Source organism: Melopsittacus undulatus, chromosome Z, assembly GCF_012275295.1.
Source record: "Melopsittacus undulatus isolate bMelUnd1 chromosome Z, bMelUnd1.mat.Z, whole genome shotgun sequence".
Lineage (NCBI taxonomy): Eukaryota > Metazoa > Chordata > Aves > Psittaciformes > Psittaculidae > Melopsittacus > Melopsittacus undulatus.
Window position 1 is genome coordinate 91,303,765 of NC_047557.1, and position 72,089 is coordinate 91,375,853.

Here is a 72,089-nt window from a genome sequence, read left to right on the forward strand (position 1 = left end):
CTCTTCACCAGGCAGTGGTGGTGGTCTCCAGGGCCACTGGCCTCAGTCCCCTTGTCAAGGGCTGAGTCCGGGTTGTGCTTTCAGAAATGACTTGAGTGTGGTGAATGGCATCTTATCTACATATTTCTGGATACATTTTTTGGTAAAGATGCTTCCAACTCAGATATGTTATTAAATACATAGTGATGCATCAATCAGTCTGGAATTGGATGAAAGCTCTGAACTGATGCCGTTCTCTCTCCTTGATGCTGCTGAGATCAAACTTTTCTGATTCATGTGCTAATGTGATCTGAAAACAGGCAATTTCTGTATCAAGTTTATGAAACCACTGAAGAGCAGGTGGGCCAGCAGCAGCAGCTCTGCCTCATTCTCCCTGTGCTTCCCACTGGTGCCCACCCAGCTCTTATGTCCTATTGAGCATCGTCTTACCTGGGAGAGGGACTGTCTTCCCTGTCTGCATTTTGCACAGCATGTAGAAGAGTGATGGTATGATCTACTGCTGCTTTTCTCAGTACAGTGATAATGCAGGTAAGAATAATCCAATACATCTTTAATTGACTTTGCATTAAGCTGACTTAGATGTGACACTATTTGTAATGCTTGCATCATCTCATTCTCTCTCTGAAATTCTCTGAATGCTGTATTATTGCCAGCACTAAAAGAATACACAGCACAGAATATTTTTATGCATTGCAACCTGTAATATTTTATGCTACGTAAATATAATAGCATATAATATATAGTATTACATAGTATAACTTTGCTTTTAAAGCTTTGTTTAAATTCCTTTCTTTTGGAAACAACTTGCTTTTCCATATCAAGGATCACAGTATTCTTGGTGTGCTTGTCTCAAGGTTTGTCTGTTTTTCGGTGGGCTTTAAAATACTAGTAATTATATCTCCTTTGGGCTTGTTGCTTCATCTTTTGGAAAATTCAAGCTTACACGGGGTTGAGCATGCTGCTAAATTTTATTTAGCATATGAATTTATCTTTCTAGTGTTGTACATTGATTTCTGTGGTTAGAAATCTTACACATTGGGAGCTAACTTTTGCAAGCCTTTAAAAATAATATACGTGATATTGAAAACACAGATGAAGCTGTTCCTAAAAATGAAATGAGACATTCTGGAACACATTTTGGGGACTGGTACGTAATTCAAAGATGAGCTCTTCTAAGTCGTCCTGTTCTAAATTCAGTCTAGTGATTTAAGGACCAGTGTTGATTGTTTTAATTCAAGGCTGCATAATCAGGGAAAAATTGAGCCAAACTCAGTTAACAAGGAGGCAATTGGTCCTTTAATTTTCCTTTTGATTTCATTTAAGAATAGCCAAGCAAAACCTCAGTAGCACATCATTATTATTATTATTATTATTATTATTACCACCTTTCTCATTACCATGCAGTCTTCTTGTCTCAAGAGCTGCAAAGTTTGGGTACTGGGTGATTTCCACACCTTAATTGTTTAAACCAACAAAAATAAAACCACACCAAACCTTCACAGTTCTGAAAGCAGTCATCATTGCGGGTGCCGTAATACATTTAATTTTACCACTAGATAATGAAGTTCTTGAAAAAATTAATCTGTTGGAAATGATACCACAGAATGAGGATTTTGCACTATGGAAAATAAGACTTGGCCACAAGAGCCTCCAGTGCGGGTGAAGTGTTCAGCTGCTGCTTAGTCAGAATAAATAGGGGAGGTGTGCTGTGAATTAAAAACAAAAGCAAGCTGAATACATATGTTTTTCATTGTCAAACTTCATATATTCAAACCAGCATTTAAAATATGGAATCTCTGTTCACATGTGTGCATTCGTACACACAAAACCCACACCTTTTTCTTTAGCTAAATACGTATTTTAATCTCTTAGGATTTACAGCTTTATACAAAGAGCAGAGTGTAAGTTGTGTCTTTTGAGGGTCTTCTGTCTGGAAGTTCAGAGGGATGGATAGTTATTTAAAAATAAAAATACTTCTGAAAAATAAGTTTTGTTGGAAAGATAATGCTTCTTGAACTTGCTCCTTGTTTTGAGTCCATGCTTAAATCTTCATAGAGCGTGTGGTGCTTGATAAAACTAAGGAACAATGAATCCTTAATTTTTATACCAGGGCCTGTAACACATAGAAAGATACTTTCAAAATTAAATCCACAGGGCTGTTACCAAGGCTACTGAACGTGACAGGGTTTGTTTTCAGAAGTTGCAGAAGAATGGTAGCGACTCAGAATGTTGCCCAGAGCTGTTCTTGTGTTTTGCATTTTCAAAAGATCCTTTGTTGTGAAAGGGGCCATATTGCTACAGCAGCAAATCTTTATATATTAATTAAATAGGTGAACTAGGGGTTTTTCCTAGTCTTTGACACAAATAAAATATGCGAAACAGTTTTTAAAGAGCATCAGATGTGAGGATGATTTAGGTTTGCTACTTGGCTTGGGGTAGTTGAAATGGGGAATTCAAAGGAATGTGACATAGAATCACAGACTGGTTTGGGTTGGAAGGGACCTTAACGCTCATCTTGTTACAACCCCCTTGCCACAGGCAAGGACACCTTCCACTAGACCAGGTTGCTTACTGGGTGGTGTGAAGAGCACTGTCTCCATCAGGATAGAGGAACGCAGCTTTGCCCTTGCAAAAATGCCTCAGAATTGACATACTTGAGACTTTAGTCACTACTTCTGCATATGTTTTTTTTTTTCTGTGTCACCAAGTGATGCCTGGACAGTCAGGCAGACACAGGTTTGTACCTTGGACTCTAAGGACCACCCTGGCTGGTTAGTGCTCAGAGCAAAGCTCTGGCTGCACCCGTGCTTGGGTGCTCAGACAGGGGTGGTCCTTAGGACTAAAGCTCTGATACCTTCTGTGATCTGTGGGAATTCACCCCACCCAGGTACAGGGATTTTCCAGCTGCCATGGGTGTCCCAAGGTCTCCTCACTTCCTGATTTCTCCACTTTGATTTTGTGTTGGGAGCTGCCCTACTTTTGAAATGCCTGAATTCGTATGTCTCTGATGGACCCTCACAGAAGCTAAAATCAGTATTCCAGAGCTGTATCTGTGCTGCTTTCCCCCGCTGAGCATGTTTGCTGCCAGGAAAAAAAAAAAAAAAGCAACCAGTGCCTTATTTTATGTTTTATTTCCCCCCCCCCCTTTTTTTTTTGTTTTCATTCTTTTCTCTCCATTTTTTTTTTTTTTTTTCTTTTTCATCTTTTGGGGAAAACCTAACAGCTACAGGTGCCATGAGGGTGCAGCACACTGATGGGCTTCACTACTGGAGCTCTAAAACCTTTTTTTTTTTTTCTTTTTTCCAGAAAAACTTTTAGCAAAACCCAGGATGTAAACAAGAAGCCACTGCAGCCTCCGAGGCCACGCCGTTACTTCCTCGTGTCCTTCTCGCTTGCCTGCTGCCGAGAGCAGGCCGAGGGTGCTGAGGATGCCTCTTCCTCCGCGGCAACTCCCCCCTGAGGGTAGACCACAAAACACAGCTTCTGTCCCCAGCACGTCATGGACTCTGCAGGAGCAAACGTGAGGGTGGTTAATGGGGATGGTTGAGCTCGTCTAAAAGCACCATGCTGGGGTGATGTAAATGTGTGAATCAATGTGCATCTTCCCATCCATGGCCGCTTGGTCCTGCTGCACAGAGACTGCACCGCCAACCCTTCTCATCCCCAGCTCAGGGATAAAACAGTGTTGGTGAACCAGGTGTAGGTTAAGATGGGCAGTGTTAAGGATGCTTTTCCCAGCCCCTTGCAGAGCTGTGCTGGCAGAGATGGGCTGGGATGGCTACCAGCCCTCCTGGCACAGTGTCAGCAGTGGGGACTGCTGATCCTGGGGACCTCTGGTCAGAGCAAAGGGCTGCAGTGTGCTTGTTTTAAATTCCTCGCCTCAGAGCAAAGCAATTAAAAGCCAATCATAGCCAAACCATCAAAGACTTATGTGCAGTTTTAATTTTACATGAGTGATAACGTAAGGCTTTCTTATCTTTTGAGGGTGAAATAATTCACTGTGCCATGTGGGGTTTGTGCAGCGGGATATGCTGGTGGCAGAGTGGGATGAAAGCTTGTGTGCATTTATTAGTCCTTTTGTGATAGCTCATTGAGCCTTAATAGAATTACAGAATGGTTTGGGCTGGAAGGGACCTTAAAGCTCCCTTAGGAATGTGTCCTTTCGTGGACACATTCCACTAAACCAGGTTGCTCCAAGCCCCATCCGACCTGGCCTTGAACACTGCCAGGGATGGGGCAGCCACAGCTTCTCTGGGCAACCTGTGCCAGGACCTCACTGTTGTGCTCCTGTGTATTTGTATCTGGCTCTGGGGCAGACTCTGGTGAGTGAGTTGAGCGTATGGGGTGCTGCACAGAGGCACGAAAGGAGGTGAGCAAACATTCTCAAAACGTGAGCAAAACAGTTGCCCAAAGGCAAGCTTTGTGCCTAGGGGCTGCCTGTGACCAGGCTGGTGGTTGGGCTCACACGGGATGTTCCTTTGCTGTTTAGTGCTGCTGATTTAGAGGTTAAGCATATCCCTGCAGACCCAAGCACAGCCAGGAGTGCAGAGAGGCATTGCTGCACTGGCTTACCTATTAGCCTATTTACACTCTTTGGTTTATTTCTCCAGTAGACTCCAAGGAAGAACACTGGCACTCCAGTTAAAATGATAATAAGTCCAACTCCACAGACGATTGGCTCAGAGTATAAGCTGAAGATCAGCAGAAATGCCCAAAACGCCAAGTAAGTGATGGGGATGAGGAGGTTCACCTACCAGGAGAAAGCAGAGCAGAGCACAACTGTGGTTGTGTGTATCCTATTTTTACACTAATGGCTCTTTGCAACAAGGTTTGGGACCATAAAACATTACCACTACATAAAAAAATAAACCATTATTCAAAACAGATGGAGGGCTTGGTGTGCCCATCCCACTCTTTGCATCACTATTGCAACCAACAGATTTAGCTTTAACATTGTCACCTTGATAGGTCTGAAGATTTTGGGTTTCTTGCATCGTAACACAATCAGGCCTATAATTGTCACTCCGTAGCAGAGGTAGTTAATAAATGACACATAGTTGATTAGCGTGTATGTGTCTCCAACAAGCATGATGACAAGAGTGGCCATACACTGCAAAGAGAGAAGTATAACCTTCCTTGAGTCATTACTAGAAAGAGTAGCTTAAACCCAACAAAAACAAGCAACAACCCCATTAAAGCATTTAAATGGCTTTTGTTTACAGGCCCCACTGTGTATCTGCTGCCTCCTGTGGTTCAGAGCTTTATCCCTGGGCTGTGCCACTGGGGCTGAGTGGAGATTTAGGGTTACTTGGGACATGCTAAGGGTCTGTTTATAAATACCCCCGAGGTGCTGGCAGAGGTGACTCTACTGGGCAGGCAGGGCCGGGAGACTGGCAGAACTCTGTATCACTCTACCCATTCCTGTTATTTGTTTTAAAAGCTATTGACCCCTATGGTGAGAACTGCTGATGGAAGAAGGATTTCTTGCAGACTGAACATGTTGTGGTCAGTGCACTACATTGTTGCAGGTGCCCTGTATATTATAAAGAATGAGCTCTGTCCTTTATCCCTGCTGGCCCACAGCTCATTCTGCAGATGACTGGCATCATTAATCTTTTGAGCATTATTTGTGTTTGGAAGCTGGCAGATTGATGATGGAAATTTCCATGCTATAACCTCGCTTTTTTATACTGTGCAAAGCCAGGAGAGCCGGCTCCTTGGGTCCCACACCACTGGTGGTCAGTACCCTGTGAGCTGAGCCCTGGCCTCCATCACATACTGGTCCTGTGAACTGGTCCGCTGGTGGCCAGAGCCTGAGGGAATCCAAGTATCCACATCCCTTCAGAGAGAGCTCGGGTTTTTGGTGTCTTACTCCAAGCTCTCTTTTTGCTTATGTCCCTTTTTCTCAATTTGCTGTCCCAATGGCAAAGTCCTCTTGGAAGGGAGGGCTTCTGCACCACTAGCACCAGGAATTAAGCACTACTATCAAACAACACACTGGTCTCTCCATTCCCCTGTTCAAAGCCTCATAAGCTTGACATGGGGATTCCAACACCTTATCACCAAAAAATTGATTTAAAATAGGGGGGTGTTTTATATCCATATAACATGTTCCTGGCTTTCCTCTGACAGTGTCATACACACACACAACCCAATCCTGCCACTCACAGGTTTTACAGCGACCCTGCTTGGAGCATTGTAATTCTGTGCATTGGTGACACCAATGTGTCAGATCTGCTCATGGTGTGAGCATGATTGCTGGGTGGTACAAAGCTGCAGGGGGTCTGCTGCTCCCTCAATTGCCTGGTCACAGCCACATGGCAGGTGGGAGAGGTGGATGCTCCCCACTGTATTGCAAAAAACCTCAGTCTGTTTATTTTACACTTAGCTTGGTCCCTTGATTTTTGAAAGGATTAGTAAAAATATTGGCCTCACTGGTGGTGTTAAAAAGGCCTTTCTCCACGTACAAAGAAACATTTCTTCATGCAAAGAGCCAGGTATGATTCATTGGAAGAGAAAAAGGAACCTGGGGTATTAATTAGGTTTGCCTAAAGTCTGACTCAGTTTGCTATTGTAGCTGTCTACTTTATATTATATTTGTTAAGAAATTAATATTTCCTAGGACTTGATATACCTGAGCTGCTTTAAAACACCTTGTTCCGTGATGCACTGTGATTGAAGGAGGATGTTTTGAACCAAGCAGAGAACTGGTGTATGCCTGATGGATCTGCCAGCTGTTTCACAGCGAAGCAGCCTTTGAAACTCAGTGTGTAATTTCAAACAATGCATTTTTAAGGACAAAAGAGTTCCGCTTCATTGGCACAGCAGCCCAGCAGTAGCCCATGGTGGGACCAGGGGTCTCTGCCTACCCCAACACCTTGCATGGGCAACACATGAGGTGTTTGTGGTGGACACTAAGCCCCAGGGATGCTGTAAAACCTCAGCTAGATACAAATGTTGCCATCAAAGCAGAATGTGCAGGAGGCTTATTTGGTGAAGTTTGGTCTGTTGTATTGTGCCAGAATTGCTTTTGTTGCTGGGAGACAGATACACGAGTGTGCACCTTCCTGGTGCATCTGGGGTTAAACCCGCCTGGTTTTGTATCAGTGGCAAATCTGCAGCTAGCCAAGATTTCAAATAAATGCGCTTTGGGGAATTCCCCTTCTCAAGCCATTCAAGAGGGGACAGCAGCACCAAGAGTCGTTTTCCTCTGTAATGTCTTTGATGTCTTTGATGCTGTAGCAAAACCCATCACATAACCTACTCTCACTATTGGTAAAAGTGTGTCCAAGCTCTTTGTTCCCAAATGCTTGTATAAAGCAGGCAAAATTCATCAAAAGAGCTCCTCCCTTCTTAAACAAATTGTCTTGTTTCTAAAGTCAGTCTCTACCTCTGCTGTGGGTAGAACAAGTGGTAATGGGCTTAAATTGCAGCTCAAGCTAGATATGAGGGAAATCATCCAGGCCCTCAGGATGGTTGGGAATAGGAGAGATTATTTCTGAAGCTGAAGGCTGCTCCCCTTTGGGGCCATTGGAGGTGCTTGGCCAGCACTCACCAGCAGCACTCCCGGTTGACTCTCTTCTCCTCCTTATGGGGTTTAATGGCTTCTCAAGCTCTTCTCTTTGTGATTCTAGTATTTATGAAGGCAGATTACAGAAAAGCAGAGCAGGGACAGTAAAACTTACGCAGACGAGCAGGGCAGGGATGGGTGTGCAGTGCTTGACGTGGATCATGGCAAGCAGACTTGGCAAATGGCCTTCTCGAGCACCCGAGAAACATAACCTGGAAATGAGAGCAGTAATGCTGAACCGGCTGGGTGTACAACAGCCTCTTCAGTTCCCAGCCATAGAACATCTCTAATCTCAACCACCTGCACTGCTGTGGAAGGGAGCTGCAGCCTATGGGTGCTTGGCTGCGACTGGGGAGATGACTAGAGACTGCTTGTGTAACCTGGTGTAAGTCACTGAAACTAGACCCTTCAGTATATGAGGCCTTTAATGGCTAATAGCATCTGTGCAATGACCTGATTTGAGATGCCAAATTACCTCTGAGCAGGAGGACTGAAATCTGTCCAGTTTGCCAGCGTTGCCTCCTTACCCAGGGTGGGATGAGTATTGTGAACATCAGCTATATACAGCCAAGGCACAAAACCCCTCATAGGCAGTGTTTCCAGTGTCAGAAAGGTTTTAAATAAGGTTTAACATGCCTAAAGTTTAACTTCACTTCTAAGTGCATAAACTGTAACATATGCACTCAGATTTGTGGCATCTCATTGTACTCATGAAAGTGCTGAGATAAATAACGTCCCAAGGTACTTAAGAGTTGAGTTGTTTCCTCAAAACTTTTTTATAACTTTTTAATTAAGTTCACAGAGGTCAGTTAATGTAAGTAGACTTTATAGACTATGCTGCAATACACTTTATAGATTCTGGCCCCACTGTCAGTAGCGTGTACGCAAAATGTCTTGCCCAAAAGGAGTTTTTCCACTACAGAATGAAAATGCCTGTAACTGGGAACAGCACCAGGTCCTAAAACTGCTCTTTGAGTGAAGCACAATTTAGCTTGTAGCTACTGGAACTTTATTGATGTAAAATGACTTTGGTTCCATGCTAACGCTGTGTTAGGCTCTTACTGTGAGTTATTCCACATCTGCAGACAATTTCAGAAGCTCGTAAGGATTATTTTGCAAGAGATTCCACGATTCAATATTACATTTGATGATTCAAAACAGCAATTCATAACTGAATGTATCCAACACACCCAACAACAACCTCATGCTCTACAACATCCAAAATGTCTAGCTAGCATTTCTTTAGCAAATGCAATTAAACCAGCCCCTCCCCAAATTAGATAACGTTCATAAAATTGTACTGCATCTAACCTTGATGAGGTAAAAAGGTATCCATTTATTCCTCCAAATGTAGATAGGGCCACTGAGACTGGCATAACCCAGGAAAAATAGCCCAGTAACTTTTCACCAAATGTCTAAAGCAACAGAAGGCAGAGAAACTGAAATACACTGCAAAGCACAGAACCAAAATCAAAGTGTATTTTAGACATCCAGGGAATGGTTTACTTACTACCGCCACAGCGTTGGAGGACAAGAGCTCTTGGGGTGACATGGCAGTGAAATATGCAATGTTGGTGAACGTATACACAAATGTCACCAATGGGATGGATATGAATATGGCACGAGGTAGGTTCCTAATAAGAGAATTAGGAGGGTAGTTAAGAAATTACACTCATGTACAGCAAGACCACAACCACCATGTACAGCTGTATGTGCAGACACCAGTGGTGCAGTGAAAGGCCTTGTTTTGCTTTACTTTCCCCTGCTCTGAAAAGGAACAAGATCCTGTTGTTCAGGTGGCTGTCTTGGCCTGCCCTGTGCTATAAACCTGGCTTGGTCATACACCACTGTGATAACTTACAGCAGTACAGATCTACTTAACCTCTGCTCCAGAGACCTCCTTAGAGGGGGACACCTGAACCACCCTGTATCAAAGGTAATAATGGATTTCCCTCTGTGTGTCAGATTTGCAAAAAAAGTCTTAAAAAAATTTATTTAACCTTTATGATTTTGAACAGATTTAGTAAAAATGGGAAGGTTTCTTTTTTTTATAGTTTCCCCTTGGAGACTGCAATAATAATAAAAACAGCCATTCACTCCTTTTTCTCTTTATTTCTCAACTGAGACCACATTTGCCTTATTTAAGTCATAACTTTTCATTATTCAGCTTTGAAATTGTGGTGGTCCATTAAAACACTGGTGTTTTACTAAGGGAACACTGTGCCACACTTCCTTTATTCCTGCCAAGATCTCTGGACGTGTACTTTGCCACTCACTAGTGCAAGTTATGTGCAGAGCCGCTTGTAAGGCTGCAGCTCTAATTCATTCCCACCCAGGCACTGTAATAGCTTCAATTTCTCCTTGTTTAATCGCTGTGTGCCTTGGATGCCCAGAAATAATGCTTGTAGAGCTGCTCTTGCCATTTGTCATTCCACTTCATCAGCTCAGAAATGTTGAAACATTTGAGCTTTGATTTACTAAAGTAACATTCACTTTTCCCTCCAGCTTTCCAGCCTGCTTGTGATAAATCATTTCCAAGCCCCTTCCCATACACAGGACCAGCATGATGTTGGTCACCCTGTGGGGAGCAGCCACACAATGACTTTCTGATCTTCTTTTTCTGGTGTCTGTAGAAGATCCCCTTTGGGTGAAAGAGCAAAGGGACTTAAACATAATCCCACATTTTTTTGATAGAGGTGATTCTCCCTATAGCCACTTGAATGGCATCTCACTGATGGTTATTTTTTGCTATAGAAGCACTGTATGATTGAACAGTGCCATAAAGATGCTGCTTTGTTTTACAGGCTGGTTTCAGTTAATGCCTTACGCAATACATTTTTAATTCCATTGTTCCTTTAACTTGCCTACCATCTCTTCCAAACAAAAAATCTCTCTCTACTTTAGAAAGACCAGTCCCATAAACATGGAAGGATATTGCTGCAGCTTATGAGATGAATTATATTACCAGATATCTCCAATGTCTCAGCACTTCAAGAAACTGTGGATGGCACAGAATTGGATACTTGCCTGCGGGGGTCAACCAGTTCTTCCGTTACATAGTTCAAGAAGTTCCAGCCACTGAATGCAAATGACCCTTGAAGAAAAGCTAAAGCTAAATGCCCCACAGATGGAGTCATCCAAAAATTGAATGCGTTGCTTGGTGTCAGCTCTTTGTAGTTTCCTGCACAGAGAGCGCAAGCAACAAGTTAATCCACCCCTACCTACCAGAGACACCAGGAAACAGGTGATTTTTAGTCTTTATTTCCATGGGATTTGGGACTTCATGCTGTTCATGTCACCATGTGCTGGCACTGCACTTGCAGGGCTTTCCGTGGGGTGATGTCCTGGGGAAGCAGCTTGGGCTGTACTCACAGCATCCCTCATTGCACTGAGGCCACCACTGTGCCTCATGGGACCAACCAGTACTGCCTGAGGATTGCTCCTGGGCAGGGTCAATTCCTACCTGTTATTAACATGGTTTTCTTTTACAAGAGTTTGGTGGTGTTCCGTAGAAATACTGAAAAATAAAATGTCTGTGGGACTATTATCACTGAGAAAACATGTTTGCTCTCTGCAAATGTCATACTTTCTTTTATATGACTTATCATATACATGATAAAACACTAAGAGCCTTTTGTGTTTCTGCTTTCCGTTAAGTTTGTGAGTCAGGGAGACCTTGTTTTTTGCCTATTTTTAATCTTATAAGTGACTTTTTGTAGGAAATTTGAGTAGTGCCCAAATTCATTTTACACCCAGGGTACTTCAAATTTAAGGAACATACAACAGATTAAAAAATTTCCGTAACTATTCTGAAACATTCTCAGCTGCATTTATTCCATCAGAACCAATGAGGTGAGTCAGAAAGGGACTCATTTGAGAGAATACAGCTGATTTCTCTGTGGTGCCATCCTTTCTGTGGCTGTGTGAGTACACAACCCTGCAGCTCAGCTAAACCCAGTGCTCCTTTGGGTCAGTTTGTAAGGAGAAAACAGTAAGTGGAGAAAATTACTTCTATCAACAGTACCATACCCGTGTTGGAGCTGTCTCACAGAGTACCTTTAAAGATCTGTATGAAGCCCACAGTAATGATAAGGGCCAGGGCTAAGAGTTTTCCTGCTGTAAATATATCCTGAATGCGTGTTGCCCATCGAACGCTGGAGCTGTTCACCCAGGTCAGGAGGACTGGAGAGCAAAAGACTGAATTCAGTGACATGAAATCATGTTTTTTGAAGACCATACAGTCAAAGCATTGAAAAGCACAGAGTGACCTGCACATCCCTGTGGGGAGCTATAGCGTGGCTGGGAGCAAGGTGAAGAGGAGCTTTGCCTTTCCTTAGGAGAATCCCAGCTGCAAGGGCATCCCTATCAGCCAGCAGCCTTCCCATATTGGGTGCTGCTGGTTGTGGCTCCCCCAAGGTCTAGTTACTGTGCCTGGGTAGTGCTCAATTTGCAGGGATCACCATCTCCTCATGGAAATGGTGAATGTCTCTGATCCTTGTAGCTCTGGCTTGCTTTTGCTGGCTCTGTAAGTAACTAATGTGGAGCCAGTGTCATCCTGCATTTCCTACACACTTGCATTTGTGAATGTAAAAGAAGACTAGGAAGGACTCAAATGGTGGGTGACCCAGCATGGATCACCCATGATGGATGCTCATATCCCTGCCCCATCCCATAAACTTGCCTGCTGCGAGTTCCCTGAGACCTACAGGGATTCTGGTGGCTTTATGCCCTGATCCAACCACTGTGCTTGCTGCAGGCAAGCAGAAGGTGACTGAATATCCCACACCAGTCATGGTGCCTGTCTTGGGACTTCCCTTGTTGTGGCCATGATCCCAGCCTGGCTGGAGTGGCCCCTTGAGTGGTCCCATGTAAAACCAAGACAAGCTTTGTGTGTGTGCGAGAAGCAAATACTCACGTAAACACACCATGGAGAGGATCCTGGAGGCATTATAGGGGGGGATACAGTTAGGAAAGACAGGCTGCAGGACATAGTTTGAGAAGGTCAGCGCAATGACAGCCAGACTGGTAGGGTACATGATAAGCACTGCACTCCACAGCAGCAGAAACCTGGAAGACAAGAAAAAGCACAAGAAAGCATGTGTTATGGGTGTGCTAAAGGAGGTATTGCATTCTTTGCTGTGCAGTGCTCCAGGACAGCTACCAACACAGCAAGACTGGCACCTTCATCTCAGTCACATCTAAGAGTCACCTACTTGTGACTCTCTACATCCCTTTTCCCCTGTTCCCAGTGCAATCTGGATTTTGAATTAAACATCTCTGAAATAATTATAATTAATAATGTATTATTATTTATAAATTATGCTAATATATAATATCTTTATAACATACTTATAATAAATATAATATTTTTATATATTATATATAATATATTGGTAAATATATGATACTTATATAATATAACAATATTAATACATTATTTAATTAATTATATTATTTAATTAATTATATATTATTATGTTAAAAACAGTTATAATATTAAAAATAAAACAATAAAGTAACAGTTTAGGGACATCTAGTAGAGTGATGGCATGTGTCGATTTAGCTCTTCATGGGAAAGCAACTCTTGCTCCTGGGCTGATGTGTCACCACAGCCAGTGGCAGTCCCTACATTGAAGACAACCCTAGAGGGTTTCAGCAGGGCCCCATCTGCACTCTTGGGGCTGTTGCTGGCTCCCCACCAGTCACTGAGGTGTTCCATGTCACTGTTCAGGTTGGCTCTGTCACCTGGGCCAGCGCAGGTTAGTGCTGCAGTGTTCTGCAATTGCTCAGCTGGGGCGCACCGGGGCTGGTTGTCTGCCTTCACCTGCAGCTGAAGGTGATTGCATCAAATGAGGTACCGTTGCAAACACAAAGTGTGAGGCAGTTTGCCGTCTCACACTGAGAAAAGGGGAAAAGTTCACTTATCTTAAAGAGCAGCAGTAGATCTGCTTTTAAAGTAAGTATTCTGCTTTAAAATACAAGTATTATTTCTGTAATGAGAAGTAGCTACCACAAAAAAGTGAAATCCTTCTTGCTGTGTATGTACACAGAGATACATACACATTAGTTCATTCATATACAAGTGTAACATGCAGCAACTGCCAGCACAAATGAGGATTGGAAATGACATTTCCAAATAAAACAATATAATTTCTGGGTTACATGGGCTGCCCTCTTAGAAGCTGCGCCCTCCCCACATGCTGCCTGCTGCCAGTCTCTTAAGTGTGGCACTTAAGTTGAGGGGTCCCTCCTGGTGCTGTTAACATGGATGGAGGGAGAGCTGCTTGCTGGGTGTTTCTTGAACAGATGTGGTGAGTGTTTCTCAGTTCTTTGTTATTTCTGATAAGTATGGGGCAACCTGATGCTTCCTTTTTCTGATTAAGTATCAGAGAATCAGTTTGGCAAGCTGGCATGATGCAAGAGCTTGTTACCTTCTCAGACGGCACCACTGATTTTAAAATTGGTTTTTTTTTCCCTCACCTTTCTCTTTATTTTGTTGTGTGACTCCTATTTTTTTCCTTTTTTTTCCTGATTTCTAATATTTCCCATGTGGTTCAGAGCAATTTCCTCCAGTAACTGCTTTGTGCTGTTTGGTGCTGTAGGTGGTATACCCAGTTTGGGGTAGCTCTGCAGACCCTGCTTGCTGGATGAATTAACCCAGCTGGTCCCCACTAAGGCTAACTATGACTTAAATACTGCGATTGCAGTAAAAAGAATAATAAATAATAAAAATATTAATAATAAAATAATAAATGAAAATAATACATAATAAAAAATAATAATCGCTTGATAGGGTTAGGATGCTGGTGTTGCTGAGCAAGGTCAGGTTCAGCCACATCTGTGGGGCCATGGGGTTTGGTGGCAGATGCCACCAGCTCTTCCCTATCATGTTTATCTTAGTTCAGGCAATCTATACAGGCTGAGTTCAGCTGGAAGCATTCAGTGAGGAGAATGACTCTGAAAACAGTATTTCAGGCAAAACTTACCCTTGCTTCTATGTTGTAACACGGAGTGTGTTGGTATTGGGTAGAAAGCCGTTTAATGGAAGTGAGTTTCTGACAGTCATTTTGTTTCATGCTGAACTGAAATACATGCAGGACTGATAACACCAATTAAAGTAAATGCAGAATTTTAGCAGAGGGTGACAAAGCTGCGCTGTCAAATGGGAAGCTCAAATGAGAGATGGCATTAAAATAAAACAGAAGCTTGCCTAAGACATGGGCCCATTTTTATCTTGTTTTTCCAGGTAAGCTTTAACCAAAGCCTGGTTCTGACAGAAAAGATATCCACATGGGTCACTTAAATCACATCCCTGAAAAAGTAGCTGCTGGGGCTGGGGATGCACTGCCAGGTGCTTGCCTTGCTCTTGTGGTGTTTGATGTGACTGGCAGGCAGGAATTAATCCCAGTTATTACCACCCAACACTCCAAGTCTTCTAGGAAGTTTTTGACCTAAAAGCACTACATTTTATCATCTTGAGAGTACAATTTCCTTAGAAAGGAGTAACTGTTCCAGATCAGTTATAATTAAGTGACAGGGCAGAAATTCCCTGCAGACATAGCTGAGCATCAGCTGTCCTCACCAACACAGAGCACATGATCAGGCAAAGGGTGGTGGGCTGCAGGTGTGCTTTCTGCTCTGGGTGGTCATGCAGAGGGAGTGTAACCAGCACAGGGAGCCCAAAGCTCAGTTTGGAGCAGGGAGATGTCATCAGGGCACACCTGGAGTTACTCTGTCCAGTTCTTCAAATGCAAAGTGGGGGAAGTACTGCCCTGAGGGCTGACTTGTGGCACTGGGGCTTTCAGGAGATGAACCCTGTCTGATAGTCTTTCACAGCTACTCAGTAATGTACAGCACTGAAAGACCTGAGAAATTATATCTTCTCTTATTGCTAAGAAGCAATGAGGCTGTTAGAAACAGGCTTAAAGCAGCTGAATGTAGAGAAAAAGGAGATATAGCTGCTCTTGTGATTTTAGAAACACACTGGAGTAAGTGACAGACTGTGGTGGGATGTGCTGCTTTGGGGAAGGTGTGGCATTCATGAGGAGATGTCAGTCATTCCTGGACCAAAACTGATTTTATTTTCAGACATGTCTGCATACTGATTTCTTCACTTGTGGAAAGAAATGAACAGCATGGTCTGATCTGTGTCTAGTAGTGTAGTGGACTTGGTGAAATAGGTTCTCAAACACATATTTGGGATGTGCCTGTACTCCCAAGAGGATCTCACATTAGATGTAAGATATCATGGAGTCAAAGCAGCCTGTAAAAATAGAAAATTACAGTGTGTCCTACTTGTGTGTCATTAACAACAGAGAACAGTTTGAAATAGATGCTGCAGTACAGATCACCTTAACACAGGAAAACCTGAACTGGTTTAAGAAAGTGGGAGCTAATCTGAATATTATTAAAATTATCCTACATTGCTGAAAAACTCACTGCCTTTGGAAACCTTAGATTTTTGCACCATCAATGAAAAGGAAACATAGAAGTGTATTTGAAGCATGTTTTACTTGCAGTCTGGACTGACACTTACTTATCAAAGCTTTGGCTTAGAGCTCTCTGCTGATACCAGTACCACTGATTTGTAGTAAGGACTGTGTCCAAGCCGTTAGGCTCTGCTGGTGAAGCAGCTATGCTGGTTGCAACGTTATTGCTGAGCATTTAGAAGAAGCTCTATTTATCAGAAATGCACTAGTGAGTCTTTCATGGAGCTGAATTTATTCATTGTCTTCTGCAAGAATACATATTAAGCCTATTACTTACTATTTTAGGTAATGTTCTTTTTATGTCCCATACAGACACGCAAGCCTGTCTGCATGTAAAACGAACTGTGCACAGTCAGCTCCAGCAGCACAGGATGTGACACATTGCCTGCTCATACACAAATGGTACTTAAAACCAAGATGATATCTAAATGAAGATGAAAGTGGGACATCTGCTCTCGGGTACCAGAGCAGAGCCCAGTGATTTGGAGCCCATCCCCACCTCTTTCCCTGATCAGAGCTGCCACTGGTGCCCCTTCTTCAGGGTCATCTCTGCCTGAGTTTTGCCATCATCACTGCTTTCAGCAGCACTTCAGGCACTGTCTTTTGGCTGCTCTCAGACTCAGAGCTTTTGCCAGCTCAGGAGGTGGCCCTGTCCTGCCTCTCTTATTCCCTTCTCCTTAAATCACACCTAGCAGTGATATGATATTCTTTTTTTTTTAGTTACTCAACCAACTCTCAATACTGCCAGGCACAGGAGCTGGGACATGTAATACTCCAATGCTGTTACAACCAAATAGTAGTACTTCTTTTTTCCTATACCAGGAAAGCATAGTGAATGGGGATGATTTGGGGGGGCACGGACAAGACAATGGTAATGAAGAGGCAATGTTTGGGAGGGTATGGCATGTACGCTGATAACATGTCTTCATGTCAATAGACCAAACCATTCAGATTTGCTGTAGGTAAAATCCCGTGGCAGATGCAGTGAAGCTTTGTGTGCTGGATTTGATGTTGTTTGCTGTAGGAGGATTAAACCAGGAGAGAAAATTGGCTTTCGGAGAAGCAGTGTTATTTTTCCTTGGGGGGAGGCACCGTGCAGTCCCAAAACACCTTTCTCAGCTCAGAGTCCCACACATGAGCAGGGGAATGGGTGCTTCGAAGTGGAAAACTGAAGGTCCTCGTGGGAGTTCCCCAAAGCTGCAGGCTGTAGGTGGTAGCTCAGCAAAGGGCAACAGGGCACAATCCCAGCCTGGCTTTACTGGAGAACTGAGGTCTCCCTTTGTGCATCAAAACCTACCTGGATGCTTCTTGCCTAAGGCAACCCTTCATCATGATTACGACAGGTTAATTTTCTTGAGAGAAAAGGTAAGGTCTCTCCAAAGCAAGAATGGGAGCACTGCTTCCCTGCAACTGACAAAGGTGTGTTTTTTGACATTGCTTGTGCATTGCAAGCCTGGTCACCGAGCAAGCTGCTGCCTGCTTTGGAAGGTGGGAGCATTGCTCAGCCCCCAGGTAGATGATGGGTAGCGATCAGCAACAGGCGTGTTGTTACAGCAGTAGCATAGCCTGGTGCTTTCTGTCACCATGCAAATCCTCTGAATACGGCATAGAGTGAGCTGAGGAACAACGTAAAGCCAGATTTAGTTGTACTTGATTTCTTACTACTTTCTTTTTCTCCCCTAGAATGCATCATTCTTCTGGTTTTGTGAAATTGATGGCTTCTGACCTCCCTCGCAGGGATATTTCCAGGATGTACTGCTCATGCAGTTTTATGCTCTTTGTTTTCTTGCAGATCCCATTCTGGGAGCAGGCAGTGTGAGAAGGTGCTGATTGCCTGCTGCAGGATCCGGGGGAGCAGGGGATTTGCCATGCAGCTCCCTCCCGCTGTGAGAGAACACACCTTGGTGAAGAGGAGCTGAGATTCAGTGTTGTTGTTGCCTCAATCTGTGCTGTGACACAAGTGTGATTTTTCCATGCAAAGTGGGACAGAGTTCAGAGGAGTGATTCCTCCAACGGAAGAAATATGGACTTTTGTGACAACCAGTGTAAGGCAACGGCTTGAGTGTGAAAGAAAACTTGTCACCTAGTGCTGTTTTCAGATGGGCAGCATTGAGCCAAGGCAGGCAGGAGAAAGGAGACAGCCCAAGGGACAGGGTGACAGCCTGTGTTCCACCCGTGCTGGTCAGCTCAGCAGCCAGGTAAACTGTTATGAGCTTGTTTGAGTCTCAAATGAGAAGGAATATTCTTTTCTTTTTTCCTTTTTCTTTCTCTAGTTCACAGCTATGGTGGTTATTTTTCCACAAATAAACCAGCATGTGTCATGGCATTTTTCCTTACCAGTGAGCTGGTCAGAGAGTTTTGGTGCTTCTCTAGCAAGCTGTGAGTACAGGCTCATGATTTTATTTCTCTTGTTGAATACACAAAAAAGCAGACAGTCAGCTATAAATGATGACCTTTTCTCACTTGCCCCTTTCTCCCTTAGCCACACTACTCTGTTGGTGGTATTTTCAAAGAGAAATCATTCTCTGAGTTAGCATTTTCTCCTTTTTGTGTTTCCAACACTTTGTACAGCTACAGTAAGTGAAGCAGCACTGCAAACAGCTTTGGTCTATGGTAAGTAGTTCTGGCCTGGCTTCCCTCACATGTGAAGCTCCTCAGTACAAGGTACTGATCCTTCAGGGCTGGCACACAGGAGCGTCACGAGGACAAAGAATCATTTATAGCATTGCTCTTCCCTATCAGGAGCTTTATTGGATCAGAAAGAGAACAGAAAGTGTCCATTGTCTTCCCTTTGAAGGCAGCACCAGGAGGTGTGCATGGGGGCCATTTGGTATTTCTAATGAGAACAGAAAGAATGAGTTTACAAAAGCATCTTACTGACAAATGTTCCCTGTCTCTTCCAAATCAAATGTCTTTTCCACACAAAATGCTTAACATAAACATGTTTTCAAATGACTTTACAGAGATTGGGTACTTACCCAGCTAACCCACCAAAAATCTCTGTGACGTAGGAATAATCCCCTCCCGATTTGGGGATAGTCACTCCCAGTTCAGCGTAACACAGCGAGCCAAGGGCAGCCACCCCGCCACCAAGCACCCAAATAATGAGAGCGAGTCCCACTGAGCCGGCATGCTCCAGGACTCCTTTTGGTGAAATAAAGATCCCAGAACCAATGATGTTACCTGGAATGGACAAAAGGTTTGCAGTGAGGCAGAAGAAAATGAGAAATGCTCTTTTCTTATTAAAAGGGGGGGTTAAAAACCCCACAGACCCCAGCAACCCAAAGTGCCCCCTCCAAACCCTCTTCCTCTTCGTAGCATGATTTTATTTTATATAGGTCCTGCAGAAAGTGTTGCCATTTATCAGCTATCAAGGTCAATAAGCATGTGCTGAGCAATGCTGAAGCACGGTGAGACTCTGGTGAGCATCTGTGTTTGCAGCTAACAGTTTTGTGCTTAGATTTCTTCAGAGAGGAATCTAAACAGGGCACATACTTGGGGGGGGGGGGGAGGAGGTAAAAAACCATTAGATCATTACTTATAAGGTAGGGGCCAAGCAGTGCTCTTGCTACCAGGGCATATTTAAGATTTAGGAAGGGGTAATGGCTTTAAACTTAAGCAGGGAAAGTTTAGATTGGATATAAGGAGGAAGTTCTTTACTGTGAGGGTGGTGAGGTACTGGAATGGGTTGCCCAGAGAGGCTGTGAATGCTCCATCCCTGGTGGTGTTCAAGGCCAGGTTGGACAGAGCCTTGGGAAACACGGTCTAGGGTGAGGTGCCCCTGCCCATGGCAGAGGGTTGGGACTGGATGATCTTAAGGTCCTTTCCAACCCTAACTATTCTATGTGCTTGAAAAAATAATCTCAAAGTCCAAAAAACTAGAAATCCATTAACACTTTATATTTGCAATACCAGTGCTGTGTAGTAATCGCTCACAGATTTGTAAAGGGATATTGTGGAGTGAGTAAAATGTTGGACAATGTGGACTTTGTCCTACTAATTTTGTCTGATTAGCATGAGCCGTGACAGTGCTGGTTGTAGAAATGGAGTGCTGGATATCACAGATGCTCTTTGTTCACACTGGGGCCAGGATAATGGTTGTCCTTCCAGACCAGCAGAAACCACTCTGCAAGTGGTACCTTGTGGCTGCTCAGTGTCTTGAAGGAGAGTTTTTATTGTCAGGCTTGTTTTTTTTTGAGCAGTATCTAAATAGTTCTTCTCCCCAAAGGATGTGAAGATCCTGCTGTCATAAGACTCTGATGAGGGCTCTCTTTTTCTATGAGGTGGTATTAAAATCCTCACTTATAAAGTTGACTTTATAAGCATTTCTCATCAGTGCAGTCATAAAAATAAAATATTGGATGCTGGTTGTTAAGGCTGGTGGCCAGGTTGGGCTCAGCAGCTCTCAGTCCAGAGGCTGTAAAATAGGATGTGAGGGATGGAGGTTCGCTCTGAGAGGCACTGAAGCAGAGAAGATAAGTCTGCAAATATATATTCAGTATTTGTAAACAGTACATTTTCTGTGTGCACAGGCTGCTTTTTTTAATGTCCATGATGCACAGATAAGGTTAGGCCAGAAATCAGTGTTTTAAATGGCGATGGAGGAGACTGAGGGTAGAGCTCAGAAAAACCTTGGAAGTGTTGAAATCTTTAGCTGTGGAAGGAGTTGCTAGGAAAGACCAAGGCATCTCCCACCTGCAACCTCCTAGTGCAGCTGTGATGGACAGCCATCGGGACCAGAAGCACTCTCTACGCATTTAAAAAAGAAGAGGGACATAGATGTTACCAAAACTAGAACAACAGTAAAATTAAACATAGCTGTTCCTTAGCTGAGCTAGCACAGGCAGCCCTAAGCACTGCCGCAGCATTAATCACAGCAGCCTGCACTGAAGGAATGGGTTATGATGCGGATGAGTCGCATGATATTGTTCATGGTACTAATAGATCTGTTCTGGATCTTCCCTACTGGGATGCTACATGGCTGGAGTGGTGAAATCTTTCAGGAAGATAGATGAAGAGTTAATGTCTTGCAAAAGCATATATAATACTTGCTAAAATTTATGGGGCTTTTTGGTAATAGTTTCTCCTGCTGGTTGAAGCATTGTGACATACTTAGAACAAACAAGCTTTTCTGGGAGACTGTTTGTGCCTTGTTCAAGAACAGTAACAAATCTTTAATTTAAGCTGAAAAGAAAATACCTGCTTTAAGAGTTTAAAAACTGTCTTGGCAGTCTTTGGTACTGCTGTGTACTGCAGCTGCAACAGTTGTATACCTGGAGGAAGGCCTTAATTTACAAAGGACCCTTAAAAATGATCTGCTACCTACCAGTATAGATACCTGTATGTGTCTGTTTTCGACAGATCAATGTACCTGAAAATATTGCAGTTTTGGGGAGTGTGTTGAACTTCAGACATGCTGCTTTTCATCACAATAGATCTGTAGTTTTTAACTGCTTCTTTGGGATGGGACAATATTCCTTTCTGGCAGCTGCAGTACTGAACAAATGGGAACTGTGAACAAATGGGAATTGCCCAAAGACAGAGTAACTCATAAATGAGTCCCCCAGCTCCCCTCATGCTGTCTCCTCCTGCTCAGTGCTCTATTTCACCTTAGCTCAGGTTTACTGCTAATTTTGGCAGTAAACAGCAGATGCACATACACATCCTGTGGCAAGCTCCTGGTGAGAGCTTCCTGTGCTTTGTGTCACCTCTTCATCGTGTCAGTATTTTTTGGATGAAATCTATACACAGCATGGCATCTCCCAGACTGGTAACAGGTGAGAAATCCAGAAAACTCCCAGGCTGGCATGCAGCATTGCAATGTGGTGTCCCTGCAGACCTGGGCTGATGGACCCACGGAAGAGACGAGTCTTGGCGAGGTGTAACTGCAGAGATAAGGTGGTGACAGCTGTCTGGCACAGTGGTAATAAGTGCAGTCTAAATGCATTGACAGAGAGTCTATGGTGTGTTTTTTCTTAATGCTTGCACTCGGCACTGTCAAAGCCTTGAATTTCTTTGGGTTTCCACCTCTAGCAAAGGGCACTGCATGTCCCCAGCAGCCTGGGTCCTGAGGAGTATTGGCAGTGGGGATTTACCCAGACCCAAACTGCTGCAGGGAGTAGGCACAGCGCGGCTTAGAGTGATGCTGTCCTGTCATGGCAAGACTACCAAAGCAGTCCTCCTCGTGTGCAAGTCTGTACTGAGCTGGAAAGAGCTCGTACTTTTTGTTTATGAATAATGCTTTTTTGGGTGCAGCTACCTGAAGGAGCAGGACAAGAAAGAACAGGCAGCCTTCTGCATGGTTCTTGCACACAAACATTCACAGGATTGATTTTTTTGTTAAAAGAAGTAATTAGTCGTATTTTAAAAGAATCTTACATTCTTCATGAATGAATATACGATAAGGCAAAATTTTCTTTCAAACACATTATGGATTTCCTATTGTTTTGCTCTTGCAACATGTTCAAAAGCTGTAGCAGCCCCAGTGGAAATGCTACACCCCTTCTGACAACAAAATGTTCTTATGGAAACCTGCCATGAATGTGGTAAATGTGCTTGGGAAGTACAGCTTCATTCGGCTTAGGACATGTTTAAAAATAGATATGGTGGAGATGCTGAAATGCTCCAAGAAAATGAGATGGCAGAAACTGCTTGATGAGAAGCAGTTTTCAGGAGCTCTCCCATTCCTTAGCAGAAGTTTTTGGCCCACAAGACTTACCAGTAAGGCAGATGCTTCACTTACAAATAGGTGTCTCAAAGCAAGCCTTGCTCAGCAGGGAATTTGGTAAGTGACTCTGGGGCAAGAAAGAAACTGGCTGTGCAGTTGAGGAAGGCCATTGTTACCGTGCTTGCTGTGTCAGGGATACCTGGTTTTGGCTTTTCTAGTGCTGGTACTCCTGATATTCACTGCATTTATTTTTAATTCTAAGATGTGAAAAGATGGGGAAAAAAATGATTTCCTGTAAAACAGCCACTTTCTCTCTGCCTTTGTGGCCTCTGCCACAGTTTCTTGCTAAAATCTACTTATTTGAACCAAAAATGCTTGACTTACATATGTAATTCAACATTGTAATGTACATTGCCTAAGTTGATGCTGATGCATTCACACAACATAACTGCTTGGGCAAGGTAGATCTATTCTGTGGTTGTGGTGTGTGTGCCCCAAGCCCACTGCAGATGCTCAATGCATTCCACCAGCCACAAAAGTGGAAATGGAAAAAGGTGGGGCCACGTGAAATGGGGCAGGTGAAATGTGCCAAGGGGGAGAGAGCAGGATGATGAGCCCAAATCTGTCTTTGTCTGCTGGCCAAGCGGGCTCCCTTGGCACATGAAAAGGTTTCTGGTAGTAATAAAACAATAAAGATACTAATTTCCTCATCGCTTTCCTATTCCTCACCTTAAGTAAGTATTGGTTTTCTGCAGGACAGAAGCTGACCTCAACTCAGCACTGTGTTGTGTAGCACCAATGAGCCTTGAAAAGACATCCTGCAAAAATACAGACCTCTGGAACAAAAATCCTCTTTCTGGTCTAGTCAGTTGAGACTTTGTAAAAGTGAGATTTGAGAGCCGTGAACTTGACAAATTGTGAGTTTCGTTTTTTCCTTATTCACAGTAACAGTGGTCTGTGATGGGGCAAGCAGAAAGGCAGACCTTGCAGATATGCCTGCTTGTTGTTAAGGAGAAGCATTTTGTTCTTAACTCAGAGAAACTGGCCCATAAGGCTGCTCAGGAGCTGAGCCAGGGTCAGCAAGACCTTGAATAATCTGGGTAAGATCTTAGAAGCGATATATTTCAGGCTATTTTACTTGCCTTCTCTGTTTTGTATTTATGCATTTTCTTTAAGGCTGCAGTGTTCAGATCTTGACAATTTTACAAAACAACTCATGAGGGCCAGGAACATCATTTTTAAGCAAAAGCTGAGGTTCTCGTGGAATAATACCTCTTCAAGAGTTATTGTAAAAGTGGAGAAGGAAAGGCAAGTAACACTTAGATATATGAGAACACACCATGCTGTATCTAGATGGAAAAGAGTGCATGTTGTGGTGACTGACTATGCTGAGACAAATAGGATACAGATCATAGAAAAGTCCCATCATACAGGAATTTATGCTCTTTTATTCTATTTTATTTTTTATAAAGCTGAACACATCTTTTACCAGCTGCTCTTTGTATGTGGTGCTGTAGCCTTTTGAACTATGAGAGCACAGCTGGGGCCAGGTTTTGATATTCTTCAATGTAACTATGAGAGTTGGAACTCATCTTTAAAACAAAAACTAAATTCTCATTAAACAATTCAATAACTGCACTTTGAAGGAAAACACTAAATATTACCATGTTTGTGAAAAAATAAAGAAACCTGGTAATACTTTGCATATTCAATTGGCATTCAAAGTCCTTAGGGCATCTTTTATTTATCTGCAGCATCCACATGGACTGTAAAAATAACGGATCTTGCACCCTGTTGAAAGCAGCTCTTAAGGAATGGCCTTACTGATTGTTTTTATAGACCATATTTCTGATAAAACAAAGCAATTTCCTGTGTGGTTAGCAAAGAAAAATATTACTTATGCTTTTTACTGCTTTTGTACTTCTTTAAAGGCCTGTGGTACAGCTGAAATTCTGAATGGGTCTGAAATATGGACTAGAAATTGGTCTAAGCAGCTTTCCCCTACAAAGTGAAATATTAACAACAAAGAAATTCTGCATCTTTTTTTGGGCCACGGTGAGGTAAATCACCTTGTGGCTTGTTGTTCCCTGAAGGATTACAGCAGGCTACACTCCCGAAAAACTGTGTATTCATGAGCATAAACCCTGCCAGACTCCTGCTTTTATCAACTGCTGTTTGTTGTCCACAGGATGATTCTCTTTCACTTGAGGTGGGTCATGCAGCACTCAGGGGCATGGTGGGGTTAATGATTGTAGGAGATGTGATGCTCAAAGGCAGTGACTGGCAGAGGGAAAGCCTGTGTTACCAGCATGTCCTTCCTTCCTGCTGAGAGGCATCCCGCAGTATTGTATCAGAGTAGAAGTTAGTGAAACAGCAGTCGAACACAGTAGCTGGTATCATCACAGATTATATCCCCAGGTGTGTATTGGGTATTTCATTGCTACAGTTGTAACAGATAGTCCGAGCATGTGTTTGGGTATCTGGGCTATGGAGGGCAAGTGCAGAACATGGGGATTTTCTTTAAATGAAAACTTTGAGATCAAACTGGAAGAAATTCTTCCCTGTGACGGTGCTGAGGCGCTGGCACAGGTTGCCCAGGGAACCAGTGGCTGCCCCATCCCTGGCAGTGTTCAAGGCCAGGCTGGATGTGGCTTGGAGCAACCTGCTCTAGTGGAAGGCGCCCCTGTCTGTGGAAGGTGCCCCTGCCTGTGGAAGGTATACCTGCCCATGGCAGGGTGTTGGAAATGGATGAACAACCCAGTCTGGGATTTAGTTACAGCTTTTTTTTTTATATACTGTCTCCTCAGCAGCACATACAGACAGTTTTCACTGGTAGCTGTAAATAGAAGAATAATCTGAAGTCTACCCATCCTCTCAGGACTCCCACATATAAGTAGACATTATTCAGGTCAACAGGATGACAGTCTGTGTCATTGCTTAAAACAGCTCTCTTATATACACATGCTGGAGCTTTGCATCCTGCCTTGTAGTTAATAAATAAATATATCCCATTTGAGTGTGAAATGTTGTAAAGCCTTGTGGTTACTGTTTAACAACAACAGCAAAAGCCTAATCAAAAGGAATCACAACTTACAAATTGTTTAATTCAACATTAAATATGAGGTGAATTAGGTCAGTAATGGTGATAATGTAACTCATCATTGTGGATAGTTATTTACGGATTTATGGATTTATTTAGCAGAGAACTGCTAAACTAAGCAGCCTCCAGTGCAGCTAATTGTCAGTTGCTAGTTGGGCCACAGGAGTTAAACACTCCTAATTGAGGACATTAGTGACCAGTTCTGGTTGTCACTGACTGTGCCATGACACACCTGCAGAACCAGCCAAGAGGCAACCTGTGTAGCTCATCACTTTGGTGCTAACCAGAAACCTCGTGGCAGTCCCAGCAGCTCTAGTTGTTTACTAGAATAACCTGGCCCTGGGTGACCCCAGGCTCTGACCCGACCCACATCCCAGCAGTGCTGGCCACTGAAGCTGTGCTGCAGCACTTAACAGGACTGATGGGCACAAAGTGTAGCTCAGCCTTTGCCCTGCTCTTCTCCAGCTTATTAACACAAGTGCCACATTTAATACATGACATTATAACTGCCCTCTCCACCCCCAATTACAATACAAACTGTAAATGATGTTCTGAACCCACAAAGCAGTCTGGCCTAAAATAATTACCAGGCTACAGGGACTCTGCTGAATTAAAAGCAACAAAGACTCCAAGTGTTTTCTTAACCTGTATTCAAGCATGAATTCAGGCTATGTGGTGGGGTTTTAGATATTTCATGTAATGGTCTTAAATTTCTTTACTTTTGAATAGCATTCAGGAAACTCTTAATAAAGAATGGATGAAGAATAAAAGATTCTATGGGGCTTGGCATTAAAATAATAGCTATTTAACTTCCTATGCAAGTAAAACTGTAACTACTGTACCAGTGGAAAAATGAATTATGGCTCCTCTTGCTAATACATTTGCAAGGGAAAACTGAGAAATGGCTGTAAAAATAACGGTGATAATTTGATGTCTACAGGGACTCGTATTTACCAAAATAAAGTTATTTTAAAATCTGACTTCAGTTCAAATATTTATGTTGGAATTCCTAGCACAAGTAAGAACATGACCAGTCATTATAAACTGCAATTCCAGCATTCCAAGTGGATTTTACTGGGTTAAGAATTTATAATCTGATTATGCTACACCCAACTTTAAAGATTTAAAAAATGAGGCTACTTGAAATACTGACAAAAGTGTTTTATTCAAGTTGTCAGAGATTTATATGGAGGATATTTGCCTTTTGAGCACTAAAATACAGGTGTAATCCAGGAGGGCTTTAAGTACCAATGTTTTCTAACAATGGAGGCGTGGGGAGAACAGGAAACTGAGTAAAGGAACACAAATATTTCAGGCATAAACCCCCAAATAGGGAGTGATGCAGTCGTAACACAGGATGTGATGGCCTGCTGTAGTAGTAGGGTTACATTTTGGTATTGCACAAGGTACTGTGGATATCTGTCAATAATTTAAATATCTATATATAAAATTTTGCCGTTTTGTATTAATTTTTGGTAGTGTAATATTATCAATTGCTATTTTATACTGAGTGTTGATATTTTATATTACTCTTCGGTATTTGTATATTATTTTTTGATATATATTAAATTTTGATGCCTACATATTAAGTCGAGCCACAGCACCCTCAGAAGGATGCTTACAATTGTTCGTATCGCCTCAGAATATGTACTGAGCTGGGCTGAGTGTCCTGCAAACCCCCTAACTAAAACCAACAAAACCACCCTAATGAACGTAAACGCGTTGTGGGGCAGGGCCGGCCTCAAGCCCCGCCCCTCTCTCCTCGGCCGCTGCCAGCCCGCCCCCTGCAGGCCGCGCCGCGCATCGCCCAGCACAGCCTGTCCCTCCCCGGGACGGGCCCAAGAACGAGAGGAAAAGGGGAATATCAAGCAGTGCCGCCCGCTGGGAAGCATCAGTGACCGAAAGTGTCTGTTATCCAGCTAATGTGGGGAGCTGCGGCGCGGATGGGATCTCATTCAGGGGATGATACTGTGGCTGTCATGTTCCTGGTATGCTGTTTTCCCCAGGGTTGTCATCAACGCGTTTGCAAGCAGGGATCTTTCCCTTGGGAGACAACCGCCTCTGCTTTCTTGTCTTTGGTATTTTAAGAAAACCTAAGTCTGATTAAAAGGCAAAGAGCAGAACTAGCACAGGGATGCTAGTGGTACCTGGTGGCTGCGCTGCAGTGATTTCAACGTCATTCAATAAGGGAATTGCAGCCCCTAATTGCTGCAATTAGATGAAAAATTCACTATCTACAGAAGAACAATCAAACCAAATTTATGAGAACTGCCAACTTCAGTCTTCCTGAGACCTGTAATACATCTGGGGCCATTTGAATATTTCTTTAAAGGTAGTAAGCTGCATATTTGGCATATAAGGTGTATAAACTGCTTAATAATAACTGTTAGTTCAGAATCACTGTCCACAAGAGGTGGAAAGCAGCCTCAGAGGAAAGCAGGCCTTACCCAACCTGCACAGTGCATTTAGGGGACCATGATGCCTTGCTGTTCAGGTAAAACCTGCAGCTCATCGCATGAGCTGACCTTGCTCAGGCCATTAGCAGCCCAAACTCTGTCAAGTTACCCAATAGCTTAAAACCAGAAAATGTAGTGGTTTAAAATTTCTACCTTTCTGAAAGAGAATGCTCTTTTATCTTCTTTGTCTAAAATTAGTGCTAATTTGCCAATTGCTTTTTTTTCTGCAAAAGAGGGCTAACCAAAAGAAACTTCATAGAAACTTCAGTGAAGCTTTTGAGTGTTTGTTTTGGTAACATACTGTCAAGATTGTTCAGCCTGGAGAACTGAAAGCTTGAACAGCTTCCAGTGCCCAATGGGGCTGATAAGAAACCTGAAAAGGGGCTTTTTACAAGGGCGTGTACTGACAGACCAAGGGGGAATGGATTTAAACTGACAGAGGGGAGAGGCTTGGAACAACCTGGTCTAGTGGAAGGGGTCTCTGCCCATGGCAGGGGACTGGGACTGGATGAGCTTTAAGGTCCCTTCCAACCCAAACCATTCACTGATGCTGTGAAAATAATCTGCTGCTTGAATAGCATTTGAAGGAGGTTATGATGGCAGGTGCTGACTGTAGGAAGGACACATCAGTACTGTAAAAACCTCACTGCAATGGAGTCAAATACAAATGCTCCTTTAACTAAATGAGCACTGGAAACTGTGACCCCATTCTCCGGCTTGCAAGTACCGTGCTCTCCTGATACACACATGGGTATACACTGGGTGTCATAGATTAATGTACAGACCTGTGTGTTCAAAATTGCAGGGCCCAGGTGAGCACCTGGAAGGAGACACGGTTGTCCACATCAGCCACTGCTGACCCCACCTGTGTAATGCCTCTCTGTGCTGGAATTCAGAGACCAAATATTTAGATAAGGTGTGCAGAGGACAGACCTGCACTAAGGTAGATAAAAGGTCAGAAGGTGCAGGGGTCAGGCCCCTTAGGAGCATGTGAAACAATAAAGGAGAAAACGGACATCTGCTAGTGCATGGTTTTATTCTGTTTTATTTGAGTAACACTGCTGCAGTGTGTTTATATCAAAGGGGAAGTTAAAGCCTGTATGATAGGATTTTTGTTGTTCTAAATCAAGAACTCCTTTTATTCTGCTAATCCTTTCACCGGCTGCAGGCTCTGTCTGCTCTTTTCAGGCACACAGTCTACTGCTTTATTTCCTGCTCCTCTGTTCTGACTCTTGTACTTGGTCTGATTTCTCCACTTCCTTAACTTCTGACTTGTTCTCCTCTTCTCTTGCCAGTGTTGGGATATGTGGGTTGCATTTCATTACCACAGAGAGCAAACCACAAGCTCCCATGCCCTTCTGTATACACTGCAACGATAAGGCAGAAAAGTCTTGGGAAAAGTGTTGGGAAAAGTCTTCTCCTAGGGACTAGGTGGCATTTTCCTTGGGATATTCTCAAAGGAGAAACACTGAGTGCACTCCAGCATGCTGAAGGCAGCCTATGCAGAAACAGGGCTATGTGTCCAAGTGGGGATTACTAGCAGCCAACTTAGAGATTCATATTGAACCTTCCTTTCCTCCTTTCTCCCTTGACACCAGGGACCTTGAGCAGCGTTTCTGGCAGGGCACTGCTAACAGGTGAAGACAAGGGTGTCCCAGTGGAGAGGAGTGGAGCAGTCATTTTTGGTCATTCACACTTCATTGCCAGTGCTGGGAGCTGGAGAGGACAGGAGCTCACACTACCGCCTTGACTGCAGGACTTCAGCGCATAAAGGAGCCACTGTGACCCTTGAAGCAAAGCACTCCTGTGGCATTAAAGAAGGCTTCAGCCCTTGCACCAGGTCCTAAAAAGGGTGGATTTAGATTAGATATTAGGAGAAAATTCTTCCCTGTGAGGGTGCTGAGGCACTGGCACGGCTGCCCAGAGGAGCTATGGCTGCCCCATCCCTGGCAGTGTTCAAGGCCAGGTTGGACAGGGATTGGAGCAACCTGGTCTAGTGGAAAGTGCCCCTGCCTGTGGAAGGGGTTTGGAACTGGATGAGCTTTAAGGTCCCTTCCAACCCATTCTGTGATTCTATGAAACCTACCTTGGTGCTGTGAGAGGGTTGCATAGGAAACCCATCTAACATAGAATCATAGAATAGTTAGGGTTGGAAAGGACCTTAAGATCACCTAGTTCCAACCCCCCTGCCATGGGCAGGGACACCTGACACTAAACCATATCACCCAAGGCTTCATCCAACCTGGCCTTGAACACTGCCAAGGATGGAGCATTCACAACCTAAAATGCTTGGGTTGCCCTGGTAAGAGAGTGCGGTGTGCACACTGCTCTCTATAAACATTAGCCCTTGTTATCTGTCCAACATGTTTTCTGTGCTCTCTGGTCCTCAGGATCCTGATGTAGAATTCTACCTGCAAACAGCAGAAATGTGTTGTCAAATCCCCTGGTGCAGAAATAAGTGGTTTCTCATGCCCTGCCCTGCATGCATGCTGGAGGAGTTGGGGGTCTTCTCTAGGACACTGCATAATTACTGATTAGTTCCAGACAAATCCTGATTTTAAGGAAAGCAGCTGACAGAGGGACAAGGTCCCACCACAGTGACTTAGGAGGCAGATGCCAGCCAATGCAGCTGTCTTAACGTTTGCCCCTTGGCTGAGAAGTCCCACAAGTGCTAGCTGTGCCTCTGCGACAGCTCTCACTGCGCCCTCTGCACCTGCAATGATTTTCAATGTTTATCAGGATGAAAAGCAATTACAAAATGCTGCTGTGAGGCTCAGCAACTTGGCTTTAGCAACAGCCAAAGAGTTCAGCTGTGTCAGGGAGTGCTGGCTATCAGAAAAGGGCAGCATGACACACACAGCTTTTAGCCAGCCCAGGCTCGTCAGCCCTACTCGTGCCAATGGCAGGGACCCTCGCACCCTCTTTGAAGTAAAATTTGTTTAATGGAAAATGCTGTGTTTGCTTTTTTTCCTTCCCCCCACCAGAGCTCTACTCTTCTTGCTCACTGACTGAGCACAGTAAACAGATTACTTAAACACTCTGGAAAACTGATGAGCAACTGCTGCCCAGTGGGAAAGACTCTTCCTGTCCACTCAAAGCTGTCAGTCTCATGGAAGCATCATCCTTTACCTCGTTGGAAAGGTGAAATAAAATGGCAGGAGGCAATGTCAAGAGTTAGACAGCACACTAACACAAGTGCACAGAAGGATCTTCCTTGTTCTAGCAGAAGAAACCAGCCTGGAAGCTGGCATCGTCTCTCTGAGTCCCACCCTGCTCCACAGCTCCTGTGGCACCTCCCTTACCTCTTAGACCATCACTGCAGCTTTTGGTGGGAAAAATGCTCCTGCTTGTGAATGAAGAACTTTGCTGCCTCTCAACCCTTGGCTGTGGCTACCAAGAACCCATATTTGATCTGTGCTTGCCCCAGGGCTCTGCAGAAGCAAAGGAACATGAGGGGTCTCACAGGGCAGCATTACAGGAGTGAGCAGGTCTGGAGGAAAGTCACAGCTTGAACTTATTTGCTCAACTGTAGATAAGGCAAAACTCAATTCCCACTCTTGCCTCTGATTTTCTCTCCAATTACTAGGATTTATGCCTTCTCCTCTGATCCTACAAAGAGGAACCCTGCAAAACTGTACTTAGGCAAGTTGGTGGGTTTCAGGACCATGTTTGTTTAGCTTCTGCAAAGCTTTGACATTATAACCTGGGATCCATTAAGAAGATCATCTCTAAACTGAGCAACACTTTACCCTTAATCTCTGAAGGGGTATAATGGGAATTTAAGTATGTTAAATTTTGAGATAAAGTCTGGTCCTCAGTATTGTCCTGAAAAGTAAAACGGTTAAATGTTGAAAGTGCCTTCCTGAAATTCCAGGCTATACATACTTAAAACAAAGCAATATGAAAATATCAGTAGCAAGCCATCCAAATACACGAACTGCTGTGTTATACTTCAGGTTACATTACTGGGAAGAAGGACTGATCTCCTGCAAGCTGTACTGCCATTGCTTTACACAAACCTCACATTGCCTTACACAAACCATATTTTGGATGCAGATGTAGATAAACATGAGCTCTTTAGTGAAGTTTGCTGTTCTTGCAGGTTTCTCGGCTCCTTCATTGGAAATCATTATAGCTCTCATGTTTACATGTTTCTGTTGCAAATCTGTGTTAGCAAATTCTGGTGTAGTTAGTTTTACCTCTATCAGCATGGTATCATTACATCTCTAAATGGCTTTGTTTCCATTCCAGCAAAGAACACAAAGATAGGCTTATGTTTCACTATGGTAAATGAACTGAGATGGAAGTTAAAAGCGAAAAACTGGTATTTATACTTCCTGGCATGTGTACACTTGCATTATGATTTGATTTAAAGCTTGCACTTAAAATTAAGTGCACTTTAGTAACTAGCTCAAGCTGGGCTTAAATGATATTTACAAATACGTATCAGCTTAGCATATAGACTTCTACAGGCATCACTTACAATGCTGTATTGCTATCCTCATCTATTTAGAAATTGGAGCTGACTTGTATTTTGACTTAATTTTAAAATATTTTGTTTATTTTCAAAGAATACATTTAGGTAATTTTACTGACAACAGCCAGAAACCTTTCGATTTCCAAAAGAAATGGCAACTTTTCGTGATGCTCTTAAAGATGTATGATCTGGGAATTTAAGGAAGATGCCAGATGCAAAATACAGATTAGTACAGACCTGAATGCCCCTGCCACCACAATTTGTAGGACCCTAGTAATACAATTCTGTTCTAGTTTTGCTACAGATTGGAGATTGATTTGTGTTGTTTTCCTTCTCTCCTAGTCTCCTAAAGCAATAGACAGATCAGGTCAAAGCCCAGTAATTAATAAATGTTTGCTGCTCTGCAGTGACAGCACAAAGCAAACCACATTTTAATTCCCAAAATGGCCAGATAAAGCCTCCACAAGTAAAGAAAGACCCTCATCCCAGCATGGGCCATACCTGAGCTCTGCAGGAGCAGTGGACTGGACCAGGTAATGCACAGAGCGAGGTTGTTATAACCACAGAGCTGCTGCCCATCTCTGGGTATTTTATTTCTCTGACATCCATTGGATTTGCTTTTAAAGCTGATGTTAGAAATGCAGATGTTATTCTGCCTGAAGGAGGTTTTTATAATTATCACTTTACAGAAGTTGTGTCATTGGTTTGGGTTTTTTTCAGGTCTGATGCTTTTGAGCAGCTAAATTTCAGCCAAGAAGTCCACAGACTATCACAGATGGCCACATAGGTAAATGTAGGAATCTCAATAGATGGTGTATTCAGAGACCCCTCTTCAGGGAGGTCCTGGGAGTTGGTGGCTGGAGGTGGATTTGCTCCGCTTGGCCTTTGTATGTCACCTCCCTTTTCAATTCAGAGGGCCCCTCAATTGACACAGCTCAGCAGCTCCTGCATCCTAACTGTGTGTGGTCAATGACAGGTGTTTTCTTTATTAGATTTGTGGTATGAGAAGTGTACAAGACTATCCTCCTATAACTTTAATCAGAGACAACAGATTACACAGAACACCATTGCTCTCCACTATGCTGTGCAACCTGAACACAGTACGGTGTATTCTCAACAAACTTCACTGCAGAATGACTGCCAGCCTTGCTCAGCTATGTGGGTAATAAAGGATTAATGTGCTTTGTACCTAGCTGCTCTGATTTAATTTAGGAGCCTTCTCCTAGGAGGCAGTGGGGTCTTCTACACTTGTTGACTTCAGCAGGATTTAAAGGACTTGGGACCTGCTAAGAAAAGGGTCTTTAACCTTCAGTCAGGAGCCCAAGCATGTGAAGTGGAGCTATTCCTTCTGTATGGGGTTGTAATATGTGCAGGATTTGAGTACCTTTTGTAATAGTCTGCTTAGACCTTAATGCGTTGCTAGGGAACTGGCTGTGTCCATAACCAGTAAACATGTAGACGCTGTGTCCCAGTGGTCTCTGGCAGAGTTTACCATAAGAAATGGCTTTATTGGAACAAGTTCTACTAGCAGTAGTATAAAAAAAGTAGTTTGTCAGCTTTTTTTTAATTACAAACATTTTAATTCCATCACATAAACAGAAACCCCTTCCAGGCTGAAGGCTAGGCATGTGAGGACACCACCCAGAACAAAATAATTTCCCTTATTCTTTAAAATATTGATTCAGCTATTTTTCAATTTACTTCGGTCTAAGTGCAGTGTTTGGAAGCTTAACAAGCTTGAATACTTTTTGCTCTCTTGCATTAACTAAAGCTACTACTATTTGCAAGACACTTATAAAAGAGTTCATAATTTGTTTCCAAAATATATGGCTTTTCAGGTTTTCAGGCTGCACTGAAGAGTATCAGAAACAATGAAAGTTTTGTGTTCATGCAGTCCTAGATTGCCATTTCTGAAATGATCTTATCTAACTTTCATGGACATCAGTACTGTCTGCTTTGTTAGGAATAAAAGAAGTCTGGAACCCCAACTACCAAAGAAACAAATCTGCTATCAAAACAGGACAAAATCTGGGCAGAGAATAAAAAAGTTATATGGAAATGGAAATGAAATACAGTCCGAGATGACCTCCCTAAAAACAAGCAAGCAAACCCTGTTCTACTAAGCTCTCAGGAGAGCTGCTGAAGAATTTTGAAGTAATCCAGAAAAGGACAGTAATAGAATTATTGCATTCTTCTCGGTGAATTCCTTGCAACTCCCTAAGAAATACTGATCCCTTGGGTGCTTTGTATAAAAGGATAAAAGTTTGTAATATAGAAGCACACAGCTTAAAGCTGCAAGCTCTCATGTTCCTTGGCAATCATTATCATCAGGTTTATGGAAGAGCATATATTAATCCTTTCCAAGGCATGTGTTGGCAGGGAGGCAAGGAACACTCTTCTGGGTTCATCAGCCTTCCCTGTGCGGCCTGAGCAGGAGCAATCTCACAGCACAATATATCCCTATCAAAAACTCGTCACATATGACACATGCTAACAGCTTTTTCTCCTTGTCTCATGGTGGTTGCACAATGTAACAGCAAAGAGACAGAAAGCACTTAGGAACTACAGTAGATATTCCAATTAATGATGCTTCTCCTTGTCAGACCTGTAGCTTATATGTCGTGCACATGCATTCAAGTGCAATGACCTCTTTGCAAAACTGCTTAAGTTACAGAAAACGTGTTTCAGTATTCAGTGTTCAACCCTTGTCTGAATGCACCTCTATATTTAGAGCACAACTTCTTGTAGCCTTACTGCTCATCCCTGTGTGATTATCTGACCCAGAGTTAATGTGGCATAATTAACGCATCTGAGAGTTGCTCAGTGTCACAGGTGAGCTAGAGGTTTTGTGATGGGCAGCCTTGTGACATTCATTGTCATAGATGATAAAATGTTGTGAATTTTAGTTCTCTGACCCAGTGTATTCAACAGAATGTGATTCTTCCTCAACTTGATTTCTTCCTGACTTTTGTGACTATAAATAAGGTCCTTACTATTTTTTGCTGTATATTATATTAAGATGTTTGGCCTGATCAAGATTATGGGGCTTCATGTAACTGATGAAAGAGCTATTGTTTTTCATTGCAAAAAAACTGCCACTCATCCAGATCCCTGACCTATTTCTTGGAGTCAGAAGTAACCGTTCTGAAGTCTTACAGATTTTTCATGCCGTGTTTTACACTATTGATATTGAAGCCCCTATTTGAAGTGTGATTACAACCATATTTAAGGATCAGTTAAAAATTTTCAACTTAATCTTCAGGTATAGAAAGATTCTGTTTTTCCTTATGTTTTGGTGCTATTCTAAAGAAAGCATTAAACGAATCAGAGCATTCAGCCATGGGGGTTCTTCTATTAATGAGTGACAAAAGAAATTCCTCCAACTTAAACATCACCAGTGTATTCCTTTCCACTTTTCTTTCTCTGAGATACAGTGGAATTTGTCTGTATTGTTGGAAAGAGATGATGAACCATGTCCAGGAGCCGTAATTTAGCCATTTCACCCTAACAGTAGATTGGGCCATTTATTACGCTGAAATCAGAAAAACAGAATCTACAAGTTCCTGAAGATGGGAACAACTTGTAATCTTGCTTTTCAGCCCTGACTTGCTGAGGCCAGTGCCAGCAGAACACATCAGGAGAATAAACTAATACTGCGTAAAGTTTTTGTAGAGGCTGTCAGATGAAGAAATGTATTTACCATTATATATGGCTTTCCTCTGCAGGAGAACAAGCCTGGTATATTCTCTCTGCTTTCTCACTACACAAAGATGGATACAGGCATTTAAAAAGGAATTAGGATGCTGAGATGCTCAGTCCATGCTGGATTGCTGGCTCCCCACGCTTTGCTGTGGAACATGTGCTAAAGAACTCCTTGGGAGTCTTTTGGGTTTTTCAGGACCAGCAGGAAAAACAACACTGTTTTATATTTGGGGCACTTTGGTGCTGACAAATGCCTTCTCATTTTATCATGCTGCAATCAAGATGACAAAAAAGTGTGGCAGCTTGTAGAAACTCCCCCTGCAAGCCAACAAAAAACGGGGTCTTGAAAGGAAAAGTTTGGCACACAGAAAGCTCCAAACACAAAAAAGCTAAACCTCTACCAAACCATTTCTGCTTGTTGTGAGCCTGCCAAAGCAGAACAGACTTTCTCAACAGAAAAGGCTACATTATGCTAAAAGGAAATGAGCTGCAAGGCACAGGAAAAGGGAACACGAGTGGAGATTTATGGCACCACTGAAAGCAGGCACTGTATAGCCAGATCAGGAGTAAGACACTACCAAAGGATGCTACCTTTGCTTTTTCATCTGCCAGGGAAGAAGGAGAGTTTCTGCTGCAGGATAGCTAAACTACTGATGTGAATTGCAGAAAGCCCACAGCTTCAGCGTTCTGACCAGAGTCACTGCATCACAATCAGAATTTTCTATTTTTTTAGACAAAAGGGGAAAAAAAAATTAAACAACTAGCAACCCCCCCAACTAGGTCCACCCAAACTAAAACCATTAGTCAATGAATAACTGACAGTTAATAACCTGCAAACAGAATTGTTACAAACACTTTTGCCCAAGTACCACTGAATTCATACAGAAAAAAATTGAGCTATTTTTGCAAAAGATCTTTATTATGCCCTACTGATGCTTTTGAAGATGATATGAGAAGGATTTGATATTTTTTACTTTGTTATTTTTTTGTTGCTGTTTTGGCTTTCACTCTTCAAACTGTACATAAGGGACTTCACATGCTGAATGCTCCTGGATACGAACTGCAGGAGAAAGGCACATGTGTGGACAAACAAAACTCTTTTTTTTATGTCCAGAAAAACTCAATTATGAAAAATAAAAAGTTAAGGCTTTTTCCTTTTTCTGCCAGAAATTTCTAACTAGAGCTCCTTTTGTCCCTCCCTAAATTCAGCCTCAGAGGTAAGCTGCTAGCCCAGAGGAGCTGTAGGATCTCTCTGGATTTTTACCAAGCCTGATTTGACCTTTGCCATGGTTTTTTCCTAGCAAGTGAAAATGCAGCTTGTTTGCAGCTCCCTAAGCTCAGGTGCAAGGCTATCCCAGATGATTCTGATGGATGGAGCAGCCTCAAAGAACACAGGAACATGGCATCACCCCTGAAACATGTCATGTCATAAATGTAACTTGCACAATGCATTCTGGATAGGCATCCCTAGGCTGCTTTCTTTCAAAATGTAGGATCTGATTTTTCTCAGTAGTGTGCAGCTCTTTTTCGTACTGGGTGTCATACCAAATTATGGACACCTATCAGCTTTAATGTGTATATGGAACTTGGACATGTAATTTTCAGTAGTTTTGAATCTCAGCCTAAGCCTCTGGACTGTACAGAAAAACATTTTCACAAGTGCCTCACAAGTGTCTTTGTTGTTTCTCACTGCTAAACAAGTGCCATTTATCCTGAATAAAAATTGACTGTTGCCTTTATTTAACTGTGATTTCATTTATGAGAGGCCAAGATGTTAAATTACACCTCTCTATAGTCCAGAGATAGATCCTGAACTACTGCCCTGAGAAAAAAATCAGTCATGTATGCGTAAGTACTTTGTTTTGTCAGCAACTGCCAGAAGAAACTGAAAACTCAGATTATTAGTTACCAAGGTGTGCAGCAGAGATAGGGAAGTCCTTCTGCTTTTGAAACCATGAGAGAGAGACAGAGACAGAGAACCACTTAAGTAATCTGTATTTCTCTCACAAGTCGGCAAACAAAAGTGTGTCCTGAAACTTCAGCTAGCTATAAAAGTGAAACACTCTCACACAGATTCAGAGTGGGAGAAGATTCTTGCTGCAACACTGCTGTTTTCTGTGTCCCCAGGCAAGATCACAGAGATCTGAAAAACTCACCTAAAGATATAGGTGGTTTTCTTCTTTCTCATACATTTTTCTTTCTGCTGCAGTTCTGTAACTTGAGTACTAATACAGAGAAGCTGTTGAGTCTGACTAGGAATGATCTAATGATTTGACACATTACTTGGTAAAAAGATGGATCTGATAGGTGTCAGTTGATGAAGGGACAAGTAATCAGTCTCTTTAAGCAATGGCAGCACATGAAACATGATCAGAGAGGATTCATCAAGCAGCTGATGTTAATACCCATTAAGTTCCAATACCTTAAAGGAGCCAACAAGAAATCTGGAGAGTGACTTTTTATGAGGACATGTAGTGATAGGACAAGGGGGAACGGCTTTAACCTGAAAGATGATAGATTTAGGTTAGATAGTAGGCAGAAGTTCTTCTCTGTGAGGGTGCTGAGGCCCTGCCACAGATTGCCCAGAGAAACTGTGGCTGCCCCATCCCTGGCAGTGCTCAAGGCCAGGCTGGACAGGGCTTGGAGCAACCTGCTCTAGTGGAAGGTGTCCCTGCCCATGCCAGGGGGCTGGAACTGGATGAGCTTTAAGGTCTCTTCCAAACAAAACCATTCTAGTTTTATGATTTCTACTTCAGTTCTTGTATGTTACAAAGAAGATGAGTATGAACGCTATTCCCAGTTCCCTGTGTTCTCCTTCCCTAGTGTTTAATCCCCAGGATTCAGCAAGCTAGCTGCTGCTTGCTGAATCCTGCACTAGGTTTCTGTCTACGAATACTGTCTGTGGGATTTAGGGCATATTAAGAATGGCAGGAGACATGGGGTGAAGAAGAGAGCAAACTGACAAGCAGGAAAGCTGGTAAACAGTTTTCTGTTATGGGCAAGGAAGAAAGATTGCATCCAGTGCAATTATATCTTTGTGTTATCACAGAATGCTGCCCTTGGAGGTGATATTTGTGCAAATGAAAACTTCCCTGTAGATGCATATGCCATTGTTAGTTAATAAGTACAATGCCAGGCAGATACAATGACAACCAAGGACACTTATTTGGTTGTTCTCCTGATGTGTTATCATGATGTGAACAGTAATTTGCACTACATACTAGGAAACCCCTGACATAAGGAAGCATCTCCAGTATAAAGGGGCTTTTCAGTTGGTATGCATTCTACTGAGATCATGCATAAGGTGCCTGACTGACATCAGCTACGGAAGAAAGTGAGTGTGTGCTGTTTTCCAGGTAATGTGAAAGGGTGAATTCTAGAATGTTACTTTTAGAAGTAGCAGTAACTGAACATATTGCTCACTGGCCACAGTTTTATCATTGGACTTGAATTGGGAAACAGTTTATAAGGGATCTTGTACCAAGCTTGTGAGTAGAAGTAGCACTATAAGCATTTTTTAAGCAACGCCAAGTCAGTGGATACAGATAACTTCACTGCCTGTGCTCAGCAAAATAAGGAAGTATATTTAGTTTTAGCTGATATATTTTATTGTGGCTCAATTTGTAGGTCTTCTAATAGGTCTTATAAAGCCTGACATAAAATCATTCACATGTTTACAACAGACTTCATAATGTGAGCATGAACCTATGGCTACTTTTATGCAGTTTTACAAGCTGCCTACACAAATGTGGTAAGAGACGTTTAATTGCTTTTTTATATAAAGCTACTTGATCTGTTTCAGACCATCAAATTTCACTCATTAAATTACTTATACAAGCAATTTGTGTATGCAGTTATATGCACATTTCTAATGTGAGAATGGTGAATTCTGTTTTTCAGACTAAAAGAATAGGCTGGTATCAGATGCTAATCAGGCTGCTTTTTGTAACTCTTGTACTGCATTCTAAAGAACAGTGGAATGTGGTAAAACTACACAAAGCCAAGTCATGGAACTTTCTACTTAGTTTTTCATTGACACAGGCAAAATGCTCATTGAAGTCACCGGATAAGTTTCTCTGTATAGCTTATATGCCTGTGTTTATAGAAAAGATACATATGCAATAATCTTAATTACACATGTAGGTCTACAAATGAGATATAAAGCTAACTATGTAGGCAGTGCATAAAATAATGAATTAAACACAGCATAGATTTGTCTGTGTGCTAAATAAATAGTAATTTGGGGTTCAAGCAATTACATAGTATCTGTAAGAGTTATTACCTACTAGGTAATAAAGTACATGTGTTACTACTTTTTAAGCTGTATCCCTTCATCTGAGTACCGGGAAGCTTAATTAGCAATGTAACTGAGTACCTTAGAAGATTATTAATTGCTGGAACCCATGAAAGATTTAGTTTCCCTGTACATAACCATGTTTGAGGCAGAGCAGTTTGAGTAGTCCTACAGCAAGTCTCAGTCACTGTCCAAAAATCTGTGGCTGAAATGGATTGTCATAAGGACTTGTTATTAAACAGTGTGTTCAGTTTTACAGTCATTAAGTATTAGTCTCTTCTTAGTGTTAAAACAAAAAGGTTTAATATTTAGTACCTGTATTTACATTATGATCTCCAAAGAATTGGCTTCTGCCTCAACATGAAACAACCTTTGTATATAGCTTTCTTCTTTAATTAGGTCTGTTTTGTATACAAACTAAAAAAAATACAAACAAGGGTAGTCATGTGCTGTGAGAAAGCTAGCCTGCTGGAAGAAATCAGACCATCCTATGGGGTGGATATAGGACAGGTATATTATCTTTCTAGTTTGATGTACTTTCTGCTGCTATTCTTCTGAATATTTTCTGTTAGATGCACTGGTATTTCTTATGGCAGAGCCATTCAAACCTCTATAAAAGAGGATAAAAATTTTGAAGGATAGGTTTTGTGAGCGTATTAAGATGGCATAGCAATTTATTATGTTGACAAGTATCTCAGTTGTGAAAGTAGTAAGAAAATTGTCCTATAATTACATAGAAAGAAGACTGAAAAGGTATACCTATATTGCAGGCTATGGGAGCTGCAGGGCAGCTGGCAGGATGAGGGCTGCCTCTGTCCAACCATGATACAGTTATTGCTCCCTGAACCAGGACGTGCTCTGTGTTCACAGGGAAGGCTGAGCACCTCCTTAGCTCCAACAGCAAGAAGCCTGTAAGGTCTGAGTTGGATGTACCTGCATCTAGAAGTAGTAATGATTTCCTCAGATGCAGCTGAGAAACTTCATTACTATGAAATATTGAGAGTCGTTGGCACTATTGGCATAATCTCAAACATACTAGATAACAATGCTCTCACCTCCAAGCCTTCGCTTTCACTTCATTTTACTGTGCTAGGGAGCACTTACAAAATTATCTGATTCACCCCTCCCCAGTTGCAAATCGTATAATGCTTCATTTTAAACAAGCAGACTCAGTGTATAGAAGGCAAACACAATCTTATTAATCACATATTCACAGGTTCGTATTTGAAGTATTTTCTGAATACTCCTTTACTTCCTCTTCCTGTTATCAATTACTAGAAGATTATAATTTTCTAAATCCATCCTGCAGCTGATTAGAAATAGAGCAGTCAGCTAAACCAGAACATTTGGTGTAAAGCTGGCAGGTCACAGCATCAAGCTGCTATTTGATAATGCAAAAATATCTTACATTTCCTGTACCTTGCAGCAGTTGTTTACACTATTTGAATAAAGATAACCTACAAGAATATTTAAAAAAAAATAGAAAGCATAATCTTCCTTTATCTCCATGCAGAGCAAGAGGAGGTTTATTTCAGAAGTGATTTCTTTTTTCTTGGTGTTCTCAAGCAATATGACTTTGCTATGGGACATCAGAGTATCAGAACTTGATTAAGCCATTGAAGAGAAATGGGTTTTCCTCCCCAATTTAGAAATGGGAAATCCATTCTGATGGCCGACATGAAAGTCCTGCTCTGTCTTCAGTTCAAAAGACAATGACACCAACTACACCTGTTCTCTGCCGCCCATTCAGTCATTTGGAGAGAAGTCTTCTCCCAATATTAAATTTTATTGTACAGAAAATCTGCGAGCTAACTGTCTGCCTAATACCAATTCATATCAGGTAGTTTAGTTTTGTGTTGAAAGAGCCTTAAATAAGATTTCTCTTTTTTAAACTCCACTAATGGTGAGCTGATCTGTTGTAATTTACAGAGTCCTCTGATTCTAAGCTGTAATGCTTTATTTTGTGTAGTGACATCTACAAAGCTGTACTATATTATTTGTCACTTTGTTACTGAAGACTTTGTGATACATGATGTAATTTCATGCATCTCCACAAAAAGCAATCAACGTCCAAAATAGGACCCTAGGGTTCGTTTTTCAAACTTCTTTTACCAAAATATGGAAGAATTTGCATTAGCCTTTTTAGGGTTTATGTGGCAATGAAGATAACCTTCTCAAATACTTAAACTGCTTGACAGTACTAGACTTTGTCATAAATGTAAATATTTTTCCCTACTCAAACGTCTTTGATTAGATGAGAGTCTGTTTCACAAGATCTATTTTGTATATATGTGCTCTGCTTGCAACATGTTGCAACTGAGTCAGGCTGACTGGGAAGGGATCTGGGAGGGCAGGGTAGCAGTCTTGAGATACAATTACCTAATACCAGGACTAATAAATGACAGAGATGCCATAAATTTCCTCTGTGGCCAGCAGCAATTCAGGTGATACCTGATACTGGAAGCACTGTGCCCGGCCGATTACCTGTAAGAGCACCACTCTTATGCAAGGTCACCTGAGCTCCACTGAGATCCAGAAACTAGATTTTCCCCCTTAAACATGCGATGTGATTCAATGTTAAGGCACATCTATGTACCTAGAAACATATCTTCCCACAGACTGCAGCTATAGCTGCCCATTAGATTTCAGTGTTTCGTTATGGGAACAAGTGAAATATTTTCCTTTTCTATAGTAGTCTCACTTATGATGTAAAAGATGCTGTTTAATGTCATTGAAATGTCTCTCTTTTATTTTTTAATTTATTTTTTAATTTTTTAAGACCCTTCCCACCAAAACAGGGCATAAAGGGATACAGGGCTAACAGCATAAAATTGCCATAGGATAGTATGATAACCTATCGGAAGTACACAGCAAAGTCCTCTGCCTCAAGCCTGGGGACATCATTCATGCAGACACAAAGGGGTGTCCCAGTCAATTCTGTTACTGTGCTCCTGTGAATCCAACAGCTCCTGTTGTGCCTGCTGCCATCTCCCCATGCTGCCATGGACCTTGCCCCAACTGCCATTGCCAGTTCTTCTAACATCTCATGGAGGTGAAGATAATGGATTGGTCTTCCATAGGGTTTCCCACTGTGAAACTGCCCAGGCTTGCCCCCACTTCTCTAGCCCAAACACAGCAGGGACAGCACTCACTGAAAGAAGGTGCGAGCAGAGCCTGCCCGACCTCAGTTTTGGCTCTGCCATGGGGTAGGTGGGCTCAGCCTGAAACACAAACCAGAAGGTTTGTCAGAGAAGGCACCGATGGGCAGAGACTGCTCCAGCCATCAGCAGGCGCAAGAACCGGGATAGCGCTTCGCTGCCGACGGCCGTGCTGCCAAATCCTGCTCGGCTACTGTAGGTCGCAGGGTATTCAGTGGCTTTCTGAAAGCCCAAGTTGCCACCTTCACTTTGAAGAACCCCAGTCTCAGATAAAAGAATCAACTTTTAGTTTAGCCTTATACATAAGTGCCACGTAAAGCCTTAACATCTCTCAAGGCCAGCAGAAGAACGCTTTAGGAAAGTTCAGCTGAGCAGCTGGGGCAGAGGCGGTTTTTACCCACCGTTGGCTGGCACTTCCAGAAGGACCGTGCGCTGCAGGAAGGCGATCGCGAACCGCTCCGTCCCATGCAACACCACCCGGTAACCTGGCCAGGACCAGGCGGGGAGCTGGCGCCCCGGGACACCTGCCCGCGGCACCGCGCCTCGCCACGCGGCTCCGCCGAGCGGGACGCGCTGCCCGGGCACCGCGCGGTCTCTTACCGATGATGATGGCACAGGCGCTGACCAGCCCGATCTCCTTCTTCAGCGCCACGGGCTCGGGGCCGCCGTGCGCGCTGCGCTGCTCCCCGCCGGCCATCGCTGCCCGCGCCGCTCTGCCCCGCTGCCGCCCCTCGCGCATGCGCCGCCCCCAGCCCGGGACGGGTGTGAGGATGCGGGGGGGGGGGGGGGGCACGGTCACCGCCTCCCTGCGGAGGGGGTCCCGTCGGGTCCCGCACGGTCCGTCGCAGGCGGCAGTGCCCGCAGCGCTGCGGGTGTCCCGGAGTGCAGCGCCCCCCGGAGACCTGCGAGCCGGGGTGACAGCGGTACTGATAGCAGGGTCTGGGGAGTGCTTGCCCAGACACCGGGCACCGCTTCGGCTGAGGGCTGTGACCGAACAGCCGAGCTCCTTGTAGGGCTCGGCTTCACAGCGGTTCTGCACGTTTTGGTGGTGGTCTGCCGGCTCTGGAGCTCTGTTAGCGGCGGTAGGGCAGTGACTTAAAGGAAAGAGAAAAACAACCCCAAGCACTTTATTGTTTGTGATCGTCACTGGAAGCCTGTGGCTAAGCATGGTTAACATCACCAAGGCAATGACTGCTGCGTTTCCTCTTCACTTTTCTGCTTAATGCTTTCTCTCCTCCTTCCCACTTCATTTCAGACCTCCCCGTAAGGAGTTAAACCCCTGGCCGGTGTGCTCCGCAGCCGCTGTGTGCCTGAGGTGCTGGGGCTGAGGGACCTGCACCTGAGGGTATCTGTCATATGTCCACCCGTTCACCACCAATCCCCCGGTGCCCGTGTTGCGTTGTTGATCAAGCCCAGCTGCAGCCATCTGTTCACAGGACTAAGAAAACAGCACATTTCTTTTCCCTACACAGGGGATGAAGTACTGCAGCAAGAAAGCAGGAGTTTCAAAGTAAATGTAAGAAAATAATGTTATGTAGTAGTTCTGTGTGTTCTGTGAACAAACCACCCTCATAAGAGTCTCAAAGGAGGATGTCTCCTGTGCTCTCAGATTAAATCAGAAAGTTAAATTGTAGCTTGGGATCTTGGGCTCTTTCCTCAAGCTGTAACATCAGGACTTATTGATGGAGACCCCTGTTTTGATCCCTTTTTCTAAGTCAGAATGAACACTTTCCTGAGAGCACCTCTACATTCAGAGAGGATACCCACATGGGTGACCTGTTCTGATAGTGCATAGGCTAGAGAAGTTTCACAAGATTATGTGGTATCTGGGAGGTGTGGGAAGGAGACAGTGTGCATCAGAGGGGTAACCAACATGCTAATGGAAACTGAGCATGGAGAAGTGGTAGCAGTGGGAGAAGGAAGGTCTGGCCCTTCACCTCAGTGAAGGAAGGTGAGAAGGTTCTGTGGCGCCATCAGTTTGATTTTGTTTGACTTTAGAATTAAAAGCATGACCTGAAAACTCTTGAGTGGTTGAGGAAATCAGTGGGCTGTTCTTATGAAGCTGATAATTGTAAGCGATTTTACTTTATAAAGCTGCTTTATACTGCTGCTGTTACAGAAAGGCTTATTGATTTTCAGGGCCTGAGACTTGTTTCCTAAATCGATCTATTGCTCTGTGGAATTGTTGTTTCTAAATGAACTGCCTCACTAACTACTTTGAAAATGTCCTTTTATTGAATTGCAATGTACTTTTTATAAAGAAGCATTTTACAACAAGAATTACTTTCTGAACCATGTAAGCAGTGCTACTGTTTTCCTTTTAAAGTCAGGGAAATGCAAAGACTAAAAGGAAAGTTTCAGATTTTTGCAAATAATCTGATGTGTAAGTTTTTCTTTTAGGTCGTGTAAATGATGGCTTCAGAGCTATGTTTTCCACTGGCAGCAACTCAAGGAACTTCTAGTACCTCTGAAAGACTCTATGTGCTGTTCTTCTGTGGACAGTATGGTCTACTCCAGTTGTCTATGGTGGTCTATTTCTTCTTAAAAGCTAAAAATAGACACTGAACTTAATAAAAAAATATCAAGAAATATGGGAAAGAATGGTATTACTAACTGTGTTACTGACTGTATTGCTGAGTCCTAAGGGCCTAATGAAGTTTAGGATCAATTAACCTTACTAGAACAACCCCAGATCTGTTACACGTTACATGACTGCATCTAGTTTCTTTGTTGGATAAAAATACATGGAATTGTGTGGAAGATAAAATCTCAGTCCTGGGATTAGCAAGGAACAGTGTGTACTAGCTGTAGGATGATGAAAACAAATACTAGGACTCATTTAACTCTAATAATCTTCAACTCAGCTGTGTGGTAGCTGCAGGATTTCTCTTTTTTTTAAACATTTTTGCCAGTTTATTGGGCTTTGCCAGGGCAAATGCTAAGTATGCATGTGTGCACTCCACCTGCTGATGTAAATACTTTGTTCTCTAACTGTTCCCCCTTGCTGAAAGCCACAAGGCACAACTGGCTGACTTTACAGATATGTTTTTAAGTATTTTACTGGTAATTAGAAATGAAAAACCTAACAGAAAAGCACCAGAAAACTCTTCTTAGAGAGAGGTAGTCAACGAACCATTAAAGCTAAGAAAAGCAGAGGAACTTTAAGAGCCTTGAGAGCATTCTGTCCTTCTATTCAGTTTCACATCGGGTGCATTTTTGAACAAGACTAAAAAAACAGAGCTTGTGCAGGAGAACCATGGTGTGAAATCTCAGCTATGTCCCAAGAAGACCTTTTGCAGCAGAAACATTAATGAACACACAAATGTGGGTCAGCAAGGCCAGGTCTGTTGTACCTTACAATTTCAGCATCAGATTCTGTTCTGTGAATGTCATCCTTGAGGGCAGCATCTGTACCCTTTCCCTTGCATCCGGCTGTTCTCAGAAGGAATAGGCAGCGTCTGTGGCTGCAGTGTGTGATACCCAGGCAGCTGTGCTTCCCAGGGCCACAACAGAGGCCTCTGACAGAGGAAGCCCAACCTGTCTGCTGCCCACCCAGGCTGGGGGGACTTTACAGATATCCATGTCAGGGAACCCGTGCCCTTACCCTTGGAGATGAGGATAAAGGTATATTACTGCCTTTTCTCCAGGATATATAGCATTATTTTGGTAGGTGTTTATTTGTAATATCTCTGTCAGAATGTACTTCCTAGGGCAGGCAAAAAGCTTGTAAGCAGTTTAGCTTAGTTATCAGGTAGTGTGGGTAATAAACAGAGTTGGCAAATGGGGTTGGGTACAGCTGTGCTGGTGATGGAGATTGACTGTGGTTGGTCTCACACCAGACTAAGTAAATGGCATGTGGGGTAACAATTGTGTGCGAAGAATACAAAGCCAGGAAATCTGTCCTGGTAACTTAATTTAGGTTTGTAGTCCTGGACCCCTGTATAACACTTCATTATTCTCATTTGTCCTTGGGAAGAGGATAAATTCTTTACCTAAATCCATATGAAGAACATTGATTTACTGATTCTTTTCCCAGCGTGTGCATAAAATTTTGAAAAGGGAAGTAATTCATGAAGTGTTTTACTATTGCTGAATGAGTAAGCAGGTGGCTGTTTATAACAAGAGCTTTTGATATCTATAGCAAAACACAGGTGTGTAAAACAGCATGGGCCAGAAACCTTATGGAAAAGAGAGTGGGAACAATTTTGCCCTCATTAACTGCCAAAAAATGCTCCTTTCTTTCTTTTTTTCCTTAAGTTAAGTGCCTGCCTGCTTCTCTGTGTTTCTTTTTTGCATGAGGGTGAAGAGAGGACTTTTCTCATTTTGTGATAGTGCTGGCTGCTTGTCTAGGTTGTATATTCTGTCTTATTGTTCATATAATTCCAAAACAAGCAAGTAAGAGGGCATGTACATTCTAATTAGTAGTTATCTGAGACAGCTCTCAGAGGCAAAGACTTCTTTCAGATTGTTTTGGATCTGGACATACTGTATCTGCTTGAATGAAGAAATGTTAGTAAGCAAAAAAGCCAAAGTTCTTTGTGGGAAGGCAATTGCTGCATAGCAACTGCACTGAGAAGACGCAATGAAGCTTGCATGTGTTCTCTTCTGTTGCTATTTTTGTCCTCATTTTCCCCATGATCTGAAATGTACAGAAGTTATTAAAGTTTTTAGAACCAGTTATTTTATTCATTGCTACTTATACTCTAAAAAACCAAAGCAAATGATGTAGTTTGGGTTTTTTTGTTGGTTTTTTTTTTTTTTGGTAGAAATAATAAATGGAATGTTATGTGCCTTTTATGAATGGATGTTGTGACTGAGTTTTCAAATATATATTGTCTTTAATGTATGTGAAGTGTATGGGAAGAAAGCAAGATTAAAGAAATATGAAGAGTTTCCATGATAATAGATGTTCAGAAAGCTGTAGTAGAGGAAGCTGCATTAGTATGTGACTCCTGTGTGACTCCCCAGTATGTAAACTTGGCTTTTTTTTTATTTTGGGCTACTCTTCTCTGGAATAATGACATCAAAAAGAAGTTCCTTTACATGTGGAATAGTTCTGGAACGTGTCAGAGAGGCCAATTAGCTCATGCAAACTAGCTAAGCTTTTAGGAAGACTCTGTTTTGTCAGTAAGGGACAGGAATGTAACCAAAAGCTGGAGTTAGCAGATACATAATCTTCAGGCTTGCAACAGTGGCTTCTGAGCAGGCTGAGCTTTAGGAGTATGTTCCAGGCTTGATGAATGGGGAACTGGATGAGATATTTGGAAAAGCAGGCTGAGAATCAGGTCTTCTGTCAAGCTCTTCAATCTGAGTTATTTCTGACAATGCACTATACCGTTTGAATTCTGTAACGCAGTGCATGTATTGGGCATTGGGAAGAGACTTAGTAGGTAAGGCTGTTCAATTGGGCTGACTGATGCCACTATTCCATGGCCTTCTGCAAGATCTGGGAATGTTAATCCCATGATTTAAGAAGCTCAGAAGATTCTTCAGGCAGTATTAGTGTGTTTCAAGCCCCTCTTGAAAGGGGGAATGTGGGTCTTGTACACAGCCGAGGCTCGTCTGGTGTCAATAACTCTCTCCACAGCCTCTACAAAGGTCAGTAGTTTGCAATGTATGGAAAAATCAGGGCCAGATACTTCACTGCATTTACAGCTCCCTTCGAGCAGCAGGCCTTTATCCGTAGCTTCTGGTTACCAGAATGCTTGCTGTCTTCTATGTAAATTATTCATGAGGTGTGAACTATTGGACACTTAGATATCTGCGTAAAAACTATTTCTAAATTTCCACCCATGTCAAGTGGGCCATTGTATGTTGAAATTATAGCACCCCTTCAAAGATATTTCATGGCAGCTTATAAGTAGTTGAGTATAAGCATATTATGCAAAGAGATTTTTTTGTAGCTTGTTGATGAATGAGGTTTCTGGAGACAAGCTTATTGAAAGAACCTGGTTTCAGTTAAGCACTGGTACAGTTGGTGTTTTATCAGAGTACACTGAACTGCAGTGGTGAAAGGGACCTGAATGGATGATCGATTTTAGAATGAGTAATTCATTGTAGTATTTCAACATTTCACCACTATAAAAACTGAAAAGCTTTTGTTTGTTACAGTTAGTGATATTCTATCTTTTCTTCCCCAGTGGTCACTGGGAAACCATCTCATACTTTTTCAGTACTATTCTTTGGTTTATCAGTTTGCTGGAACACTTCTGTTAGTCTCTTATAGGTTGAAAACACCCCTTATTTCTCCATTTTATTTTTATTTTTTTTTTCCCCTCAAAGGACATGCTTTCTAAACCCTGTTCTTATTCCTGTCGTCAGGAAGGCTTCAGTTTCTGAAGACGGTGTCTTTAGTTGGACAGTGTTGAAGCTAATGTATCACAGCTGCTAGCTGGGCTTGAAACAGTCACCTCTGTTTCTTAGAAGTGATATTTCTCCCGGCTTGGGCTGTTATCTTGTTGACTTAGGCTTTTAGCTTGAGGTTCACCATAACCTGTTTCACATTCTTTTCAGAAGGAAAAGTACCACCAGGTCGTTTTCCCTCTGCATTATTACCTACACTGTTCTACCCTATTCTGCGTCTGCGTGCTAGATTTCTTCTTGCACCACTTATTCAGCATCCCGGCTTCACACCATTGCACTAGTCCACTGAAATCATCTTGGATTTTTTTCCCCACTTCTGCATTTGCAATTGCTCTCAGCTTGATGCACCCGTTAACACTTAGTTTCTGTTTGGTCCCTCAAAATTAATAATCTTGGTTAGATAAATTCCATAGATAGATACATAGATAGATAGACAGATTCCATAGAATAGATAGATTCCAGAGGGTAGATTCCATAGGATCTATCTTGAAATATATTTCTAGTTTGCCACTGTGTTGTGAATAATGACCTCAAGAGGGATAGGAATTTAATTTTTTTTTAAACCTGTTACACGAGTAAAATGTCAATTGTCACCTCTTACTTCGTATTATCTTGTTTATGAACAGGACACGTTGTTCAGAGTTAAAAGCTTTATTTTAAAGGAAATTAGTTCAGTTCTATCACTTTCCCTTTATCTAGTAAAACAAGTTCCCTGTCGGACATGAAAACCACATTCGAATCATCCTTCCTGTGAAGTTCTGTCATCCTCTGAAAATCCCAGTAGATGGCACTCTGGATCTGTAACTCAGTGTTTCAAAGCCGGAGCAATCACAATTGCCTCCTCTTCTGATTGTTTGAAGTACTTGTTTCTTAAAGTTTGGTTCCTAAGCTGAAGATTAAAATTGCTGTAGTAGTAGAAGTCTTCTTGAAGTGGGTTTGGGTTCACATCACTAAAAAAAATAAAAATAAAAAAATCTGGTAATCCTTCAACATATATATTCAGCAAATGAAGAAGAGAAGCTGTGTGGAGATCCCACAGCAGTCTTCCAGTTCTGAAGAGGGCCTGCAAGGATTGCAGAGAGCGACTCTTTATCAGAGACTGTAGTGATAGCACAAGGGGTAATGGGTTTAAACTGACAGAGGGGAGATTTACATTAGACATTATTAAGAAATTTTTTACTATGACTGCGGTGAGGCCCTGGCAGAGGGTGCCCAGAGAGGTGGTGGCTGCCCCATCTCTGGCAGCGTTCAAGGCCAGGTTGAACGGGGCTTTGAGCAACCTGGTCTAGTGGAAGGTGTCTGTGTAGCAAGAGGGCTGGAACTGAATGATCTTTGTAAGTAGATGGTCCTTTGTAACCCTGACCATCCTATGATTCTGTATTCGCAAAGCAGAGTTTGACACAGAATGCCGTTGAGGGAGTGAGCTTTCTTTGCAAATGCAGCTGGAACATGTTCCAGTGTTGGCCATGTGATAGACTTGTGTATCCGTGCCTGATGCATGAAGATGCAAAATCGGAAGAATAGAGGACTGGGGATCATTCTGCTATGTGTTTTCCCAGCCTGTGTATGGCCAACTGTAATTTAGATGAAGGATGGAGGCTGTTCTCTGATTAGGCCAACCACTGTCACCATGGTCCATAGGTCACAAAAAAAGGTACAGTTTGTTTTAAAGACGTCAGGTAACATTAGTTCTGCCAATGGCATTAACTCTAGAATTCCATCTCTGATTAGGTTTAAGTTGCCTGAAACAGTACCTATTGCTTCATATTGATAGCATCACATGGCTGCAGTTGGGGTCTGCTGGCTGAGTGCTCTGCAGGCTCCTGAAACTGTTTGGGGAATGAAGACTGGACCCTATTTTCTCTGGGGTCCCAAGGCTGTGTCAGTGTGCTGCAAGCCTGCACTCAAAATGTTGGGGCAGAGCATCTTGTAGAGGGTAATATCAAGGCTGCCAGTCCAAAGATTCACCACTCAGACAGGATGGAGCAAATTGCTGCCTCCTATGTTTTCAAGTGTTTTTTTCCTGATAATTGATTGTGTCAAGACAGTCAGTGGTGTTTAACCTCACCTATCTTGGCTTTGTCTTCAAAGGGACTAGTGCTTAGGATTCCAGTTAGCCCCATTCATCCAGAATTTTGGAGCTCCCTCTCAACTCTTCCTGACCTGTGATCACTACCAAGCCTTCCAGGACAAAATAAAACAAGTTAGCTGAGCCACCTGGCAGTGGTTGGAGCTGACTTGTTTGGCTTTGCCCTGGAACTAACTAGAAGTGCTTACACAGCCAGTTACTGAATCTCAGCTGGAAGGTGTTAACTAACAGCTGAGAAACAGAAAGGAACAGCTTTCTAAATGACTTGTGAACTGTATGCCCTCAGTGAGAGGCTTTCCTTGAGCCTGTTGGCTTTTCCTGAAAGAGACGAGGTGTGCTCCTTGCTCCAGTGGAGGGGTGCTATAAGAAGTTGTCATGTCTCACCTGCTCGCTAGTATATTTCCTGCAAAGGTGTGCTCCTGCCTCTGCAGAACAGATGGGATTGCTGCGGCTGAAGGTGTCCAGTGAAGCCACCCAGTGTGCTTTGCAGGGGTGTTGCAAGTAGCTTGGGGTGGAAGCTCCATTGTGGAACCTTTTTTTATTGTGTACTTCAGCGAACAGGGAAAGCAGTTTGGCACACCAGGGTGTCTGACAGTGCTTGAAATACAAAAACCTTCTTTTCTCTTTCCTGTTAGTAAGCTGGTGTAGCAACCTGGTCTAGTGGAAGGTATCTCAGTCCATGGCAAGGAGGATGAAACTACAGGAACCTTTTAGGTCCCTTCCAACCCAAACCATTCTGCAATTACATGATCTATGGTATCATGTAAGGAAATGATAACAATTCTTATCAGTCCAATATTATTGTCTTTGAGAAGAATAACAAAGTTTGAACATGCACCATGCTCTTCACTCGATTTATTGTGAATATTTGCATAGATCATCCTGCTATCCAGGAGGTCATCTATATGCAAGATGAAGAGCTGTCTTGCAGACAGAAATATATATTTGGTTTAAGTGCATTGTACTTAGAGTTCATACTCATCCCCTCCAGTACCTACGTATTAAAAGAGTTCACAGAAACTACACGGTAAACCCGCTGGAATAATTTTTATTAAATAATTTTCTCTGGTAAACAGGGAAAACAGAGCTGCAAGGAGGTTAAAATCTGGGCTTGGCTTCCCCACTAATGACAAACTTGGGCCCCAGAATTTGCTGAGACAGAGATGACAGGCTCTCGCAAGTACATTGGGTCATCCACCCACCCCTCCTTTCTGGTTGCTGCAGGGTACAGGTGCACTCAGACAGAAAGGACTGGGTTGCCTTTGAGCTTTGCTCACACAGAAGGCAGAGTAAGAAGGAGGGAAGTGTGGATAGTGCTATACACCTGTCCCACACAAATGCACTAGACCAGCATCCCAAAACCTTTCTTTCCTTGCACTGCTTGAAGAATATGCACTGTGAGTGTGCTGCAGCACTATTGGTGGTTTTCTTTCAGTACTGAGTGGCCTTCTATAACCTGCCCACCTCGGATGGTGAGCAATTTGTGTTTAAAGAAAAGCTGTGTGGAAGCAGGGGTGCTATGGGTAGGTAGGATTGCCAGGGAGCCCATTCACTCCCATCTGCCATGTGTCCCAGTGCAGGATACACTGAATGATGTTCAGACACTCATGTTTAATGTGATCTTGGACAAATTTTTTATATCTATGGACTTGGTCATCTATCTCTAAGGCAGATGTTTCCATCCTGTTGTAATCCACTGGGAGACTTCTAGTCTTATGTATTGTATTATTACTCAGTATTATCACTGGTGGGGTTTTACAAGTGGAGGAGGGACAGGATGCCTTTTCTTTATGTTAGGCTTTGACAGTGTCATCACCGGGATAGAAGATTTGCTGCCCAGTGCATCAGCCTGAATGTTTTTGATGATAGCATCAGATTTTTCTCCCACTTGCCCTTTTCCCTAGAAAGGGGTTAGGCTCTGCGGGTGTTGCCTGACAAAATTCAGGAGGTGGGTGGGTGTGGTGAGATTTTTCTGGCTGCACCTCTCTGAAGGGTTACTGAGAGTGCAAAAGGCCCTCAATCCAAACAGGGAGCAGCCTGCATAAATGCAAGTAGAAGCAGAAGATTCTCCAAGGCAGCATGTTTCCTCTTTCTGGAGCAACTTGCCAATTGAGAAGGAGATAATGCTGGAAAGCAGCTGGGCTGTTCTCTGTGTGTGTGCATGTGGCCAATCATCCTTCATGTGAACACATCAACCTCTTGGAAAGATGTTGTTTAAACCAGGTGTTGCTATTCATTTGCTGTCTGCACATCACAGTAAGGAAATGCAAGGCGAATTCATAAGCTAGTGAAAGGTTGTGTCTCTTACAGAGAAGAGGACCAGAATCTAGAGCTCATTCTTTACTTGTAATCTCATGTAATTTTACTTGTAATCTCTTTTTCAGTAGGATTCTGTACTTTCACACCCCAAATATTGTTGCCTTCATGCTTCACAGTTTAGCCTAACTTTAGTGGCTTCTTTCTGCCTCCCTTCAATATTCAACCCAATGTCCTTTCTTGACCCTTTCTTGATCATATGTGCTTACATGCCTCCTGACCATTTTCGCCTTCCTGTCAAATTTGGAAGACATGGACAGACAGACATAACTATAGCATGACTGCAAACCCTTATTTTCTTGAGAAATCTTCCTCAAAAGAATGAAATGTCCAACTGGAGCCTGTTCTAAGATACTGAGATGCCAAAGTCCAGCACTACATGGCACACAGTATTGAAAATAGTGATGATCTAGACCTTCTCTCACTTGTGGCACAGCAGACAAGTACTCTTAATAAAACGTGCTTAAGTGCTTTGTTGAACTGGAGCTACAGTCAGCCTGTGGCACATGGAATATTTTCAACTGGAAAGTCTCAAATTGTTGAGTCCTGTAGTGTTTCAGGAATAGCTCAGGGAGCTGCTGACAGGTCAGACAAATGGGTGTTTTTCTACCTGAGTTGTTGGCCATTCAAGCTGAGTTCAAAGCAGATCTCTGGGGCTTTGGGAAGGCCAGTGACATATCAAAGAATCTTGTTTAACTTGGCTATGGCTGAATGCTGAAATTCCTTGTGAGGCTTGGTAAACTCCTTTTATTCACAAACAGCATCTGCTTCTCTTCACTGACAATTCCTAAGATATGACCTCTTGAAGGAAAGGGAGCAAGCATAGTTTTCTAAGATGCTGGTGATTCTTGATGGAGCAATTGCAGGTGTGTGCAGACGGCCAAAGCCAAGTGTGTTGGATGAGCACCTGCATGCTACCATGGCTGAATACATCTGCTTTACCTATTTCTCTTTGTTTACCCAGAACTCATCGCAGATGGCATTATGTGGTGCATAGATTTCAGGGTACTCAGCTTCTGAGGTCTAAAGGACATGGTTAAATACTCTGCACGGACTAGGAAATAATGTGTATCTAGTTATTCTTTCTGGTACCTGAAGTTAAGTACTACCAATACTTAACAGCATATAAAGGCTGGTGATTTTACTTCTGCTGGTCTCTACTCACAGTATTTCCTATCTTCAGATCTCCTGTCTGTTTCTTCCAATGTATCCACCTTATGTGAACACCCTCCCAATGCACATTTTACCTGCTGTGAACAAAGCATACGTGGACCTGGATAGTAGTTTTGTTTGACTAGGGGCTTCCTGTAAAGGGCAACCAAAGGGCCTAGCCCACCCCTGTGGCGCAAGCTTTTAAAGTCCCATTATTGCTCTGAATCACACCTTCGTCACCACACCCTGAGCCATATATTAAAATAAAACTGTGGGCAATAATAAAACCCAGTTATATGAATGTGTTTTTTATTAAAAGAGTTCTTAAATTTTTTTTTATTACTGCTTTGAGGCCAGCTCATCATCTTTTGTTATGTTCATTACAAAAGGTTTTGCTCCAATCCCTGTTAACTTGAAGGGAAAGAAGCACAATACAGAGGGAGAAGCTCCTTGCTGGCATCCATTCCCTTGTCCTCAGCATGCCTCACAGTCTTCACCACAGCTACTCTACAAGAGCCCTCTGGGGTAAGTGCTGTTACAGGAGAGGTTGACCAGGCAAGTTTGCAGAAGACAGCTCACGGAACAGGGGGTCAGAATGAGTTCTCTATGTCTCATACCTAGCACTCTAGCTCATGGCCTCGACTGTTCCAGGTACTCCAGATATGAGCTACTGTCCTTTGTCAAGCAAATATGACACAGTTTTCAGCTTTGCTGATGTTACGTCTGCTTTTATTCCCAGTAGACCAAGAAGTCTTTGTCAGCTGCAGAGATAGATGATGAGGTTGGAGGGAGAAAAATGAAGTAGGAGTCAGAAGGCGTTTTTATATTTGCCAATTTAGAAACAGATTATTCCCATGTAAGAAGGAATAATCTTCAGGGGTGTGTTTTTGTTAAGTATTTGGGATCTGAAGGTTGGGGAATGGAGCCCTTTTCTTCCTAAGGCTTTGTAAACTGAAGTGTTTGTATCTGACTGAAGCTTGAGAAAGTCCTTGTTGGCCACACCAGTACCAGGACTCTTTGCTCAAACAAAAGCACATAATACATGCCATTATCTCTCACCCTAAAAGGTAGCCGAATGCACAAAAACTAAGAGGCCAATGTCTCTGCACCAATACCTTGCATGGGAGTTGCCAAAATACAACAATTCCTCTGTGCCCCTTTGACTACAACCCCTTTTTTTCTTTTCATGTGTTTCTGCTTTCTTTGATAGTAACACAAGCTTTAGCCTGTGCTCAAGAAACAGTCTGACACTCAAGATCTTCTTCTGTTGCAGGACAGGTTACTTCCTGCCATCGCTGTCACACATTTATCTAGATCATCTGAATTTCTTTTGGCTTGTAGAAGAACAGGTGCTTCTGAGACTACAGCCTGAAGCTCTGATGGAGCTTGTGAGGCAGAAGCTAGCTTCCTACTTACTCCATGGGGAGAGGGGGTTAAAGTCTTCATTACAGAGGCTGATGCTTTTTTTCTGAATCTTCTCATAGAGGAACAACAAAGAAAGATTTTTTTGTTTTTATGATGTGGGATTCTGAACATCTAGAATTCTGCTGCCACTAAACTTAAAGTTCATAGGGCACCCAACATGTCTGGTGTTGAGGACTTGCTGTGGTGAATGGCTTCCCAGTAGTCTTTATATATCTACCTCTGTCTGTTTCTGGACATGTATTAAATAATTCTTCATCATTAGAAATGTGCTAAATGTTCCCTGACTGACCATCCACAGATCATTTTAATAGTGGTCCTATGGTTTACTGAATACATGTTGTGACATGGATTATTCTCTATACACTGTACAAGACCTAAAATTGTGACAAATCCACTTGATCTCTGAGGATGGCATGTATTTTTAAAATGATTTTTACCTGTAGACTCATTAAATCATGAGACATTTTCCGCTTCACTGCTAGGAAATAAATAGCAGTTCCTGTCAGGTAATCAAAAACCCAACAGACCAAGAAACTGGCTCTTGAAAGACACAATAGATCAACAGGATAGCCTCGTGTGAGCGAAATGCCTGGGAACTGGACATAGTCTGAAAATAATGTATATAATGGTTTAAAACTCTGGGCAGAGATGTGAAATCCCTGCAGGTGTTTTATTCCCTCTTCCTCAGTAATTCAGTTGACTTTTGTAAGGGTAATGCCTAGAGAGCTCCCATGGAAACAAGAACTAATGATAGGTAGAAATAGAGCTGAGGAGAAGCATGTTACAAAGGCTTCACAAAAGCTCCCTAATCCTTGAGATCTAGCATATACTACTGAGGATATTGAATAATGGATTTTCTCACTGTACAAACATGAAGCTTGTTAGAGGCACCTTTCAATAACTGGCAATCTGAAGCTGTTCATCTGGGCTTTAATGTCCAACCTTTCTGGTATTGAGTTATTGTATTAGGATATATCATCAAACTGAAATACTGGCTGCTTCACTCTTTCTGTTTCTGTGGTTTGTCAGAGCTTCTGCATTTCTGAAAAGAAGTGTATTTCTAAGGGAAGAAAACGATAGCTTTGGCTCTGGGTGTTTCCCCACAGGGTAGGTGTCTGTGGTCTTTTGTGAGTAATCAGTCTGGTCCTGGGCACTCAGTATCTAACATTTTGCTTACAGTGAGTGGGTGAATGACTTATATTCAAGGCAGTGGTGCCTGCAGGCAGGTAGAACAACTGGGAAATTTGGTTCTTATAAATCTATGAAAATAGCTAAGAGTTGTAATGTACTGTAAAGCTGCCACATTAACACACAATGGGCCATCTTTTCATTGTTTTGATATGCAGCAACTGTTTTATGACTATTTCAGAAAGTGTTATAAAGCTTTGTTTCAACATGGATAATATTCCAAATCCAAATTTTGCTTCATTTTTATGTGGCTTCAGAAAACTGAAATTAGCTAGAGTGTATTTACATTTACCCTGCTTGTCACAATTACAAGGCAGGTGCAGAAATAATAAAGAGTTGGTTTCATTTAACAGCAAAAATTCAGCAATGCTTGTCCTATTTGTAAGTGAAAGGAGAACCAGACCTTGAGATGCACAACCACGAGCTTCAGTTTCTTGGCCTTTCTTTGCCTCTTTCCCCATGTCTCAATGGGGTCTCTCAGGAGAGTTAGTATAAGTCAACTAACAATGAGAAGCACATGTACAAAAGTGTGTCAATCCCCAAAGCAAATGAGAGCAAAGTGGCCAGGTCTGTGTTGCAGGGTGACAAACCAGTGCTGCTTTACTCCTGAGGCAGCAGCCGAAGGTGTGTTTGACTGTCAGTGATGTCTGTGCTCTGACTCTCTACATTTAGCTCTCATTTGTTCTCCTGCAAACAAGCTCTTCGACTGTTCTTCCCATCCTGTCCTTCCTTCCTCTTCCTTTTCAGTGGAAGTGACTTGCTTGTTGACTTTGTGACTTCCATTATTCTCTTCATGCTTTCCATTCTCTTCCTGATGAGAGGTGGAGAAGGAGGCAGAAAAACGTCAGGGGGACTTGAAGCCATGATGAACTTGGGATCAATGTGAAAAGATGCACAGCTTTTCCCCTCCTAATAGCCACTGCAGAACAACTACTGGGGCCTTTCTTGTATTACTTTGCTATCCTCATGTTGTTTTGCAACAGTTCCCAGAGAAGAGATAGCTCAGAACCCATCAGAGATCCCTGTGCTCTTACCTGGACCTGTTCCCCAGCTGGAAGATGCTTAGTCTAGAGGGAAAAGCAGCCCAAAAAAACGGGGCCAAGAACAGAACACTGACAACCTTAATAATGACTTACCCTTTGCTGTCTAAAAGAGGAAACATCTTTGAGTGATAAACTTGCCCCATTCTCTTCCCCTGAGAATGCATCCTGACTTCTGCTCCTGTGTGGTTTTTGGTGGTGTGTGTTTGTTCTGATGTGGTCAGAAGGATAAAGTTCTATTCTGACCCAGAAAGCCTGACTAGAACAGTGTTCAGTTCCTACCTGGACAGGAAGGACAGCTATAAGGAATGTTTACCGAACAGTTCTTGGTATGCAGTCTGTAAATACCACATATGTATTTTTCTTTAGTTTAGGCTTCTGTCTGTCCAGCTGATGGTGTTGATCCTGACCTGGGGCTCAAACATAGAAAACAATGAACATTCAGGTTATCCTGGAGAACTCAGACTCCCTAACATAGAGATTAAGAAAATACAGGTTCCAGCAAAGAGTTGGCTTAACTTTATGCATCTATTTCCTGTTTTCATGTACTCTGCTTATTGCCAAACATATTTCTTGTGCTTAAAATAATGGTAAGTTTACCTTTCAGGTAAGAAATTCTTTCTGAGGTACACTTTTTGTATGACTGAATTTGTATGAGAACCAAATAAATTAAATGTCCAAAACAAATAATGCTCAGTGTTTTAGTTCTAAAGATGGCAAATTACAGTTCTTATGATTCTTAGGGATGGCGAGAGGAGGGCTGGCCTGTTGTTCTCTTGTAGGTGCCTGCACCACAGGCTGGAGAGGAAATAAGTAGAAGAGACAAAAGAGACATTACATGCGTTCTTTGCCCTCTACTCAGAAGTGAGGTAAGGTCAGTGCTTTGCTCTGTAAAACAACTTGCATTCTTTTCCTGCACTCTTCCAAGGATTTATCTAAAATAAACAAACAAGTCCCAAACAGCACCTCCCCCCACCTCCAAAGAAGCCAAACACAGATCAACAACCCAGAACAACAAATCAAGTTTGCAGAAAGTAGGCCTATTTCTGTTTTCTATGTGTATGAAACTGTGATTTCACTGTTGATAATGCAGCTGAATAAAGTATACCTGCTTTCCACTAGTGTAATGAAGTATCTATTGCTTCCTGGTAACTCAAAATCCTGGTGGGATTTCATCTGTTTTTGCACCACTCTTCACCAGAATCAATCTTCTGTATTTCCCTTGGAGAGCAGATAACACGTGGAAAGAGCATTTCAGGTTAGTATTTTCTGTTTTTAAAATTCAAATATTGGTTTTAATCTGATTCTCCTACAAGAGCACATAGTAGTCAGAAAAATCTGTTTTGCTTAAAAGGCAAATGCATATAAAGTTTTTTATAGGAGAGCGATTTCAACTCTTTTAGTTATGGCCCTATTGCAAGACTTGTGGAGGAGAATATAGACCTTCAGTGTCTGAATTGCTTCAAAGCTTTAGTGCTGGAACAGTTGCAAAACTTTTCAGCTCTTTCAGCGTACTGGTATTTACTTTCACTTCAGGGATTTCTTATTGTGGATCACTTATACTAATGAAAGTTTTTGGTTTTGTGTTTTCCTTGCCAGCACCACCTCTGAAGGAAAGTTCATCATGTAAGAAGTTTTAAATGCTAGAAGAAATTCCAATAAAGAATTGGTAGGTGAATGTTAACATGAATGAAAGAGTTATTGCTGAGAATTCTGAAGTATTAAAAAGCCCTAGAGTTGATTAACTTCAAACTCTTTTGAGACCACTGAATGCCATTGAAGGCTCTGATTCAGTAAACGGTGCTTAATGCCATGAGATGCTGGCAAAGTAAGCATTAAACTCAGTAAGATAAATTTGGAGGGTTGGACCCTGAAAGTGATTCTCTGGTTTCATCTTGAGCTATGGGTAAATAGGTGTATACTATATGACAGCAAGGTTGCTGTAGTAATTATTCATTAGCTTTAAATAACAGGGTAATTATGAAGCTAAAATTCATATACCCCAACACACCCTTTTTTGCTAGCTTTTCAATTTCTGAAGAATGCCTACAGCCTTTTCCTTTGTGTTGTAAAACAGGGCACTGCCCCTAGTTGTACACTGCTGTTTCTTTGCTTTTTGCATGCTCCTTGCAAGAACGTGAGCTGGGGTGAAAAGGTAACATGAATCAGGGAGGCGAGCACATGAAGAGAATAAAAATCAGTTTCTCCTGTGTCTCCAAGGATAACGAAGGTCACTCTTGTGCCCATAAACAAATGTATGCTGCACAGAGAACAGGTTTGTCCCTGAAAAGTCCTGCATTATCTGTTTTTTCAATTTGTATTCACTTCTATTGTGGGGCAAAAGGCAGCTAGCAGAACAGCAACAGAGAAGACAAGTGGCAATATTTTGGAAGGACAGGTCCCAGTCTTGTGATCTGTGTCCTAGATATGTAACCATTAGATGCTTTGGATGGTGTGGTATGACCAGCGAACTTGTGTTACATACATGAAATAGGCAGAGTTTGAATGCTTCTGAATAAAGGGATCAGTTTATCTCATGTGGATTGAACCTAATTTACTATATTCAGAATCTCAGAGTGAAGTCCATAAAAATTACTCTGTCCTTTCACCTGTAACTGGGGCTGTTGCACAGGATACACTGCAGTTATGCTCCACATGTTCTGTCTGACAGCTCTGGTTTACTGCATTCGTGATGGTCTGGTACAGTGCATGGTACAGGGAGCCTGGCACAATGTGTGCTCTACAGCACCACAACCTGTACATGCAGCATATGAAAGGTCTTCTGCACCCATGTGGTCCTGTGCATAACCACACACTGACACAGCCTTGTGCTACACTTGCTGGGCTGTAAACCCCATAACCCTGCACTGAACACCCGGTGAAAGGGTAGATGATTCAGCAAGGGCAACATGCTCAGTGCTGTTCTCCCATCTCACTTCTCAAGAGCAGGCTGCCACTGCCACTTACTTTTACTGAAGTAATTTGTTTTTGCTGTCTTTCACTCCCCTGAGTGCTGAAATCTTTAACTGTTTCTTGCACTATGGGCATCTTATTGTAAATGGTCAGTGGAACATAATGGAGCTTATGGCTGGAAAGTTGGTTCAAGCCCTCACACAGGATATGATACTTACACCATATCTTGTATATTGCAGATATATTCTCAGTGCACTGGACTGTTGGATAGAAGAGTCACCAACAGTGCCATACTTGTCTGTCTTCAGATTGACCCTTGAAGAAGGCATTTCTGGTAAGTGTGCTCTAGGATCTGAGAGTGAGCTTTCTGAATGAAATCAACAGGAGAATGCTGATTTGTAATCCCAGATGCACCTTAGATGTGGGACCCAGCCTAATGCCTAGTGCTCTTGCAAGTAAGATGTTTTTTTCACCACCTGATAATAAATCTTGACAGTAGCAAGGATCAAGGCACTAGTAACACATACATGATTATAAATCTGGGGCCAGTCACCTTAGGTCTCGGGCAACCACCTAAGATCTTGTGTGGAATCACCTATCACATGTTTCTGTTCTAGTGGAAGGGATGTGAGCAAAAAAAAAGATCCATGTGGACCATGATATTGGTTTGTTCTGAACTTGAGAGCTGAAATAGTTCTAGTGTAACAGGCTGGTGCAGTTCCTGGGCTGAATTGCAGAGGATGCTGGGGAGATGGACAGACTTGTAGGGAAGAAATAAATTGTCAGAAACTTGAACTTTTGGGAGAAAACTGTTGCTATCATGGGAAGTATGGGCAGCAGATCTGTGAGTCCAATATTTTGAAAACAAAATGGTTATTACAGACCTAAGTCTTGGACTCTAATGTAGGTGTTTCAACAGTGAACTACTTTGTTGCTGTAGAGTCTGAGTGCTCTAGCCTTGCACTGGGGCCCTTTTCTTTATCCTGAGATATCCTATTATGTTGTAAAATCTGGTTTTAAGAAAAAGCTGAAAGAGTGGTATGGAAGCAGTTGGACACTGGCAACAAATGTGTGCGAAAAATCCTGCAAACCAATGTCCCCACTCCTCAACCCCAACAAAAAGTCCATTGGCATTGTCACAACTTAGAAATCTTAAGTAAGAGTCTAGGCATGTAAGGAAAGGCAAGGCTTCTATCCAGGCAGCCTGAGCAGGGTGACTCTTCCTTCTAATTCTGATTGTTTTGTTAGTGGAGCCCTATCTGCCTGGTTCTGTGCCTCCTCTTACTCTCTGCCCTCAAAGCAGCACTGTTATTTTTAATCACTCTGGCAACTTAGAAGAGAAACCTCACTAGGCTCTTCCAGTAACTCTCCCACTCTGCTCCACTGTGCCCTCCAGCAGAAATGAAGCGCACTCGACCATGCAGCATGATGTCTAGCTGCGTAGGGCCGGGCAGCTCGGTGTTTGATATCACAAGAGTATTTGAGACTTTCTTGAAATAGGGTTGGGATCTCTGTAAGAAATACACTAAACAGTACTTTACGCAACAGGAAAATGAAAACTGACGAAGAAATAATTAGTTACAGATAACCTGTGGTAGTGTAGTTGTTTGTATTAGACCAAATATAGTGGGTAAGCTGTACATAAAATGCTATGAGGAAAAGAGAAGATCAAAAACCCATACACCCTTTTATTGCACAATACTTCTGCATGTGTGAGATACATATAAATATATACATTGTTTTCTTACATGTATTCCTTGGACCTCACACTGTATCATTTCATAAACAGATTCTGTAAGTACCTATTGTATTGAGCCTTTGGTTATTTTTATTTTGTAACACTAACACTTTGGGGTTTTTTTAAATTGTATCTATCTGAGAACATCTGAGAACCGAGGAGCTCTTTGAGGGAAACATGTTTACTTGTATTAGTGGATTACTTAGCCAATGGCCTCTGGTCCCATCGTAAATTTTGCATCCTACCATCACAGAAACATTAAATCTTTACGAGCGGCATCTAACACTTCAGACACGACTCTTGAGTCCTAGTGACAGAGGCTTTTACACTTGCAGAGTACATCTTCAGAACTTGAATGGATGTTGATGGTCATGGTGGACAACCAAAACACAGTTTACTTCATAGGAGCTGTTGGTGCTCAGCATCTCTGAAAGTCTATGATGTTAGATGTCTCAGGCAGGATGCTGTAAACTAGCACTTCTGTGGATTTTAGCCTCACACTGATCAAACTTGGCCCTGATTACTGCAAACTGTTGATGTATCAGGCGGGAACAGGAGTTTTTCTCGATGCCTTTCAGTGCTCTGTGTTAACCACAGAGTCATTCTTCTTCTTGTGTTGCTCTAATGAAATGGTTGACATGTCAATCCATTACTTCAGAGGTTAATGGCTACACGGAAAGTAATATAGCAGGGCCTTGTGGCAAAGCTGAAACCCTATCACATTATTTTCTTTCTGAACTCCTCCATTGTGACAACTGTTGTGGAAAAGTTAAGAAAAAATTAAAAAAAGCTTTTCTGTATCTTGATTTCTCTCAGTGAGGTTGGTCAGTGAACCTAGGATTTTTTCCAGAAGAAGGAATCCAATTTTTTGTTGCTTTTCCTTTTAACTTGACTCTTTGTTAAAAAAAAAATAAAATCTGTGTGTGTAAGTTTCAATTACTTTATACACGGAAGTGAATAAATTTGGATTACAGACTCTGAAAAAACTGGGATTGTAAAAGCAAGACTGTCATAAAATGTGTGTCTGCTTATTAAACAGGATTAGCTCTGTTATACAAGTGTTCAGGTGTATCTAGCGCAAGCAGAGAGCAAGAAATTTTCTCACCTTTAGAGAACGGCACCCAGTCTTATTCCTTATGGTGCTCTGTACAGTTTCAGTTAAAAGCTCTATGCTTAAAAATAATGAAAAGCCACCCTCCTTGTCTCCCACACTCCCTGCCACATGTAGAGACTGAACAAAGTTGCAAAAGTTTTCAAACAGGAAAAGCTGCTGCTAGAGTGAAAAAAAAGAGGAAGTTTTTATTGCTAAATTAGGAAGTGGAAGTTCATATGAAAGACGTTTTCCTCAGGAAAAAATTGGTAAGTGTGAGGCAAGGTGATCTGCTGTTGCAGTATAGCAGCTCTCAGCTCTCTGACACTGACAGAGTTCTTCCAGTGTCACGTTTTAGCTGAGGACATCATATACCTGGTACCTAAACAATAATAGCAAAGGATGAGCTTCTATATAATCATCTGAGTAGTAAGTGGGGATTCCATAGCAGCAATGTGTTTGGCGTAAGAGAATTACCAGCTCGCTCTAGCTCCATGGGTTCTTTTGGTCACCCCTTTTCCTTCTCGGGGGATGAGGAACAGTATACAGAAATCTGTATTACATTTTGCAGTCAAAATGTGTTCTATACAGATAATAATTAATTATGAACATATAGTATTAATTAAAAAAGTTTTTCCATAACCTTTTATGGGTGAACAGCAATGTTACAAATTCATACGATTTCCCATTCTGCTTCTTTATAATTTTATAAAGTGACTTAGAGTTACTAAAGCATGTTTCCTGAATCAGGACTTATGTATTTATCATAAAACTTAACAGCTTATTGTTACAATAGTATGTCGTGTTTTCTTTTTTTTTTTTTGGTGCATTAGTTTACTTGTTCATTCCAGAATGCATTCTAAGGTTTTTTGGTGATGATTTCAGCTACTTGGTTTAATTAATTACAGTTTGCTCAAAAGCCACATGAAATAGCTGGTCTCCAACCCCAAAAAAACATAGGAAGAAAATAAAAACCAAACATCTTTATGCTTGTGGGTTATATGGGCAAGTTCCAGGAGTTCAGATAGCAAACGCTAAAAGACATTACTCTGTGGAAAAGGAGGCTCAGCAAGGAATTATTTAATACTGTTCCATTGTTTCTTCTCAGAGTCATGCAACAAAAGGACAAAGTCAGTGGTCACATGTTGAAATGAGATATTTCAACTAGAAATGAGGAAAAGAATTTCCACCAGGAGGGTGGTCCAATGCTGGTAGAGGTTAATCAGAGATACTGCAGAGTGTCCACTCTTGGGATGTTCAGATGCTGAGCCTTGACCAAGCTGCTTTGTTGGCCCTGTGCTGAGAATAGGCATTGGACTAGGGGCTCCAAAGCTCACTTCCAAGTTCAGCCATTCTGTCACTTTTACGTGATTCTGTATATCTTAGTTCCATAAATGACTTATTATAGGCCAGATTTTCCAATACAGCAATGTGAAAATAAAAGATGTATGTTCTACTCACTAAGATAAGTAATTTCTCTAGGAAAAAATGGGTGCATTCAGCATACATACTTTTAAATAGACTCATTCTTGTGTGTGTTATTTATTTCAATTATTTTAAGCATTAGGGTTTGTCCTGTCTATTATCATTCCTTTGATCTTTTCCTTTTATGAGTGTTTGCAATCAGATTTATAATTTTCTGTCCTGATTTCCTTCATATAGGAAGGACCAACAGCGATTAGATTGCATTTAAGCCCTGTCAGTTTTGGTCATTTGCCTAGAGGGAATTCTGTGTGGTAAAGGACTATGAAACTTGCATTTTCTTTGCAAATTAGAAAGAGCTTTCTCCCCATTTCCCATATGTCCACATCTGTGTACCAAATTCTTTATGAAAATCAATTATGTTTTGAATGACACTGTCAAAACTGAGGTATCAATATTCAGAATGGTTGGTTCTTATAGATGATGTATTTTCCTTGATGACCTGCAAATAATTGGTGTGATTGTTGTGTTTGCTAATAATTTTCAAATAATAAATCTGAGGCACATTTTAAAACTTTCTTAGGCTTTTTCTTATGTTATAATTATTAATAAGCTTAGAAAAAGGACTGAACCCCCCCTGCTCTTTTGCAGATGTTACATCTCTTGTAATGTGAAATGTTATTCTAATGCTTTAGAAAATATTCATCTTTGGTCTAAGCAATTATCTGTTTGGCACCTTCTTTCTTTTTCACCCCCACTATCTTTTCTCCTGTGGCTTCTTCAGTTTCCCTCCTCCTTTACGAGAACTGAGTAATAATAGAAAAGAAAAAGTCTCATTAAAATACAGTTAGTTAAATATGTATGTTTTAACAATTATTTCTAATGGAAAATTCTACTTGTGATGGCTGCTGTTATTATATATATTTTGAAATCATTCTAGATTTGGAAAATGCATCTTGTGTGGACAGACAAAACCTTTTGCTTCCAGAGGTAATTTCTAGCCTGACGGTGCTTGATTCAACATGCTTAGACTATGTATGAGTTGGAATGGAGAAGCATATGTAGAGCCTGAAGAAAATAATAAGTTATTAAAACAATTTAAATTGCCATTAAATCTTACAATTTCTGAATATAAATAGGTTGCTTTACCTTTTGCTTCATCTGTCATTTTGTTATAGCAGAAAACCTGGTGCTGAACAAAATAGGCAGGGTAGCTTCGCAGTTAAAACAGGACTAGAAGCCAGGATCTTGATTTTTGGTCTGACTCCACCAATGAGAAGCTGTATCATCCTGTGCAACTTGCCAAACCTCTGAGTCTCGTTTACCGCTCTGTAAATGTCATGTAACTACATAGGATGCTGAGAGGTTTAATTAGAATTAATTTTAGTCTTTCAAGTACTTTGTGTTTCTCAGATGAAACGTGCTGTGCAAGTGTGAAGGATAATTATTATGTTGCGTCTGTGTTTTTCTGATACATTATTGCTATCCTTTTATTAACCATGTTTTGAAAAAAAACCCATGGTACTTACTGGTTTTCAGTTTTGTTTGTATGGTTTAAAGTTAGTCCCTATGAGCGCAGTAAGTAATTAAACTAATATTGGCATTAAGATGTGGGTTTTTATATTTGAGAATGTTAATGTCTATTAGCTGATTGTCACAAAATGTCTGGCTGTTTTGATACTTCGAGTACCTTGAATCATGTGCTTAAGTGTAAGATGGGTCAAGCTGCTTTTAAATGTAGTAAAGTAGCCAAGCAATTAACAGCCTGCACAGCCTCTGTTGATAGCTTCCTTGTAGCTGGTCATGCTTGACCCAGACAGCATTATGGAGCAATTGTTCAGAAAATTGTCCTAGCAGCCAGTGCCTGGTGCCTCCTTAACTGTTTGCCAGTTTTGTCAGGAGCTGAGCACACCTTATGCAACAGGCCACCGCCTGTTTCTCCCTTTCTTTCAACTGAAACACTGAAGTCCGAGGTACCAGGGGATGACACGTAGCACATGGAAGCACACTGTCTTGTTGGATGGGAGATAACAGTCTTGTTTCCAGATGGAACTGCTGCTACATGAGAAATAAAAATAACTATTTGTAGCAGTAACTCCTGTCCCAGGGACATAATAATTCACAAAGTGTTGAGTTATAAACTGTGCTTGTACTTTAACATGGATTTGAGCATGTGATTGGGCTTTCCTTGTAGCTGAGTGTTCAGGAACCTTAAATAGAAAGGCAGCATTAACAAATAAGATCAGATCATTTTGGGATAATGAACTTCTTTCAATAAGGTTATTGTTTAATGGGCAGGTCACGCTCTTTTTGTTCTCACTTGCCATGTGCTGTAAAGAGTGACCAAACAAGCATTCTAACACAGAGGACTTACGTGTTAACTGCAATGAGATGAACATGTCTCTTCAGTCAAGGCCACAATGTAGTGCAACTGACTTCCCTTGCAGTTAGACATAATCTAAAAAACTGCTTGAACCGCTTTGATGGCCTTCTATGCTGAAGCAGGTTAAAGCATAAAAATAAAAAGATGAATACATTTATGCCTTTCTTACAATCCATAGGTACAGCATACAGATGATTGTAGCTGTACCACAATGCTACCTAAGCAAAATGCAGACTCAGCTCAGCCACTAAAGCTGCATTTTTGTCCCGCTTTACTAAAACCACTCTTGAGCAAAGTATTTAAGAGTGTCAGTCTTACTGCTATAGTTGCCTCTGTTGTGTCTGTCCCAGGTACCATTTGATGATCCTGACAGATGTAAATACGATTGGTCAATGTGAGCTTTGGCAGCTTTATGCAATAGACTTCTTTGCTAGCACAGACCAGACACTAACTTCAGATTCTGAGCTTACACAAAGAGTATTTCTTAAATGGTAATTCACCCCTGATTAAGATCTGTTAACCTGGGAGCTTCAGGCTGGCAGCAAAGTGCCACATGCTAGTTGGCTGTTCTATTGCAAGTAGGCATCCTGTCTTTGACTTAACTGGCAGCTTGTGTGTTTGTAGGATAGGATAGGATGTCAGATAAATGGGTGCGCATGTTTTGGAAAGCTCTTTAGCTAAAAAATATTATTTGATGTAATTTTTTATTATCAGGAGTGGTGTGGTACTGCAATGTTCTCAGAGCAGGGAACAGGCACAGATAGACTCGATGACCAGAGCAGTTCCTTGTTTCTCTCTTGCTATCTGTGTCAGCCTGGGTTGCCTATGTTAACACATAGGATATGAGATCTGGAGTCATGTCATTAACTAAATGCTGATTGTGCTGTAATGTCTGATGACCAGTTGGATGCCTGGGGTCTGACTGTTCTGGCACCATACTGGGCAGACAGCAGTTTGCTGTCTGGCACATCTCTGTTGCCCTTTGAGAAATAACTGATCGTGACTATGAATCTAGCTGAGCCGTTTAATAAAGAAACTACCAGGTCTATGAAGAGACTGAGACTGAAAGGGAATGCAGATGGGTACAACACATTTGCAAGTGTTTATTATTTAAAGTCTGTGACTGGGAAATATATAGAATGAAAGGGTCAGAGAAAGACAGTGTGCCTTGCTGGCTCTGCCTTTTACATTTTAGGATCAAAAAGAAAGAAGGAGGAATATGTCATGTTGCAGGTAATTAAGGATTCATCAGGAAATAAGGAACACTTGGTCCCTCTCATAGCTTTGAGGACAAAAGGTGAAGGGTATCTGGTATAATATCTTCCATATGTGGCATGCTAATTGGAAGGATAGAAATGAGGTATTTGGAAAGCTGAATCTAAGGTCTTATAAATTGAAATTGCTTTTGTTAAATGAGTTTGCTCGTAGGCTCAGTGCTTTACACTTGGAAAATAAGAAAAGATCTTTGATTATGTGTTTGTAAATTATGGCTAGCTTACTTGTCAAGTTAACTCTAAAGATTTAATAGCCCGTAAGTGAAGAATTGTGTTTTTTCTTTCCTTATATATATTTGGGACTTAAATGATGATGCCGAGGTATTGCCGTATCTTCTCATTATGCTAGTGCTAAGAATTGCTGTAAATGTAGCCCAGGCCGTTGGCATTTTAGTTTAAGTCTTTCCAGCTTTTTGAAAACCTCAGGTTGGCAATGGCATATGGAAATTGTTTCTCAGACCTTGGGAAAGTTCAGGGCTTATTCTGATTAGGTATAGCTGTGTATTTGAGGACGAAAAGACATCACTACCACTTGGTTTCGATAGACATTCCCTGTCGCAGCCAAAATGGGTCACTGTGTCCCGTTGGGCCGAGCCAGAATGAAAACCGTCTGGGTAGCAAATGGGCAGGGGTGGAGATGCTAGGATTCTCTGTGAAAGGCTTTTAAGGTGGGAAGCGAAGTTGCACATTATTCCCGCTAGATGGCAATTAAAACCCATCGGATAAACCCGGCTGGTGAGGCTCGCTAAAGCTTTCGACTCTTGTAGCTTACTTCAAAGCGTTAAAAGCTGGGCTTTTAGTAAGACTTTGGGATATCTGTATTTTCCTTGGAGTAGAGAATGCAATAATTTCCATATGACAAAGGAAATATTGTTAAAGCTGAACCGAATTTTGGATTGCACATTTGGATTCATACATGTCTTGGCAGTTTTGGAAAGGATATATTTGGTTTCTGCGCTGTAGATCCCCCACCTCCTTGGGGAGGGGGAGTAGTAGAGGCAGCAGCAAGTAGGAGAGCTCTTGGCTGGGTAGCCTCTTGGAAATCACTGCCAGGAAGCCAGAAGAACCCTAATTAGGCAGGCAAGTAGAGCCTGATCCAAAGCCTGCTGAAGTTAATGGGAGTATCTTGGGTTTGTGCATTTTTCCCTATTTCCAGGTAAATCTACCAAATAAGACTGTCCTCTTCAGCATTCTACTTTTATGTGTTACATCATCTAGTGCAATTGTAAGCATATTAGGTATAATGCATGTCTGTAGTATTTGGAATGAAGATAGGGCATTCACGTGCTTTGTATGAATTATTTACAGGAATATATGTGAGGTAATTGAATTGTTTTTAATTTTTTTTCATAATTAGAATTTGAAACAATATAATTTTCTCACATGCATGTTGGAGAGTAAAATTTCATTTGAATGAAGGGGAGGGACACCTTTTATCCTGACTTTTGTCTCAACAAATTTCAGTTAAAGTTCCAATTAAATGCAGAATGTCACATGTTGGGCTGCCCCAGCAAACACCCAGGGACCTTATTAACAGCTTTTCCTGAACTTTCAAAATGTCCTAGCTAGCAGAATTCAGGCAAAAGCTACTATGGAGCTAGTCCTGCTTCTCTGTTTAAAGTTGCTCCAGTGCTGGCAATGCTCATCTTGGAGATAACTGATGTAAAATACTGGAAATGACTCTATAATCAGGAAAAGAGTCCCCGTAGATTCAGTGGGAATTCTGCCTGGGTAAACCCACAGGTATTGTGTGCACTGCAAGATTGTATGAAAGGAAGATCAT

General features: G+C 42.1%; 1 protein-coding gene across 1 annotated transcript; it reads right to left on the reverse strand.

Moving 5' to 3' along the window:
- Window positions 1-3,280: 3,280 nt before the first annotated feature.
- On the reverse strand, window positions 3,281-44,610 carry SLC7A10 (solute carrier family 7 member 10). The gene is made up of 11 exons (XM_005152188.3): window positions 44,514-44,610; window positions 19,038-19,242; window positions 12,486-12,637; window positions 11,627-11,752; window positions 10,598-10,751; window positions 9,081-9,204; window positions 8,882-8,985; window positions 7,686-7,782; window positions 4,961-5,110; window positions 4,573-4,750; window positions 3,281-3,506 (listed from the first exon to the last, which is right to left on the reverse strand). The coding sequence occupies exons 1-11, from the start codon at window positions 44,608-44,610 to the stop codon at window positions 3,370-3,372; spliced, it is 1,524 nt and encodes a 507-aa protein (XP_005152245.2). The 3' UTR covers window positions 3,281-3,369.
- Window positions 44,611-72,089: the final 27,479 nt, after the last annotated feature.

What these genes read in the sequence shown, in the direction of transcription:
- SLC7A10 (XM_005152188.3), bottom strand. Translation starts at nt 44,610, where the DNA reads ATGGCCGGCGGGGAGCAGCGCAGCGCGCACGGCGGCCCCGAGCCCGTG. An exon ending in CCTCTCCATGGTGTGTTTAC is followed by an intron (nt 11,753 to 12,485) that starts GTGAGTATTTGC and finishes TTTGCTCTCCAG; the next exon opens with TCCTCCTGACCTGGGTGAAC. An exon ending in TCCCTGCCCTGCTCGTCTGC is followed by an intron (nt 5,111 to 7,685) that starts GTAAGTTTTACT and finishes CTCTCTTTGCAG; the next exon opens with TGTATGGCCACTCTTGTCAT.